The sequence below is a fragment of the Colobus angolensis genome, unplaced genomic scaffold (genome assembly GCF_000951035.1).
Source record: "Colobus angolensis palliatus isolate OR3802 unplaced genomic scaffold, Cang.pa_1.0 Scaffold85, whole genome shotgun sequence".
In the NCBI taxonomy this organism is placed as follows: domain Eukaryota; kingdom Metazoa; phylum Chordata; class Mammalia; order Primates; family Cercopithecidae; genus Colobus; species Colobus angolensis.
Window position 1 is genome coordinate 862,521 of NW_012122376.1, and position 72,089 is coordinate 934,609.

The window sequence follows — 72,089 nt, forward strand, 5'->3', positions numbered from 1 at the left end:
TTCCCTACCCTCAGGGCGGTAAAATCCAGCAGCCTAGGCTCTGCTGATCTCCATGGCTCCTCAGACTCAAGCTCCTAAAGCAACCTCAGTAGCCAGGAGGTGCTCAGTGAAGGTGTCTGGGCTGTCAGAGCAGAGGAGGATGGGCCCCAGTCAGTAGCAGCAGACGGCCTGGTCACTTCAGAGCCCAGCAGGGTGGGTGGCTCCCTCCTGAGTGCATCTCCAAGGAACAGCCCAGGTTGAGGTGGGGCCAGGTAGCCCATGATGTCACCAGGCTTTGGATTTTTCTGCTGTTGTGGTCTGCAGAGCCAGGCTTATGTACATGAAGGCCATAATTACAAAGCTCTGCTAAGCACAGTTTTGCTTGTTAACGCTGCAGGGCTGAGGAGGCAGAGACTGTGAGCTAAGAAGACAGAAACAAGTTGCCTTTGTCAGACATCTGCTATTGGAAAGTGAACAGCCTTGGTAACATGATGGGGAGGCAGATGGCTCTTCTTTCCTCATAATATCTTCTCTGCTGGACCCCCAAAATTCTCAACTCTTTCTAAAGTCTGCAGGCATTCATCATTGTCACACAGAAGCATGTTTTCAGAGGCGTTTGTGCCAGGGCCCTGTTGATTACCACAGGGAAGCCCTTCATCCTTCTTCACCATCTTCATTTTGCCTTTCATAGGCTCAAGGTCCCTGTTGACATCAGAGTCAATTCCCCTATCCTCCTCCCAGGCTTTGAGGAGCTCACCCGCCTCTTGCCCTCCTGAACACCTCATCACCCTCATCTTTTAGAGCCCTTCTTGAGTCTACAGAGTCCTCTTAGCTCCCTGGCACACTGGCTGTCTGATCCTGTCTCAGGCCAGTCAGTGGCTGGCCGTCTGCCTGCTCTCCCCAGGCCTCCCCTACACCCAGCCATTTAGCTCCTTTCCTCTAAAACACAGCTTGAGGCGGCGCTCCTGCAATTATTGATATTAACTGCAATTACTTGTCTTGTCTTCTATTTTACTTGAGGACTGGGCCTTTGGGTTTCTCTGCAGAAAATCAGATACTGCCCATCACGCTTAGAGGGCCCAATAGATGTCAATTAAAATTAAAATGCTGAGGCCAGGAGTACTGTCTAGGAGGATAAGCAAAAATAATAATAATAATAAAAAAATAAAAATGCAAAATCAATGTGTGGAAAGCACATAAGAAGTTGCTTTTAAACATCACACAGAAACATTCTCATAAAGTTATTCAGCCTTAGGAGGAAAAAAAGCAGTTCTTGATCATTGATTGGCTGTGGGGCAGGGCAAGGAAGGAAAAACGGAGTGATGTGGCTTGGCGGCATTCCCACCCAAGTCTCATCTTGAATTGTAGTTCCTGTAGTCCTCATTGTGGGAGGGACCCTATGGAAGGCAACTGAATCATGGGGGTGGGTTTTCCCCATACTGTTCTCATGATAGTGAATAAATCTCACGAGATCTGATGGTTTTATAAAGGGCAGTTCCCTTTATAAAGGGAACATGGTCTCTTGCCTGCCGCCATGTAAGATGTGCCTTTGCTCTGCCTTTGTCTTCTGCCGTGATTGTGAGGCCTTCCCAGCCATATGGAATTGTGAGTCCATTAAACCTCTTTCCTTTGTAAATTACCCAGTCTCAGGTATGTTTGAACGGACTAATACACTGAGACAACACCAGAGTCCTTCAATGATTTTGTTCAGGACCTGTCCCCACCAAGAGGTAACTTTTAGTAACCACAGTCAGGATGGTTATTCTGATCTCTGGGATGTACCAGATTGAATAATGAATAGGTTCAGAACTATCTATTTTTACATTACCCAACTATTCTTCCCTCTCCTCCTTTTTTTCCAAGTTATACCCAAGTGTTAACAATTACTGAAATCAAGAGGACAGGTCTTTTTGCTGGAAGATTCCTCTACTCACCCAGAAAAAAACAATAATTAGGCCCTCCCCCAGATCCTTACCACATTTGAACTCTTTTTTTTTTCTTGAATTGCTTTTCACTGATGAAGAGTACACATGTATTGTACAGATCTTAAGGGATATGCCAATGAGTAAAGACAAGTGTATAAACTAGTGAAATGCATACCCCTCTCAAGACAGTAAACATTTCCATCAATCTAGAAAGTTCTTTGATGTTTCTTCCCCCAATAGAATCTCCCAACTCTTGCCAAAGATGACCATTATTCTGAAATCTATACCATAGATAGTATTACCTACTCTGTATCTTCATATAAATGGAATCCCGTAGTATGTTATTTCTAATTTCTTTTAGGCAGCAAACTCTTTTTGAGATTCATCCTTTATTGCTTATTATCAGTAGTTTTGGTGGTGTACCCTTTTCCTCTAGTTGATTTTAAAATTTCCTTATCACTGTTTTCAAGAAATTTGATGAAAATGGTCTCAGTGTTGTTTTATTTTATGTATTTCTTCATTGATATGGGGTCTTTTACTGTCACCCGGGCTAGAGTGCAGTGGTGTGATCATAGGTCACTGCAATCTTGAACTCCTGGGCTCAAGAAGTCCTCCTGCCTCAGCCTCTTCAGTAGCTGGGACTACAGGCATGCACCACCACCATGACCAGCACCTTCCATGGCCTGCTTCAGATGATTTCATAATGCATTGAATACCCTTGTGTTCCTCACTCAAAAATCATAGGACTCCCAGAAATACCTACACTTTGGCTAAAGGATATTTTTCCTCTAACTTGAGAAATTATAAGACTTATGACATAAATTCTTTATTTCTCACAGTGAAGTTCATGTCAATAATCCACAGAACATTATCACTGGTGGAATGATTTATTATTCACCTAGTTTCCACCTGGTATATAATTTCAGTTTGCTCTTGCAATTGAGGAAAAAGTTGGTAATGAGACATAATACAGCACTAAGGAAAGCTCTCCTAAGAATGAGATACAGATACTTATTTCTTAGCAGTTACTAAAGCACAATAGAAATTTAGTTTTTACATATTTCATTTCCTAAAGCATGGAAGTGAGGGCTTCATGTTCTAGACTGTTTTCAACTTGCAGAGGCCTCTTCATCACAGGCTCTGACATCACCTTCCTTTTATGCACACCCAGACTCAGTCTGCCCTAGCCCATCCCTTAGGAAGTTCCTGTTCTGGGTCAGAGTCTCAGGCTGCCTCTTACTCTGAGGAGAGGGGCAAGATAGTCCCCATTGCCATGCCCTGTGCAATTACCAAGTCTAGTTAGAAAAGGTCCTTGACTACATGGAGATTCTGATTAGCTAAGAGCTTATGGAAGCAAGATCATTGATTCTGCCTCCCCAAACTCAGAATGAATCAGCAGTAATCCTAATTACAACACAACAAGACCTCTCCCTGCTTCTGTCCAGCTCTAGGTGTGTGGGTGTGTGGCAGCATTAGAGCGAGTAAAATGCTGAGAGATTTCTAGGGGAGAGGCATACGATTCTTTCTTGCAATAAACTTGAAGCTGAGAGGATAAAAGTTCTGAATGAGGAGCCAACTCCATGAACTTGGGAGCAGAGCCAAGAGAAACGCAACCCAGAGATGCAGAAAGAGCAAAATGATGTCCTGGAAACCTTCTTGGAAGCCCTGCATCATGTCACATGAAAGATTTCCCTTACCCCCAACTTATGTGAGCTTAAGCCAATCTGACTTACATGTTTTGGCAAAGATCTGTACACTTTTTTCCCTCCTGGATGTATTTAGAAAAAAAATGATAGAAAACCATCCAGTCAAAGAGTGATGCATGGAGAAGCTAAGACAAATCACCCCAGATAAGGTAAGAAGGATGTCAGGGGAACTCACTAATCATGGATTCGTATAAACCAATGGTTGGATAGAACTGCTCATGTTAAACTAAGCAAGATGAAAAGAAATAACCTAGGATTTACCCAAACAAAGGAGAAGAAAAGAAAGGGTAAACACACCTCAGGCTGGAAAAACATCCAATCCAATGGGTGGAAGCAGTTTCCTCTGCATGTATTATGCTATGTAAGAACTTACTTATAATAAGAAGGATTCAACTACACAAGGGACTAATAATGAGATATAAAACAACAGAGATAAGTTAAAAGAAAACTTCAAAGAAACCCAGTTGAGACTCTAAGCCATATAACTTAAGATTTAATACATAAGTTAGAAAAAGTTTTAGCTAAAAATGAATTATCATTGTGGAAGAAAGTCACAGTGAATAGACAGCAAAAATATAAAGGGAATAAAGCAATTACAAGAGGGTGGATAGTGGATATGAAGGTCAAAGACAACCAAATACGAGGATAACTGGTGTGTCTGCAAGTAAAATTTCAACGAGTGGAACACACAATTTAGAAATATGACACAGAAAAATGTTTCTGTAATAAACTGAATATGCAAATTGAAAAGAGAAACTACATGAAAGGAAAATAAAATGAACCAGAATAATCTAAACAAAATTTAGGTGGGTATGGCTGCACTTCACAAACAGACTCTTACAACTGTGCTATCAGAGTAACTCAGTCACATACAGACAGAAAAAATATGGCTGGCCTCAGACTCTTCAACAGCAACATTCAGTGCAAAAAGACAATAAAGTGGTAGCTACAAAATTCTAAGGGAAAGAAAATGTGACAGCTGTGTGGTCATTCAATGAAGGCTGACTACCTCCTTGGACTGTGATGGAAAAAGAAGGCCAACATGGCCCTATAGTCTTAAAAAATTAATAAGACAGAAAATAATATATAAAGGAATGGTTTCTATAATAGACATCAGACACCAGGCAGCACAGGGCCATGATTCCTGAGATAAAAGAAACAAATGAAGTAAGACTGACAATTGCCCCAGGAAGTTTTCAAGGAGGAAATTTCCAGGTTGTGGTGTGGAAGGGGAAACCAAAGAAGCCAATGGTCTTCTGGAGTTGAACAGAAAGAAACCAAGGTTTGAGGGGGCCGAAGTGCTAGGGTTGGTGGTGAGTGCTGGAGAGGAGAGAGCTGCAGAGGGAAGCTGTAGAAATCTAGAGGGATCCCTGGAATCATTAATTGAGTGCTGAGGCACATACCTCAGAGGAAGCTATGGAGACCAGGCAGGGAGCCATGGCAAAGCCGAGTAACAAACAATTCCTGGAGCTTACACAGGACTGGAAAGAAAGATCTCTTAATAGAGAATCCAGAAAGAGACCCACACAGATATTGTCATCTGATTTTCAAAGAAGACGCCAAGGCAGTTCATCAGGGAAGGGATAATCTTTTCAAGAAACCAAACTGGGACAACACCCTAGCCACAGGCATAAAAATGAACCTCAGCCCTTACCTCGTATCATATACAAAAATTGACTCGAAATAGACTATAACCTTAAATATAAGACCTAAAAGCATAAAATTTCTAGAACAAAACACAGGAAAATAAATCTTCGTGCTCTTGGATTAGGCAAAATATTCTTAAATATAACACTTAAACCATATTCCATAAAATGAAAAAATTGGTAAGTTAGACTTCACCAGATTTTAAAAATTTTGCTCTTTAATGATGCTGTTAAGGAAATGAAAAAACAACCCAGATACGGGAACAAAATGGTTGCAAGACATATAACTAACAAATATACGATATATGTAAAACATATATCCAATAAATATTGTATCTTGAGTGTAAAATATAAAGAATTCTTACAACTCAACAAAAAGAAGACAAATCAATAAGAAAATGGACAAAAGATGTCAACAGAGGCTTCACCAAATAAAGTATATGAATGGCAAACAAACACATAAAAAGATGTCCAATATCATTAGTATTAGCAAAATGCAAATAAAAACCACAGTGAGATATCAGTAAACACTCATTATAATGCCAAATTTTGAAGGACTTATAATAGCAAGTGCTGGTGAGGATATGGAGCAACTGAAACTATCATACATCTCTTGTGGGAATGCACAGTAGAACAGCCACTTGAGAAATCAGTCTGTCAGTTTCTTATAATGTTAAATATACACTTACCATGTTCCAGTAATATCTCTCTTATTTATTTACACAAGAAAAAGGAATCAGGTATCCACACGTAGACTTGTACTTGAATGCATAACAGCTTTCCTCTTAACAAATATAATATATCGATGTAACTGGAGTCTACCAAAATGTCCATCAACTGCTGAGTGGATCAACAAATGTGTGTCTGTATCTAGATGAATCTAAAAAATAAAGTCAGATACAGAAGACTACTTACTATAATATACCATTTTTATGAAATTATAGAAAAGCCAAAACTATAGTGACAGAAAAGCAGACCATAGAATTGTAACTTAAAGCAATATTTCATGTAAAATAACAAACATTTTCCAGTGCTAGAGAAAAAAAGGGCTTTCTCCTACATTTATGGTGGGATTATGAATTGCAAGCCAGTTTGGGGTCAATTTGTATTTAATATAATAAATCTAAAAATGTCTATCTGAGTCAGCAATTCTCCTGAGATTTATTTTAAGGATATAGTTAATGATCTGTATTCAAGCAAATTTATATAAGCAAAAAATTTAATAATATCCACAATGGCCAAAATGAAACATTGTTAAATAAATGAGGGTAAATCCATTAAATGGAATAGCATAGAGTGACATAAAATGTTGTAAGCATTGATTATAAATTGTCTACAAATAAAATCTCAATAAAACCATAAAATTAGATATTTTAAGATCATGTTCTTTGATTAAAAATTATAGAAAACTAGAAACAAATAACCAAAATAGAAATAATGCTATCATACAATTATCTTACAAAGTTTGTCCTCAACAAACAGGAAATAAAAAATGCAATTTAAAGATGTTAAATGCCAATTTACATATATAAAAACCTAAGGAACCTAACCAAAGATATATATGTGTGTGTATATATATATGTATATATATATAGAGAGAGAGAGAGAGAAATATTCATGGTTTTAAATATTTTGTTAATGCAAAAACAAAATAAGAAAATAAAACATTCATTTCAGAAAATTAGAAAAGGAAAAACAAAATAAAAGACAGCAATAGAATATCAGCAAAGATAAAATTTAATATTAGAAAAAGACCCAGAAAATGAAACAGATATGCAGTAAGGAGCAGAGAAGACAATAGAAATTCCGGTTCTAGTAATTTCCTGAGTTCTCATTGTCACCTCGCCTTGGGTAATGTGAAATAATACTGTATCTTAAAAAAAAAATCACTTTTCTGTTTCATACAAACTTCAGTTGATTTTTATATGTAAATAGCCTTAATAACTGTTGAGTTAGGATACCAAATCCAGAAAGTATAAAGTATAAGACTGAAATATTTGGTTACATAGACATTTTTAACTTGAGCCAGTAAAATATCTACACATAATGTTTAAAATGTATAAATGTGATTGAAATGCAAATAACAAAATGAATATATATTCAATGAATATATGTCAATATACATATATATATCCATAAGATACACAGAACTGACAAAAGTTTACTATCTTTACAAAAAATCATGAATAAAAAATGTCTCTATATAATAGATGAACAAACATCATAAACAGAAAACTGTGTCAGTAAAACTACACATGGGTAATAAGCTTATTAAAATATAGCAACTCTAACTGACATGTAAAAATCAAATAATGTCAACAAGCTACTTCTTGTCTCCCAGCTTGTGAAAGATTAAAAATACTAGCAATACTATGCTGTGGGGAAGCTGTGGAAATTGGGAACTCTAATGCAAAATGCTGTTGGTAGAAATTTAAATTGGGACCCACTTTCTGCTGGTGTACACATATATTTTGTTGACTCAACAATTCTCCTTCTCAGAATTTATCTCAAGGAAATCCTAGAAAGGTTAGCAAGGTTGAACATAAAAGGAGTATCACCACATCATGGGTACAACAGTGAAAAGCTGGAAACAACCTCAATGTCCACCAGAAAGGGTTTGTAGAAATAATTTGTGGTTGCTTTGTACAATGGTAAACGTGATCTATTGACATGAAAGGATTGCCATGGCAATTTGTTGAAATTTTTATGAAGCAGATTGAAAAATAGAACATAGAGTAGGACTCCGTTTTATTATAAATGTGTGCATGGTGCTACACCAGATGTTTGTCTCCTCTGAAACTCATATTGGTGAGTTTCAGTGTGGCAGTATGGAAAGTTACCACTTTTACGAGGCAGTGGAGTTCTGACGGCCCTGCCCTCATGAATGTATTAATTCTTTCATGGACTAATGGATTAATGGACGAATGGGTTTTCTCCAGAGTGGGACTGGTGGCTTTATAAGAAGAGTAAGAGAGACCTGAGCTAGCACTGTCAGCCCACTTGCTATCTGGCCACCACGACGCCCTGTGCCACCTCAGGACTCAGAGTCCTCACTAGCATGAAGGCCCTCACCAGATGTAGCCCCTTGGCCTTGGACTCCTCAGCCTTCAGAACCATAAGAAATACATTTCTGTTCTTTATAAATCACCCAGCCTCGGGTGTTCAGTTATAGCAACAGGAAACTAAGACATAAAGCTATCGGTATGAAAGTCTTTGCCCAACTATGAACACAATTACTTCTTCTAGGATAAATTATTTATTATATTTACTTTCTTCTTTATTCTTGCCAGTTCCATTTGAATACATTTTTGTAATGGGCCTATGTAATACAAAATACAATAATAAATACAAAATTATTTTCCACACTAGGAATAGGGCCAGAAGGAACTAACTACTGAAATTCTGTCCCACCCTTTAAAAGTGTGGTTAAAATTAATAGACTTAAATGGAAAAAATAGTAAGTTTTCCAATAATATACATGTTTTGAGGATGTAGGAAAGTGTGCACCTTCACTGTATTAAGGGCATGGCAGGTGACTGGTATCTTTTCTAATGAGTGGCTGGGCAATGTGTAGCAACAGCTTCAGTAACATTCACAGACTGACTCACTTCTAGAAGTCTAAGCTAGGAAATAATCAGAGATATGGACAAAGGTTTATGCATAAGGATGTTCATGCATTGCTCTTCCTTAATCATAATTTTGAAATAGAAACAACATAAGTGTCTACAGTAGTAGAGTATGTGTGTACGTATCTCCAATAATTTATTGAACAAATGTTTGCTGAGTGTCTTCTCTGGGCCAGGCTCTTTGAGAGTCCCTGGAATCCAGTGGTACACAAAACAAACATGTCCACCTCCTAGAGCATGTCATCTAGTCACAATAACGGAAAAGACAGATGATCAGCTAATTCCACAAATAAGTTAGGTGTTAATAAAGAAAAGTAGAGGATGAAGTAATTGTGTTTTTGGCCATTAAAAGTAAATGTAACTTTCAATGACAAAAACCGCGATTACATTTGCACCAACTTAATATGCTATTACTAAATAATCAAAGAATACAGTAAAAAGTGGTATGGAAAACATGCTACGAATGAAATGATCTTTTAGCCAAATGGGAGAGTTTTTCTGAAGTCCAGAAATGACCATTTATAAACTATTTACCACTCAAAAGAGTGAATACAGATATAGTGACCGAAAGCAAGAACGTTCAGAACCACCTCTATCAGAGTACTAAAAAGTGATAAAGATGAAACTTCTCAAGATATAATTTAAATAATACACAAATATTATCCAATTTGAAAGAGGAAGTTTGAAAGCCATACCTCTCTGATAAAGTCTAAAAATAGAGAGCTATAAAACAAAAGGAGGTGTAAGCTTTTCTCTTTCCACTCCACTGTACACTCGACAAAAGGCTTACCCTCCTTAGGATTTCCTCTTGAAACAATTATAAGAGTCAGATCACCAGTGAGTAAAGAAACTGAGCAATGCATAGCAACAACTTCAGAAAAATCCACAGACTTTATCAAACTTCTAGAAGTCTAAGCAAGGAAATAAGTGGAGATATGAACAAAGGTTTATGCCTAAAGATATTTGTGTGTTCTTTCTCAGTCATAATTGTGAAGTTGAAACAACATAAATGTCCACAATAGAGAAGTATATGTTTACATATTTCCAATAATTATTGGAGAAGTTGGGATTTCATGGTTGTTGTCTGCTAGACTCAGCAACGCTTTGGGAATACAGATCCTCCACACCCTATTATTTAGGAATTCTACTCCTGTCATGATATGGTAGGCTAAACTTTCTTCCATGACACTTGGTCAAGGATTATAAATTACTTGTGTGATTGAGGAAGTCCCTGGGAAGACCATACCCACCCCTTGTTCATGCTGGTTGGCTGTAACCATGGCAGCCTCTTACTCCAGACCAAAGTTCAGCTATTGTAAATTTTATGACCATGTTCAGAGTTCAATGTCCATTAGCATAACCCTTCCTTAGGAAGAGTGAGATTTTATATTTGACAACAAAGTGTTAGACTCTATTTCTAAGTACTAGACTTCAAATGATAAGGTCCAAAAGTGTTATAAGAAGATATTCATTTTTTTGTCCTAGAGAACTTATTTTCCTGTGAAAATGCCTACCACAAAGAAGACATTGATGTTCTTATCAAGCTTTTTCACCAGCCTTGGGTCTTTCATTGTAATTTGCTCTATTCTTGGGACACAAGCATGGATCACCAGTACAATTGCTGTTAGAGACTCTGCTTCAAATGGGAGCATTTTCATCACTTATGGACTTTTTCGTGGGGAAAGTAGTCAAGAATTGAGTCACGGACTTGCAGAACCAAACAAAAACTTTGCAGGTAAATGACAAACTAATTTGAAAGGGTATCGTGAGATTGAATTAAGGTTTATGTCATTCTATATTTGGGCCAAATAACCATTCAAAAATAATTTCTTTGTAAGTTTTGGGTTAGGCTGACGATGCAAGTCTAATAATACAAGATAATTTTGGAAATTTGCCATGCCATTATTTGAGCTTCCTCAGTTCTGCTTGTGTCTATTAGTGCAATGGTCTAAATCATTCCAGCAGTGGTGGTATTTAAATAACACCTACCAAGTTGATTGACAAGTAAATAAGTAAAAATATGTGACAGCAATATGGCATTGAATAGCCAGTAGGAATGCATGTTTTAACTGTATTGACTGGGTTTTTAGTTGGACCCACAAACTCTGTCTAGAATTTCACAAGTGGCATCTATGCAGGAAAGAGCAAAATGGGAAATTCATTATCTCTGTCTCTCAAGTTCATTTCTTTAACTGATTTGAATTTACTTTCAAAATATCTAATCGTTGGGAATTATATTAAATTTCCATTAATTTATTAATTGTATATTTGATAGGAATTCCTAAACTTTTTTTTCCTGATTTCTTATATAATAATGCCATCCTCTCAATGGAAGAAAATTAAAAGTTCATTGAGAATAATAAGTTGATTTAGCTACTTATTTGACTTTTGAAGTTTGATACCTACCTTCATGTTTTCTAAATTTAAAAACATTTGTAAGTTATGTAACACATTAAATGGACTTTGTTTTGAACAAAGTTGTATGCTAGTATTATACAGGCATTACCGGGTATCATACAGTCATTACGTTTTGACTTATAAATATGCATCATTTTCTACCCTATACACATGTAATGTTTAGTCCTTGTGTAATACATAAAGAAGTTTGAGTCCTGGACACTAGCTCTAGGTTCTAGCTCTAGTGTGTTTATGACTTTGTTAATGAAACTATTTTCTTAAATCCAAAGCAGCCTGGTTGTGTTCCCAAGTTATACATTTGTCATTTAGATGTTAGCAAAAGCAGTGTCTCCCCGGGCATTGCCATAGCCTTTCAGGGACATCTCCTCTGGTGTCAACCTCAGCTTCCCATAAGGATGGGGAACATTGGCTTTCCAGCAACTTTCAAAGACTCAGTCATGCCTTCAGTTATGTCAATAGCATTTTCGAAACCAAAAAGTGTCCTGAAACCTCAGACACATTTAAAAAATTGTAAGTAAGAGACAAAACCTACCAGTTTTTTTGGTTTCCATATGGTGTCTGTTTGGAACTAGTTGATTTCCAATTTGAGATAAATGGCTTCAAAGAAAGCATCAACTATCTCTATGCACGGAGACTCAGAGGAGGCCAGGATGGGTCATCAGGACCTGGCTCTAAAGCCCTGTATGCATGCAGGTGAGCATGGTGATGTCAGAGGACCAGAGCAGGCACTCGTCAAGGAGAGCCCTGAAAGGGCCCAGGGCCAGGTAGGTGCGGCAGCCCAGGTGAGAGCACAGTGAGGCAGAATATTTGCCTTCCCTTTGCTGGATCTCTACTTTCAGTCTTTGTTACTGAGGAGCCACATTCTGACTTTCCACAAGTCACTGCCCAACCTCCTGGTGCTGAAGAAGGTGAACCGCCACCCAATTAATGAAGGTGCTGCACTGTCACTCTGGTTGACACCTAAGGACTCCTCAGAGCCTAGGGAGTCTTCACTGCCAATGATTGTAATAATCGTTGAGCTTGAACACCTGTAAGCAGTTCTTTCAGACAGGGGAATGTCATGTTACTGGAATCTTCAACTTGTGGTGTTCAGCTGCTAACGATCCTGGGACGCTTCACCTGGGAGCAGCCCTGCAGTGTGCACAATGAGACGTGGGTGCTCTCTTATGGTTTTCTCATGGCCACCCAGGGCTTCTTTCAAATCAGAAACCAACCATGGGCAGTAGAATCAAATCTGTATAAATGCCCCTTTTTTGCCCAGCAGTGGTGGACTGACCGTTCCAATTGAGAAGTTGACCACATGAGCTTCTTGGCTAGGGCGAGGTCACATCAAGAGTCTCCCAAGAGTAATAATTATTGCAAAGCTCTGCTATGTTTCTGCATGGTATTTATCACATTGAGCCAATTTTGTCTGTAGATTTTGAAACAAAATAGCAGAAGGAAGCAATGACGGCTGATTTCAAAGTGCTAAAATAATTCAGCCAACATTGGTCAATCTGTGGGAAAAATCATTCTTCAGACCTGGTAAGGAAATTCTCCAGTGAGGAACTTGGAGGGTGCAGGCAGCTCAGGCTGACTGGCTGCATCCTGGTTTGCCCAACATCCAGATGAAAAGTGACAGGTCCTGTATGTCCACCTGTGAGCAGGTTGTCTTTGCTACTCCCAAAGTTCTGGAGATCTGATTTCTGTTCAAAAACACTTTCCTGAGCAGCTGCTGCGTGTACAAGGGGCTCAGGAGACTGAAAGGAATTGCACGTGGTTCCTGGCCTTGGAGGGCTCACCATCCAGTGTGAGAGAAAGACCCTTCCTCAGTTAAAATCAGTGCCCCGCACTCACTGCTGGGGCATGGTATGTGCAGGTCTGCATGGAAGCAAGGGTTTGGGGGGAACGCATGTCTGCAAAGCCCCGTTGGAGGACAGAATCCTGAAAAATGAGCTGCTAGGAGGTGTAATCTCACACTGTGGCCACCCACCTCCCTCTCAGTTCTGGATCTTGGGTGCTATGTAAAAGGAAGTCATTCCTTTAACTCTGTGTTTTGCAAATGTGGTCAGGGTCCGGAAGCACAGTGTGCTGTTTGCTCACACTGGCAATCATGGCCAGATGAGTCATTCACATTTAGGACATGGAATTCCCGTGAATGTCATTTCAAATATTACTCAGCCTACGCGCTGACCAGAACGTATTTTTTACAGAATCATTTTGACAGGAGAAGTTTCTATGATAGTTTGTTGTTGTTGTTGTTGTTTTGTTTCATCACCCAGGCTGCTTCACACCCAGACTGGAGTGCAGTGGCGCCATCTCGGCTCACTGCAATTTCCACCTCCTGAGTTCAAGCAATTCTCGTGCCTCGGCCTCCCTAGTAGCTGGGATTACAGGAATGCATACCACGGGTGGCTAAATTTTATATTTTTAGTAGAGACAGGGTTTCACCATGTTGGCCAGGCTGGTGTCAAACTCCTGACCTCAAGTGATCTGCCCACCTCGGCCTCCCAAAGTGCTGGGATTACAGGCATGAGCCACTGCACCCAGCAAGATTTTTCTTTTCTTTTCTTTTTTGAGACAGGGTCTTGCTTTGTCGCCCAGTCTGAGTGCCATGGTGCGATCATAGCTCATTGCAGCCTCTACATCCCGGGCTCGAGAGATCCTCCTGCCTCAGCTTCTGGTGTAGCTGGGACCACAGGCAAGCACCACCACACCCAGCCGCTTCTCTGATGTTTTGTGGAGACAGGGCGTCACCAGCCCAGGCTGGACTTTATTATGAGAGATATTTCTCCTCTTGTGACACTGCACTCTTTGTTCTCGGTTCCAAGACCAGTCTGATTTGCAGATGTGTGGGACTTTGAGCAGTCACGTTGCCCGCAGCGGAAGGTAGAAGCACCTGGGATGTGGGTGAGGCATCCCCACCCGGACCAGATGAATAGCAATCTCTGCGGGATGAGGCCCTGACCTGCTCGTTTTTTAAAAATCTTCCCAGGTGATCCTAATTCAGTGCTGACAACAACCAAGGCCAGGCACTAGAGTGACAGGCATTGCTGTACTGGGTATTGTTTTTTAAGTCCTTTGGATGTGACCTGCTTGAAATTAAATTAATTGATTGGCAAAAGCTCTAGACAACCTTGCAAAGGAAGCAAGGCAGACTGAGGGAAAGCTCGGCTCCCGGCTGGCCTTTCAGTGCTGCATCTGGGTCAGGACCCACTGCAGCTGGCGCGAGTCTCTGGCACTCCCCCGCCCGCTAGTCTCTTTTCTCCACCAACCTCCACGTGTTCTCAGGGAGCTCAACATTGCACCATTAGTCCAGGCTAAAAATAATTAGAAAAATAAATCTGCTGCAGAAACTAATGAATTGCAAAGAGAAGAACAAATGAAGTTTATTTCTCCAGAATTCATAAAGAGCCCCCACCTTACTACTCCTACCCTGTCCGCATAAGGAGATTCTCCTGGAGAGCAGTGTTCATCATCTGCCCCGAGAGATGTAACCACATTGGGAGGGGGAGAGTATAGAGGACAAAAAGGGTGCCCGCCCAGGCTCACGCCACTTCTCCCCAAGGAACCCTGACAACTTTCTGAGAGGCTGGGGCACCAGCCTGGGCTCCCTGGGAGAGCTACCAGGTCACACTTGGAGATCTGTTGATAGAACGAGCTCCTCCCTCAGTTACTGGGCGCTGCCCTGTTCAGGCTCCCTGGTGACCAGGTGTTTACGGAGGGAGTCGCGGTAATTCCCACCCGTTCACTCACAAAGCCATGGGCTCTCCCTTGATGTCCTAGGACTTACCGAAAACCAGAACTCAAAAGGCAGATGGCAAGTGGGGCCTGAAGGGTTACATTTCCCTGCGTGGGGAGCCCGGATGTCCGGATGGCTCTCAGCGGCACCCATTATCCACTGCCCAGCAGCACGTTTCTGCCTCCCAGCTGCGGGATCTGCGGGTCAGGCGCTCTGCTCTGTGGCCACGTTGTTCTTGGCTCTTTCCTGGGGCAATCAGCGTCAATTGTGAGGTGGCTTTCCTGATTCACACGCTTGCCCCCTAAAAGGAAGAAAAAGAACGGAATGTGTTTGCTAATTTTATAGGCAGAGAGCAGCTGTCAGATGCTATGTAAGTTTATTGTCATTTCATTCTTGATAACTTTCCCTGAATTTTCAGCTTTTATTGTCTAAGTTCTGAGCCAGGAGCTGGAGGGGAGATACAGCTGTCAGACCTGTGTGGCAGGAAATTCAGAAAGCCGGAAAATAATTTTAAAATCCAGCAGTTAGAATCAAGATGAATTGTCACCTTAAAATGCAGAAAATATGAGTCAACAGGCCCCAAATGACTCCCTTTGGAAAAATCACATCATTAGACCTTACCAAAAGTCACAAACAAAGCTAAATTCAATTGTCACTTTCTAATTTACTCTGAAAAAAAAAAAATGGAATGTGAACCATTTACCAATGAATATCCAAAAACTGCTTTTACTAAGTGTGTGAAGCAGAAAAATACTGCAAGCCACTTCAGGGGCCTTGGACACAGCTTTTAAAATTTTTAAATTTTTATTTTTGTTTTAACACTGAAGTTTCTATTTTCTAGTTAAGTAACCAAATTATTTCTTATTGGTTACCAAACTTTGAAAAGGAGTGAGTTTATTCAGTCACCAGCAAACTTTGGGATAGACCCCGGAGTTTCCCCTTTAGCGTCCAGGAGGAGCTGGCGAGTGTGGAATGGGAAGCGATTCCCCTTATGGTGACTCAGCAGTAACTCAGCTGCAGCCTCTGACCTGTCCCCCTGAACAGCTGTGTCCTACGTGCTGTAGCTTTTTTTCCTCCTCTCCTCCGGTGTCATCCTCTATTACTTTCAAATTAAGTGTGTGCTAAATTGTAGCAATATGAATCCTGCATCCGCTGCACCTCCACAGTGAGCAATAGGCAGAGGCAAGAGACGTCACCTGAGGTCAGAGATGGGAACCGTCCCAGCCCAGGTGGCCACATCCCACTCACCCAGAAGGCAGGCCCAGCAGGTCCCACCCATCCCCGCCCAGGCAGCAGGCAGTGGCTGGCGTGACCCATGCCCCGCTAGAGCTCTTCCATGGGATGCATAGCCCAAGACTGTGCTGAGAATTTCACCATGCTCTATGAGTTATTAGCAGAAATTCCAAAATAGTCCAGTCACCATTGAGCACAAGTAGGCTGTACCTGTGCGAGCTGGACTTTGCTCATGGTCCCCAGTTCCACTTGAGGAGCAGAATGTTCCCTTGCCACGGTGGTGAAGCCATCATCCTCATGCCACTGAGCTGAGGCTTGCCTGGTCGTCTCCTGGTCTGCTCCCTTCTCCCATGGGTTTTCAAGGGACATGCGGCCATGCCAACTGCTGTGAGGCATATCCACCTTGCCCTCCTCCTGCCCTTTTCTCTCTCCTCCCCTTTTCTTTCCTGCACTTTCTCACCCTCCCTTGCAGCCAGGGCCCTTGGGTTACCTGTCACTGCTGCTTCTGGGGCTTCTCCCACTCCTGGTCTAGGAGGCTCTACCCCGAGACCCACGCCACTCAGGATGCCCGCTCTCTCTGGATGAGGGTCTTTACCACAGGACCCTTTTGCCAGCAGCCCCTGAGGCAGTGTCTCAGGCACCTGGTTGCAAGCTGCCGGCCACATCTCCTTCATGCCCACTGTCTGTTCAGTGGGAGGAAACTTTTCTTCCTCATAGAACACTGCTGATTAAAAAGCCAAAAAAGAAAACAATAGTGAACAGATAGAATTAAGAGGTTCAAAAATGGAGTGAGGATGTCCTCCTGTCCAAGGGGAGTGTCGGGTCTCGCCGGGAGCCCCGTGTCCATCTGGCCATGTGTGGTGGCTCATGCCTATAATCCCAGCACTTTGGGAGGCCAAGGAGGGAGGATCACTTCAGCTCAGGAATTGGAGACCAGTCTAGGCAACATAGTGAGATCCTGTTGCTACAGAAAATTGTTTAAAAGGCTGGGCATGGTGGCTCACGCCTGTAATCCCAGCACTTTGGTAGGCCAAGGCGGGCAGATCACCTGAGACTGGGAGTTGGAGACCAGCCTGACCAACATGGAGAAACCCCATCTCTCTTAAACATACAAAATTAGCTGGGCATGGTGGCGCATGCCTATAATCCCAGCTACTCGGAAGGCTGAGGAAGGACAATCGCTTGAACCCGGGAGGCGGAGGTTGGGGTGAACCGAGATCGTGCCATTGCACTCCAGCCCGGGCAATAAGAGCAAAACTCCAACTCAAAAAGAAAAAATTTTAAAAAATTAGCTGAGCGTGGTTGTGGTGGCACATCCTGTAGTTCCAGCTACTCCGGAGGCTGAGGCGAGAGGATTCTTTGTTTGAACTCGGGAGATCAAGACTGCAGTGAGCGATGATGTTGCCACTGCACTCCAGTCTGGGTGACACAGCAAGACCCTGTCTCCAAAAAAAGAAGAAAAAAAGAGAAAGATAAATAGAGTCAGAATAAAGTATGTGTAGCGGGCCAGGCTGTCAGGGACTTTGCAGTCACACCCAACAAAGAATACTCCAGAGATGTGGGCTGTTAATCATGTTGGGATTTATATCCCTCCTCAAATATTTGGAAAGGCTGTCAGGCAGGAAAGGAGCAAGTGAATTTTGTATGATTCCCAAAGGAGAATTAGGACCCCCTGGGTTTAAGTTGTGGAGATGCAGATTTGGGCTCAGCATAAAGAGGAATTTTTCAATCATTACGGTGATGCGGGGAGGGAAAGAGGAGGGGACTTGGTGACCCCTCCCATGGGTGCCCACAGCACCCTGGGGTCTCCCACCTCCCATGCCTGTTCTCTGAATTCTTTGTAACACTCTGGTTCCATTAGGAACTCCTTGACCTTCGATCCGTGGGCATATGCTGAGGGAATACCACCCCTAGGCCCAGGAACCAGAGATCCTACCTGGCCTTTTCGCTTTCTGTTCTTTCAAGCTGCTCCAGATAAAGATGTGAGGTCTCCAAGGCTCTCTCCCTGGAGATCAGAGAAATCAGAACGAAAAGAAAGAGACTTTCACTTGTTTTGACCCACCTGTTCCCAGTGATGTTGCTGTGGCCTTACTGTGACTCGGAACTTTCTCCCAAATCACTTTCTCCCATGTCCTGGTGACTTTCGTGGAACTTCCCTGTAAACACTATTTAATGTACTGGCCTCCTCCACAGGGCCTCACACACCCTGACAGCCCGTGGCTGGGCTGGGCTTACACCACCCCTGTGGTGCCTGGGCCTTGTGTCCTCCACAAAAGAGCAGGTGGAGGATATGGCTGGTGGGGGTCAGAAGCCTGCAAAACCAGGAACCCGGGACTGACAGCCAGGGCACCTTTGCTTCATTTTATGAGTGTCCTTCTATGCCTGGAGCTACTCTGCACTTAAGAAATATGCACATTTCATACAATGCTGTTAGGATTCAGAAGAGTGCTCCTTGGAAAGCAGAGTCAAGGCTCACTCATGGGCAAATTCCCAGCCGCCTCCAGCATTGGAGCCCTGTGGGCATCGGGTCCTCTCTGTCTCCAGGAAAGTGGAGTCTGAAGCAGGACTCACACCTCGATTTGCACCAACAGAAGTCATTTTCTTATGTCAGCCTTCAGCTTCCACTTTCCTGGTCACCTTTCTTAGCCTTTTCTCTGCTCATGCCACCCCTGGCTCATGGAATTACTCCAGACACCACAGGGCTTATGGGATTCTCACAGTGCACAAGTTTTCAGGGTGACCCGCCCTGTGAGTGCCTCCAAGTGGAAGCCGAGTTAGTGCTCAGAGCAACAGGGGCACTGATGAAACTGTGAAAAGCACCCTGGCAAGGACGGGGCCTGAGCTCACAATGGGAAGGCTGGCCAGCCCTGCTGCCAGTATCCAGGAAGGCGAACTCTCTCCTAGGGGACTTCAAAATCAGGCTAAATATCCAGTTATCTGTAGTGTCGCGGTGATACCCATCCAACCACTGATTCAACAGCCAGCCCCCTGTGGGGAAGGCAGGTCTTGTTCTTGCATGACTTGGAGGTTCCTGATATCTCTACTGACATCCAACAACTGCTAACTCAAGTACCTAAGAGGGGAGGGTGGGGAGGAATGCCAGCCCAGAGCTGGTATTTGCATTATGTGCTATGCACTCACAAAACATTGTTTTAGTTTTAGGGATACTGAATAATTCTTCCCAAAAAACTCTGCATTTGGTGACTATCCTGTTCCTGGTCCTGAGTTTGCTCACGTCGCTGCTGAGCTCTGGGTTTACCTTCTACAACAGCATCAGCAACCCTTACCAGACGTTCCTGGGGCCGATGGGGGTGTACACCTGGAACGGGCTCAGCGGTGAGTGGCCCTGTGAGACTCGGTGCTCTGCAGAGGACCGCATCCCTCTTGTCCCCGCGTCTCCGCCTCTCACACACGCATGAACATACAGTCACGTTTACACCAAGGAAACTATGAGGACCTCCCATGAGCTAAGGGCTGGGGTTTATTTTGTCGGTCCAAAGTGTTTATGAAGCATCTCTGGAAATATAATTCTGTTTTAAATGCACTATTGAGGAGGCTTATAACAAGCCAGCCTTTGCTTTTGAGACTCTAACATAGGAAGTCAAAATGCACAAAAGTCAACAAAATATTGACCGGGCTCCTGCCATGTGCTTAACTCCAAGTTAGGCTCTGTGTGGCGTATAGAAGCACACACATGTGCATACACATACACATGCACACACACACACACGTGCATACCCACACACACATGAACACATTGGCACACTGTTCCTTCTCTTTCCTCTTCCACATGGCAAGAGTCCACTTAGTCTCCACACATGACATCTCTGCATGCTTGTGCCACAGAGCCACAGACAATGGCACATAAGAGAATCAGGGGGCAATACCTTTCTTGTGGGCTACCTGTAAGCCTGGGGTGTTGCTGGGTGGTGTTGCTTGGTTATTTTATTTGTTTCATGGGTGTGGTGCTGGGAGGATGGAGCCCAGATGGGAAGTGGGTCCCAGCTTTGACTCACAGTCTTTGGCTTTCACTGGGTTTTGCCAGGGCGCTGCGGCTGCCCATCTGCCCAGAGCAGGGCCGGGGAAGTGCCTCTTTGCCCTGCTCAGCTGCCTTCAGGGCCTTGCTCCCACCAGGCAGCCAGGTTTCTCCTGTTCTTTCCCTCTCTCCACCATTGCAACTGGACCTTGGGAACGAAGCCTGTCCTAAGGTGGCTTCATGTAAGCTTCAGGTGACACATTTTAACACAGGCCTGAAATTTTCAAGCACAAGAAGGAGGCTCTGGATATCAGACATGTCAGGAAGCCTCAGAGGAGGGGCTGAGAGCAGCATCATCCTGTCCCTCCATTGAGTGTCATCCTTACCATGAGGCAGGTACAGGTGGCTGGAGGAGGCCAGCAGCTCCATGCCATGGAGTAGAGGTGTGCTGAGGAATATGAACAACTGGCTCTCCAGTGGGGAGAAACAAAGAGAGAAAAAAGCCCTGGTGATTGGAATGGTGCAAGCAGAGCCACATGGCCGTTTTCAAACTCCCAGTGTGAGATCACTGACGTGGAGTTGAGATGTAAAAACTAGCCCCAGCGCAGCACAGGTAGGATGGTGAGGGATGCTCTTTAAAATGGAAAAGCATTAAGCCAGGACTACAGGTGGGCTGGGTTGCATTACATAATCACACCTCAGCTCCGAGGATTTGGGGTCAGGCTGGTTTAACCACATTCATATATGACTGGCTCTTTCTTTCTGTGCTTGTATTGCTTGGTGATAAAAACAAATAAATTCCCCAATTTAAAGGGCAGCCACTATGGACGAGACACAACAGTCCTGTAGAATGAATATCACTGCTTCTCTTTCTTAGAGCAGAGCTGAGTGTCAGAGGTTAAGGGACTTTGTTACAAAATCAGATATACTGACCTGAATGCCAGAGTCCTTGGCCCAAGATACTTGCATGATGATGGTTCACCTCTGTCAACCAAAACCAAAGGTAAACCAACTGGTACTCATGGCCAGGGCAAAGAGATAGATTATTTTTACTTTTGCTGATGTAACTAAGAAAGCACGAGAAGCAGTGACTTCAGACACAGCTCGAGTTAGGGTCTTGGCCCGTGTGATGAGGACTGTTTCCTGCCATTGCTCCATCTATTGGAATCCTCAGTGTTGACGCCATCATTCATTAATTGGCTGGATCAATCCTCTTGAAGATAAGATGACTGCTGGCCACTCTGGGCTCATTGCTGATGGTGGCAGCCCCAGGAGAAAAAAACTTCTCATTTCCTTCAAATTCAGAGAAAGTCCCGGGCTACTTTGCACTGGCATTGCCCTTCTCCCATCCCTTGACCAATCTCTGTGGCCGGCAGGGTTGAATTCCCCAAGCCATCCACTGATTGACTAAGGCTACCTGCCCATCCTGGAGCTGGGGCTGGAGTCGGCCCTTCCCCAGCCGCAGGGCTGAGTAGGGAAGGAAGACTGCGTTCCTGGAGGGAAAACAGGTGCCAGGACCAGAATGGAGAGCCAGGTGTGGCGCCGGCCGAACAACAGGGGCCCAGCATTGCTGTGTCTGCAGCCTGCAGGGTTCAAAGTCTGCCACCTCTTCCATAGGCTGTGGCTTCCATATCTCTGCTCCTCTACAGCGGAGTATGGGCTGGCTTTGCATATAACAGAGGCCTCATGCATGTTTGTGAATAAAAACAGGGGCCAGGCAGCCTCCCCATAGCCCTGCCTACTCCTATCCACAAAGAATTATTGGATGGAGAGGGAATTCCTGCCACCTTCCTTTCCTGGCTCAGGGGCAAGTTCTAACACACAGAGGGAGGCTGTGAGGTGAGCAGAAAACAGCCTGAGAGGTTGATGTGGAAGGAGCAGATTGCGTTCTGCTGCCCGCCTGGGAGAAGGCCTCGGCACAGCTTGGCTTCCTCTAAATGCTCCTTGAGGCCTCTTGACCCTAACGCTTTGATAGGCCTGAGTTTTGCCCAAAGTAGCCCTTTGAGGGTTCCCGATTTTCTTCACAGGAGCTTTGAGGGTTGGAGAACTTACTGAAACTCTCAGTTTCAAGGAGGCTCAGCCTGCAGAAGGGCTTGTGTGCAGAGAGGCCTTAATTCTTGCCTTGGGTCACGGCGGTGGGAGAGCACGATCAGACTGACTTCTGGGAGTCCTGGGGCCAGAAGGAATCGCTCCAAACCCCTAGGGGCTGGATTTGAACAACCTCTGCTTAGCCAGCAGATGTTGGGTAGGGAAGGAAGTGGGTTTGCTGGCTTGTTTCTGATAGAAAGAAGCAGTTTCTGCTTTGAGGAGACAAACAGCAGTCTCACTTCCTAGGTTCCCGTGACCTCTGACCTCAGTCTACCCTCTGCACCACACTGACCTGATGAGGCTGCATCCTGACCTCAGGGGATAAAATTGTCGACTGAGAGAAGCTTGGAGCCAGAGAGAACTTTGCAGACCGCCTGTTCCAAATACATTTGTGTTTCAACTGAGGAACGCAGAGAGCAGAAAGGGATCAGTAGGTGACGGGGCCCGAGGGTCACAGGCCAGGACAGAAGCCGGGGTCCATGAGCCTTCCGAAGCTCCTCATCTACCCTGGGGCTTCCTCCAGCCCCTGTAAGTTCTTCTGTCCCAGAGGCTGGAGAAGCCTGGCAGGTAGAGGCTCTGGGCATCTCGTCACTAAAGGGGACTCAGGTTGGCATTTTGCGTCTGTGTGTCAGCCCCTCCCGGTTCAAATCAAAGTTCTAGGCAGCCCGCTCTGGAAAAAAGCATTTAGCCTATATTCATCCTGCCCCTTTATGATTAAGCTTTTATAAGAAACTTCACAAGAGGAAAATGAAAGATAATTAAGGCTGTGAGGCACCCGGAGAGCTTCAGAGGGCCAGGGCTTTTGTTCGGACAAATTATTAAGAAATAAAACCATTATGTTGAGGATGAAGGTCTGTCATCAAGGAGTGTTTAAAACATTCTCCTCATACAAAGCCCCTCTAATTAAGGCCTTTTGAAGGACCGTTTGGAAGGTTTCCCTAGGTGTGGGTTATAGCAGGATACATTTGATGTCCACTGAGTTCCAGGTACGTGGCGGCAGACAGAGTCTCAAAGGGCTTCCGTGGCCAGGATCCCCTGGCTCCCCTCTGCACCTCAGACCTCACTGGGTGAGCCTCCTCGCCGGCCTCATCACAGGCTCTGGAACATAGGCATCCTTATCCTCCAAAACCTTTCTTTTAACAACTTTATTAACACATGAGTCACACACCATATAATTCACCCATTAAAGTATACAATTCCATGGTTTTTTGTATGTTCTCAGACATGTGCAAGCCTCACCACTGCCAATTTTAGAATCTTTTGATCATCTTGAAAAGAAACCCCATGCCCGTTAGCTATCACCCCCTCCCAGCCCACTTCCAGCCCTAGGCAACCGCAAAAGCCCTAATCTACATTTTGTTTGTTTGTTTGTTTCTATCTCATCCCCTTTGGAAGATGAGGAATGAGGCTCAGAAAGGCTACATGACTTGTCCAGGTTCACCTAGCTAGGATTTCCAATCCTGTTCTCTCTGACTCCAGAGCTACGTTCTTTTAATTAGACAAAAATGGCTCTCCCAAGTCTGTACTGAAGCATGTTCTTTAGGGCCGGGCACAGTGGTTCACACTCAGCACTTTTGGAGGCCAAGGCAGGTGGATCACTTGAGTCCAGGAGTTCGAGACTAGCCCAGGCAACATAGAAAAAGCTGATCTCCACAAAAAATTAGCCAAGCATGGTGGCATGTGCCTGTAGTCTGCTAGTCAGGAGGCTGAGGTGGGAGGATCAATGGAGCCTGGGAGGTGGCGGTTCAGTAAGCTGAGATCATGCCACGGCACTTCAGAGCCCAGGGGACAGTGAGACCCCATCTCAAAACAAACAAAAAAGAATGTTTTCTAGTGGAGGATATCGTGAAGAATAAAAAAGGGAAGACAGAAACGTACAATAAGTTCTCTTCTCTAATGAGTTTTGTAAGGAGATCCCTCCTGATTAGATACTCTTGCCAGTGGCATCATATGCCATGAGATTCAAGCTCCTGGGATGGCATTTTTGTGGCTCGCAGGGCAGCCCAGTCTCGGTACCCAATTCTTAGGACCCTGGGACCTCTCCCCAGCAGCTGAGCTTGTATCTCACAGTCCCAGATGCTCCAGGCCCACTGCCCACCCAGGGTCTTTGTTGAGGCAGCTTCGTCCATCTGTGATGCCCTGTCCTTCCTCAGCTCTTCCCAGACCTCCTTATACAGCTTCTTTCTGAACTGTCCTATTCACTCATTCATTCAGCACACTACTGCATTCACCACCTAGGAAGTGCACTGTTTGGTGGAACAGTTGCACAACTACTTCTGAAAGTATTTGAGTCAGCACATTTGTTGTTGAGTCATACACAGCCCTGCACAATCTTTAGTGTTCTATGCCTAGACATCTAGTTTGTGTCTTACAATTTTGTATCTTCTCCCTAGTGCTTAAAAGAGTGTAAACTCCCATGCAGATATTCAATACATACCGACAGATATGTGTTCCATAAAGATAAGTGACATTAAAAACTGTATCACCATGCCATGCATGAAACTCCATCTTCTTTTCAGCATCCTTCGTTTTTGTGACCATGATACTGTTTGTGGCAAACACACAGTCCAACCTTCTCTCCGAAGAGTTGTCCCACATGCTTTACCCGACAACCGCCAGTAAAGGAACGACCCACAGTTACGGATACTCATTCTGGCTCATACTGCTCATCATTCTTCTAAATATAGTCACTGTAACCATCATCATTTTCTACCAGAAGGCCAGATACCAGCGGAAGCAGGAGCAGAGAAAACCAATGGAATATGCTCCAAGGGATGGAATTTTATTCTGAATTCTCTTTCATCTCATTTTGGCATTGCATCTGTTTTACATCAGCCCTGAGTAGTAACTGGTTAGCTTCTTTGGACAATTCAGCATGGTGACGTGACTGTCATTTGTGACAGTGTTTGTGTTTCGTGACACTGTATTCTTCATTGATGCTGTACTCCTGAAAAGTTTTTCCCACAAGGTTGGGGAAAATGAATGGGAAATATAGCCAGTCTGTGTGGCATTCAAAGCAGTAGCATCATGACGAGCCTAACGACCCTTCTGACCTGGTCTCACGATCTGAAATAATAAAAGGTTGTGTCATGTTTCTTTTCTTTGAGTATCTCAAAGCACTTCAGCTCCTATGATCTCATCCCCCTCAGGAGGGACCAGGTATTTTTATTCTACTCTATGCATGAAGACTTCTGAGAACAGAGGGTTTCAGAACTCACCTTTCCAGGACCAAGTGCTGGAGGCAAAGAGAGACTTTGGAGTAAATGACTTGGTTCTCTGGACCCTCGGTTGCTGGCATATTCAAACCCAATGGTGGGTAAAAGTGATTATATGTGATCCTCAAACACATTTTTGAGATTCCAAGATGGGGTTTGGGTCAGAAAGAGAATAGAAATGAGAAGATCAGAGAAAGAGAAAAATGATAGCCCTGTGGTCTGTATGGTAAAGAGGCTAAACATTATGTTTTTGGTTTAATAGGATTGTGGAGAATTCAGTCAAAATGAAAATGAAACATTGCAGCAAGTTCTAGCAACCACCGTGTCAACCAACAGCCTTAGTTTCTGTGGTGTAGACCTGGGTGTGGCAGGTCTGATGGGAGTGTATCATCCATCAGCAGGCTCCTGCCCAGGCAGAGACTGAGGGAGAAATGGGTTGGAACACCGGGGCTTGCAGGCATTCATTCTTTGAGTCAGAGACAGGGCAAACGTGGAATGTGGGCATGGGGTAGGGTAGCCCTTTGAGAACAGATTGGGTGAAACTGGTTCCCGGTTTCATGAGAAGCCAGTAGGCAACCAGGAAAATTTTTTAAAGGCAACAGAATGGATCTGACCTTCTTTCCAGTGGATTATTTTCCCAGAAAATCACTTTGAGAATCTTTTGAGCTTGACTAGTTCACAAGTTAGCCAGGCTGAACACTGATAGGGTTCTGAAATGATCACCTTGCATGTCTTGATGGGACTAGCGCCAAAAGGAACAGAATTCCCTGGGTGTGATTTGCAGAGCAGCATCTCTTTGGGCAGAAGAATATCTCATTTATGAAGCTACCAGGGATTAATGACCTTCTTACTCATTATTTCTTAACACTGTCTTAGAAAGAATATTTTTCATTTAAGAAATATACATAGGATACCTGTGATGTGGCTAGCACAGTGCTAACCAGGGTGTCTGCCCCCATAGAGCTACTGTTGGACAGTCAAGACAGCTATTCAGAAAGCAATTGCTAAACTCCATTTAAAAGAGGTACTTAGTCACAAATTGTGCTCATTCATTGAAAGGTCAGTTCTCTATCACATTCTGCCCTAAAGTCCTACTTATTCAAAGTTACTCTTAATATTGAATTTGAATGTATTTGTAAAAATCTGATCAACAGTGAGCATTTTCTAAATTCTTTGGATCTAGAAACATGTTCTTTGAAAGCTTGCATTTTATATCAGATTTTAATAATGTGAACAAGTAATGAAGAGGAAAGAGCTGTAGATAATAAACCCGCAGAAACAATTGCTAAATAGGCACTCACATCGTGTGTTTGTGTGAATGATTGTGTATCGTGGAAAGAGCACTGCATTTATTCGCCTCAGCATTGGAGCAGAGCTGGGTTTCCTTAGGGGGAGACATGTTCTTAATACTTACATCACAAATGACCTTTAAAACATGGGAAACAGGTAAATGGAACTCTATTTCACAATTTGGGAGACGAAGAGAATGGTTTCTTTTATGTGTTTTAAGGCAGAAGATAATGAAACTACACATTCAAAGTCTGTAGAAATGGCTTTAATGCTATTCACAAGCACAGGTGGGTGTGCGTTTCACAAGCACAGGTGGGTGTGTGGAAGGGTGAACACCTCCATGCCTCAGCCTACAAGATGGGTGGATGGCATAGTGAGGCAACAATTCATTACACAATGAATAGTAATTTGCTGCTTTAAAACGACTTAATAAATGGACATTGTTTTACATTTGGTGAATGGATTCGCCTGAAGCACTATTTTGAAGGGGTCTGAAATAGTCATATTATGACCCTTGAAACATTGTATGACTCTAATGAACCCACATGGTCTTGTTATGATGATCTGGGTTACAAGGTTTATCCATATTTGCAAAATAAGTAAGTTGTGTAAAATACATGCTGTTTGTATAGTCTATGATGATAACTTTAGAGAAATCAATACTTTGTTGTCAAACTGATTGGGCTCAGCCAGTGAGTTAGTGTTTGCAAAGCACAGTGGGGTACAGGAGGGAACCTCCAGGTGAGCTTTGCTTTTGTCATTATAATTGTGTCTGATCATCTCAACAAACCCTGTGGGTTAGGCAGGATGGGAGCATTGCGTCCTTGGATATGATATTTCTCAGGGTCTGTCTAGTGATCCTGCAGCCTGCCTCACATGGCCATGCACTAGTGATGCCCTTGTATGCTGCCGGTGGAGTCGCAGGTATGCACCAGCAGCTTCGTGCTTTTTGAGGCTGCTCAGCCTCTTGGAGGGCCTGGGACCCTGCAGATTCTGCAAAGGGCAGCAGGTGCTAAGCAGAGTTGCAGAGTGGGCGCTCCTTCCCCACCCCATGCCTACCCAGCAACCCTCCTTCTCTTACACTGGAACCGGTCATTCAGGGTAGACACACAGCAGGTTTCTGGTTGACTAATCTGTTGCCTTTCTACAGCCCAGACAACAGGCAAGATGTGTAGGGGGCAGGGATGGCTCAGAGTCAGGGGTCCTCTGACCCTGAAATTCCAGTGTGGAGAGAAGCTGGGGGCCCTTGGTGTCTGTGCCCCTCTGGACTCTTCATACCCAGCACTCAGAACTTTCAGGGGCCTCAGGCAGATAAAGTCGTCAGCCAGTGGTGTGGAGGAGGGACCCCTCATAGCAATGGACCAACTCTTTAGCCCTGGTCCTCATCCCCTGACCCCTTAGACACCTCTGCCTCCCAGGACTTGAGGACATTCATTGGCTGCTCTGACATCCCACAGACAGCGGTGAGAAACCAGCAGTCACTGCCTACTTCTGAGCTCATCTTTCCTCATGAAAAATAAATAAATAAATAAATAAATAAATAAATAAGTGAGATAATCAACAATCAGTGTAGGGAAGTTCTGGGGTCACGCCACCTGGGATCTGCTACTCCCGACTCAGAGGAGTGACTTCATCTCAGTCAGCCTCATTCTAATCATCCATGCAATGGGATCACAAGAGCTGGTTTAGCTTGCAGGCCTGTTGTGAGTGAGCCATAATAAGGAGCTCTGTGCCCTTGACAGCTCAGGGCGGCCCCCTCTTTCACAGACCCATAAGTCCCTAGAACACAGTAGAAACTGTGGGTGGGACCAATGTCATCACCCTTAGCCACTGCAGGCCACACTCATTCTGCTGTCCTATAAACAAACAAGTAATACACAAAACACTTCAGCCCAGAGGGGTTAGTAGACCCGCCCAGGAACTCAAGCCGGCAAGTGGCAGAGCCAGATGGAAACAGGTCTCCAAGTCCTTTCTTTCTGTGTTTGACTCGTTTCCACAATTTGTGTGTATCAGGCCAATGAGAGGTGCTTGGGTGGAGTCAGGAAGGGAAGGAAGGGTGGCCCCTGGTCCCGGAGTTGTGTCCCAGATGGGAAGTGTGGCATTCCTGGTGTGCCCCAGAGGAGGTAAGGACTCACATCACCCCATTTATGGGTCTCATCGTGGGTCTTCTTTATTCAGAAGGAAAAGAGGCAGCTGGCTCAGGCAAAGGCATCCAACGTGTTTCATATGAACCCTCAGGTGAGCTTGGGTGCTGACCCCAGCGGGAGATGGTAGGGTCTGCACAACCCTCCACACCTACCCAGAGGGCGACTTTGTGATCCTTCAAATAGAAGATAAAGCACTACTGGTGACCAGGGTGCTGGTTTACTGCAGCTGCACTGGGCACTGCTGGTGACGAGGGTGCTGGTTTACTGGAGCTGCACTGGGCACTGCTGGTGACCAGGGTGCTGGTTTACTACAGCTGCACTGGGCACTGCTGGTGACCAGGGTGCTGGTTTACTGCAGCTGCACTGGGCACTGCTGGTGACCAGGGTGCTGGTTTACTACAGCTGCACTGGAGAAGGGCCTGAGGCGTAAGGGATGTCTGTGAAACCTGAATGCCCCATGCGGGGTGGCAGTGAGGACGCCGTGGATACACAGGTACTATTTTCCCCACTGTTAGGGCCGCCAATTCTGTGTTTGTTATGCTCTTGCTGACGTATGTCCTCACGCTGCCCAAAGACCCTGAAAAATAAAGACAACACTGATTAGAATTTCAGACAATGTCCTAGCTTAAAAGAAAAAAGGAATTTGTTTTAGTGACAGGTTTCAGACCATGAAAGTTTCATTTTCAAAATGTTCAAATGTTTAGTAAAAAGGGAAAATTGAGGAAGAAATGAATTATATTTTATAACTATTCATTTTAGAAAAATCACTGTCAAAAAGAACACCTCTCCTGCTTCTCACTCCCCTCCTGCCAAGTGGCAGGGAGGCGTTTCATTTCGTCCTGGCCCTCAGAATGCCCTGCTCCTCTGGCTCTCTTGGAACACGCCACTTTGGCACCACGTTCAGCTCCCATAAGTCACTGTTCCCACAGGGGGAAGCTTCTCCTTTTCTTACTCAGTGTAGGGACATGGTGGAGCCTCCCAGCGTCCCCCAGAAGAGAGTGGGGGTCCAAGTGGGGGTCCCAGTCCTTCAGGCTGTCTCAGCAGCAGAGACCACAGCCACAGGTGCCAGGCCTCGGGGGTGTGCCTGCCCCAAACCCTGCAGACAGGAGATTGGGTTGAATCCTCACAGCAAAAGCATATGTTGTTTTATAGTTCACCCCATCTGATAGATGAGCCACTAAGGCGGGGGTTGGCAAAGTGGTGACCCCACCATGCCACAGCCAAGGAGGGGCTGAGGAGAGATTCTGATGCGGATTTACCCACCAACATCTCCTTGAGGCACACCTGGGACCTTTAGCCTGGCAGTGGCCCTGCGTGTGTATAAAAGGGTTGTACAGTCTGAAGTGCACATCCCAGTAGTAGACTTTGGCCTCCCTCTGCTGGCCCCAGGCCCGTCTCATTTTGAGTAACCCAGTGTGCAGGATTCTTGTGGTGTATGCACTGGGAAACATTGACCTTTTGACTACAAATGTAACCATTTTCACTGATCACTACATGCTGACCAGTATCTTTCCTGTCTTCCTATATAGGTCCTGGTCTTAAGATCAATGAACCTTTTTCTTCCTCCAGGCTGGCAGATGGGAGGCATCATTAGGTAGCCTGCCTCTCCCACTTGGAAAGACAAAATAGCGTGTAGCATCATGCTGTGAACTCTTCTCCAAGAGCAACATGGGAACTTACCAGAAACAGAAAGAAACCATAGTCCCTTTGAAAGAAGTGGCGGGCAGCAGCCTATTCTGTGAAGCAGATGGAAGACTGAGTCTCCAGAGCATGAGGGGAGAGACAGCCACGGGATGCTCACTCCCACGGGGAGCTGCAACCCTCAGAAGCCTGTAACTCTGCCCAGCACTGGAGCTGAGTTAGTGAATGGTGGGGAGAACGGAGGAAGGAGCAGCATCAGGACAGGCTTTGTGGGCACTCCCAGGCTCCAGTGGCGATGGAGGGAAGCCATTCCTGATCCCATCCCACAGGGGACCTTGTGGAAGTCTGCCAGCGACTCAGGTGGTGGTGACAGGGTGAGAGAAGCTTCCAACTGAGCTTTGCCACATAATCTCGAGTGGGGACACACCCCATTGACTTGAACCCAGGGGGAAGTGGGAAGTGTGCTATGGCCACGGGTGCAGGAGCTGGCACCCCTGCTTCCTGGGTGGACCTGGAGGGGAGAGGCATGAAAGCCAGCTTTCTCTTTCTATCAGGAAGGCTCATGGCCTGGGCGGTTTTGAGTTCTGAGAGCAGGCTGCCTGGAACCCAGCTCGCTGCTGCTGGCTGAACCCTACGAGTGTGAGGCCGCCTTACCAAGTGTGTGGGAGCTGAGTGGGACTGACTGCCACCTGCTCCTCCCCACTCCCCATGCGGATTTTTCTGTGCAGCAGCAGCAGCCACGCTCATCTCTGGAACGCTATCCCAGCAGCCAGAGAACTGCCCCCTAATCCCCCACCGAGGACACTGCTTGTGCCTGCATGTAGGGAGCCAGAGCATGGACTTACCTGACCTAGCCCGACCTGCTTTGCCCCTTCACCTGTCCTGGTAAACACAAAGGACAGGGATGTTTGGGAGCTCCGGGGTCCCACCCATTGCCTGAGACACCAGAGTACCTCCCGTGGGTAACATGAGGCAAGCACCAACCCCATCACTACCACCTCAGCTAGTGATCTTTTGCAAACGCCACCTCCTGGCTGGTGGTCAGCCGACATCACCCATTAAAGCATCTGCAGGCACAATAACATATTACGCAGGAAGAAGAAAACTTCCGTGCAACCTCGACTACTGCCATTGCCTGCATCACCCTGGCTAACCAGATGTCGAGTCTTTCCATGTGCCTAGCACGTTACTACTATTGTTGGCTTTGAGAAAGCCAACACGCTAAAGCTATTTATAATCAAGAAAATCTCAGAGTCTATGTCTCTCCCCTGCCACCCCCATCAGAGCTGGTTCTGATACCCGCTGCTGGGAGACTAGACAAGTCATATCACTAGATCCCTTGTAGATATCCCTAGCACCAGCCTGGAATGTGGCAGCCCCACTGGGTGGCTAGACCCAGAGGAGCAGCAGCATTCACAGTAGTCTGGCCCTCAGGGGCTGCTACTCCTAGGGGAAGCAGGAGTGCACACATTAAGGGAGCACCCTATGAGACAAAGGAATTCAGAAGGCAGGTCTTGGGTGCCAGAATTTTCCATGGGTGGGAGGTTTCTTTCAGCAGAGGCACAGGTGCAGTGCCGGGTTTGGTGGGGAAAGTCTGTTGCTCTACCCAAGTAGTCAGGCAGCCCTGGTACTCGTGAATGGTCTTGGAGAAGGAGACTTTTCCCATCTCCTGGCCACCACAGCAGAGGTAGTGGGGGCTTCTCCCACAGGAGCTTGGTGTGGGTGTATTAGTTGACAACCTTTCTGAAACACTTTAGGGTGATTGCATCCTCACAGCATTCCCTTCCAGGATCAGGCTTGCATGGGAGAGATAGAGATTCACAATCTAATCCCTCTCTACATGGAACATCAATATTCCTGACGAATAAGAGCTGCCTGTCTGATCTGAACAGCTGGAATACCAGGTCAGGCTGAGTGGGCTGGGAGGTGGATTACTTTCCTTCTGGCCTGGAAAGAGAACTGTGGTGGATCCCTCACCTTTCCCTGAAAAGAACTCAGTGCATTTTACTGACAGCTTCCTCAGTCACTTCTGTCAAAGCTGGGACCTCCACTCACCACTGGGATATCGCATTTACCCACCTGCTCTAGCTGCAGCCATTTTCTTTTTAACCCATGGGCACCTCCTACTGGCCTGGAGCCTGAACTGTTCAACCTGGTGAATAAAATACTGGGGATTTTGTTTTTAAGTGCACACCACTGGGGAATGAGATATTCATGAGACCACTGCCATTCCAGCCTCACGTGAGACAATGAATCTGCTCACACACACAACACATTTTTAGTACATCCAGCATCTGAGAAATCCATCACACCCAGATTCTCCATAAACAAGGAACTCATACAGAGTCTTTGCTACTGAAAGTATGCAGAGCTGAAGCTAGGTGAAAGTAAACTTTAAACATTAAACTCACATCCTCAAGGGGAAAAAGTTTTAAATCCAGTCAAATAAAAAATTAATTAAAAATCATAACAAGAAATAGTCTACCCAAATGAGAGTAAATCAGAAAGATAATTCTAGTGATATGAAAAATCAGGGTTCTAAAAACACCCACAAAAGATCACAGTAACTCTCCAGCAGTGAGTCTAAGTCAAGATGAAATCTTTGAGATACCAGATAAAGAATTCAAAAGATAAATTATTAAGTTATTAAAAGAGAGACAAGAGAAAGGTGAAAACCAACGTAAAGAAATATTAAAAACAATTCAGGACATGAATGAAAAACTTTCTAAAGAGAGGCATATTTTAAAGAAAAAACAATCAGAACTTTTGGAAATGAAAGACACATTTGGAGAACTACAAAATACAGTGGAAAGTTTTAGCAATAGACTAGACCAAGTAGAAGAAAGAAATTCAGAGCTCAAAAACAAGGCTTTCAAATTAACCTAATCAGACAAAAAAAAAAGAGAGAGAAAAAAAGAAAAAAAAGAATTAAAAGAAATAAACAAAGTTTCCAAGAAATATGGGGTTACGTAAAACAGCCAAGCCTAAGAATTATAAGTATCCCTGAGGGAGAAGAAACAGCAAAATATATGGAAAACCTATTCGAGTAAGTAATTGACGAAAACTTCCCTAGCCTTGCTAGAGATTTAGACATTCAAATACAAGAAGCTCAAAGAACTCCTGGGAGACTCATTGCAAAAAGAACATCACCAAGGCATATAATCATCAGGCTACCTAAAGTCGATGTAAAGGAAAAAATTCTAAGAGCAGTTAGACAAAAGCACCAGGTAACCTACAAAGGAAAACCTATCAAACTAACAGCAGACTTCTCAGGAGAAACATTACATGACAGAAAGGAATGGAGTCACATCTTTAGTCTCCTCAAAACAGAATAATTGTCAGTCAAGAATTTTGTATTCAGCAAAACTAAGTTTCATAAATAAAGGAGAAACAAAATCTTTCTTAGACAAGCAAATGCTGAGGGAATTTGTTAATACTCAACCAGTCCTAAAAGAAATGCTAGAAGGAGTTCTAAATCTTGAAACTAAAGGTTGATACACACAAAACAGAAACACCTGAGAGCATAGAATTTACAGGGCTTACAAAACAACAATACAATGGAGAAAACAAAGTTACTAGGTAACAATCAACACAGTGACTGAAACGGTAACCCATATCTCAATATTAATGTTGAATATAAATGGCCTACATGCTCCACTTAAAAGATACAGATTGGCAGAATGGATACAAAATTACAAACCAAATATCTGCTGTCTTCAAGAGACACAACTAACATGTGAGGGTTCATATAGACTCAAGGTAAAGGGGTGGGAAAAGATATTTTGTGCAAATAGAAAACAAAAGTGAGCAGGAAAAGCTATTCTTATACCAGATAAAACAGGCTTTAACGCAACAACAGTAAAAACAGGAAAGAATGACGTTATATAATGATAACAGGACCAATTCAATCAGAAGATATAACAATCCTAAATATATATGCATTTAATTCCAGAGCTCTCTGATTCATAAAAAAAAAAATTGCCATTGGACCTAAGAAAAGAGTTAGACAGTAACACAATAATAGTGGGGGACTTCAGCACTCCACAGATAGCACTAGAGAAATCATCCACTCTTCTCCAAGTATGGGGTGGTGATGTCCCCATTGACAACTTGTGCAGTTTGATGCCAATGCCTTGATACTGTGGTAAGGTCAACCCATCTCACCCACCATTGCTTTTCCACCATCTGTTCAAGTATCCCCAAAGCAAAAAAGGAAATAACATCTAAGTATTGTGATGAAAATAGTTTTGATCTTGCAGACCTCACAGTGTCATCTCAGGAGCCCCCAGGAGTCTGAGACCACTTTTTAAGACCTGATGCTATAGATGCCTCCCACCCAAACTCTGCCATTATAAATCAGGCAATTTATAATGGCAGGTAATTTATAATAAATCAGGCAACTCTAGTTTATTGGATAAATGTCACACACCTGGTTTAGGTCTTCCCATCAGTTAGGTTTTGATATAGAATTTCCAGGAATCCAAAAAGTTCTGAATCTTTAAGACAACCTTCTATTTCTTTAGGTAGTATTTACTTCCCTGTGGGTAGCTTCTTAGACTTGGGAAAAAGTCCCTTCTTCAAAAGGTGATCAATGGAGATGAGCCAAAAACTCAAATTAGCTTGATGACTTGGAGTTTATATCACCACTAAAAATCATTTGAATAGTTATTCACTGATTTAGAGAAAATAATGTCATCATCTCATGGGTCCTCAACACTAAAGCTTAAAATGTCAGCACTTCCAAATGGCCTGCATCTAATCTTTGGAAGACTCACTCTGCCATCAGCAATGCAGCTCCATGCACAACCAGTCTCTATGTTAACCAGTCCAAGGCCCTGCTCCACCTGGTCTGTAAATATACTCCCTGAAGCTGACCTTCTTAGAGTGAGTGAGGTTGCTGAATATACGTCTGTTGGCCATAGCTGTTCTGGATTCTTTTCTTTTCAACAGAGTCTCACTCTGTCACCCAGGATGGAATGCAGTGGTGCAATCATGGCTCACTGCAGCTTCAACCTCCTGACCTCAAGCTATCCTTCTGCACTGCCCTTTCAAAGTGCTAAGATTATAGGCATAAGCCACCATGCCCAGTCTTGGACTCTTTCTTTGAATTGGAATTAACTTTTCTTTCTTTCTTTTTTTTTTTTTTTGAAATGGAATCTCACTCTGTCGCCAAGGCTGGAGTGCAGTGGCATGATTTTGGCTCACTGCAACCTCTGCCTCCCGGGTTCAAGCGATTCTCCTGCCTCAGCCACCTGAGTGGCTGGGATTACAGGCACACACCATCATGCCCGGCTAGTTTTGGTTTTTTGTTTTGTTTTGTTTTGTTTGGTATTTTTTAGTAGAGATGGGGTTTCTCCATATTGGCCTGGCTGGTCTTGAACTCCTGACCTCAGGCGATCCGCCACCCCTTAGCCTCCCAAAGTGTGGGGATTACAGGCATGAGCCACCATGCCTGGCAAACTTTTCATTTTTTGAGGGCTCCATTATGTCTTTACAAAAATTCAAAGTTATACAATAGTTTGTAATCACATGTGATTTTTTTTGATCTTCAAGAGTTTTCCCTGCATCATCTGGAAATGTGTTCAGTAGTGTGGAAGCAAGCTGTGCAGCAAATGTAAAGCCTCCTGCTTTTAGGTTTTAAATGCACAAGCCAGGTTCTGTTGTAGCAGAAGCTCCCAGTGGGAGGACTACCCAAAGACCCTGTAGCATAAAATACTTCATTTTATCTTGAAGGAAATCTGCTTATTGCAGGCTCTCCAAAGGATCTGGCTCCTTCCTGTAGGTTTTGTTTTAGGCTGATGTATTCCATAATTTTCTTTGTTTCTATCTTTAAATGCTGGGAAAGAGGCTAGGAAAGAGGGAGGAATAATTATATTGACTCCTCAAACTACAGAGGACTTAAAAAAAGAAAAACTAGAATGTGTTTAAATTGCATCTTTATCTTGATCCAAGGTGACCATTTATCTTTGTCACCAGCAACACTCAGGTCTACCCTCTGCCAGGACAGTGGCTCCCAGATGACTTGCATGCCCATTGGACTATTGGACTCTACACACAATGGTCTCAGATCTCTGTATTTGTTTAGTTTCTGGATTTTTCCTTTCCAGATAAATGCTCTCTTTTCTTGCTGCTTGTTTTTACTTTCAGTTTATTTCTCCGCTGTTTAGACATTCATTTGTAGAAGGCCATGCCCCACTTCTAATTTGCTGGTTCTAGTTTTATGTGAGCGTAACGACACCCAGCTGAGCTTCCTGGCCCCGTTCCTTCTTTCAACAATGCATGGGCATCCTTCTTGGGTGAGGTGCTATGCTGAGTGCCAGAAATATGGAAATAGATGAAGACAGTAGTGGAATAAGGATAGTGTACCACAAGCGCCCAGTGGAGGGAGCAATTGTCTGGATGAGTCAGTAGTAAAGTCATCCTAGAGGAAGAGGTGGAAGGACGACCAGGCAATTGTCCCAGAAGTGCGAGGGGGAGGACATTCTGGCCCCTGTCCTGAGGACTTCTCTTTGAGAACTGCTGTTTGAACCAGTTTTCAAGCCACACAGGAAAACAGCCCCCTTCCTTGAGAGTCTTGTCCCCAAATAGCATTCCACAATTCAGTCACAGTCTTGGTTCTGAATCGGCTGATTCCAAAGACTAAATAAGACTAAGTAAGATTTGCTTCCATTCAGGCTGCCACCTTGGGCTTCTGAGGCAATTCCTAAATCTGTTTTGAGAATGGTCACATAATTGAAATAGATAAACAGTCTTCTATAGTAAGTAGGAACTGTTTTGAACCTGCAAATAGGTTTCTAAATTAGTTTTTGTTATGCTGTAACATAGAACTCAATTGGAACTATATTATAAAAGGAAGGTTAGGATCCCAAGATGGTCTCCATTTTGCAACTGAGAATCTGTATCTTAATAAAGCCTTTGAAACTAATTTCCATGTTTTACTCTGTTTCTATGGAGAATGACAGTTATGGAGGTTGGAGATGTGGAGAATGTGGTTATATGCATGCATGGGATATGACGAAGCAACTGGAAATCACATTTGAGGAGATGATACGTACAATATGATGTTGCATGAAAAAGGCAAGAGCCAGATTGTTAACACAGGTGCTTCTGGGTGGTGAGGCGTACTAGGTTTGATTTTTCCTAACACTGTCCTGTTAAAACAAAAGTCCTCTATATTCACACAATGCTTCTGATACCAAATGTGTAGTTATCCACAGCAAATACCCCAATTCTGTGGGGACAACAGCTGGGTGTCCTACAATTTAATTCAATTCTGATACTATCTACTTGGAGTCTGGGCAGACTCCCCAAATTAAAGCGGTTACCCTCCCAAGACTACCCCACTTCAGACACCAATCACAAGTAATGGGTCTCCAGGTTACCCACACTTCTCTCCATCTTGGCTGCAAATCAGAGGTTCGCCCATTCCCCTCCTCTAGTTTGATAATTTGCTGTAATGACTCACAGATTAAGGGGAACACATTACTCCCTATTACGAGTTTGTTACCAAGATACAACTTAGGAACAAATGGCAGAGACACATAGGACAAGGTATTGGAGGGTGGGGTAAAGAGGAGCTTCCACGCTGTCTCCAGGCACAACACCCTCCCAGCTCCTCGGTGAGCTCACCAACCTGAAAGCTCTTTGAATTCTATCATGTAGTGGTTTTATGGAGGCCTCATTGATGAAGGCATGATCAATAAATCCTTGGCCATTGGTGATTAAGTCAATCTCCAGCCCTTTTCCCCTCTCTGGAGGCTGGGGGTGAGGCTGAAAGTCCTAATTCACTCATCAGGCCTTGGTCTTTCTGGTGACCCACCCCTATCCCGAAGCGACCCTATGGGCTCCCAGCCAGCAGTCATCTCATTAGCATAGAAAAGACACTTATCATTCTGGAGATTCCAAGGGTCTTAGATGTTCTTGTGTCAGGAGCGAAGGACTAAGACCAAATATTATAACAAAAGATGCAGCTATCACCCCTATCACCCAGGAAATAATAAATAAACAACAGAAATTTATTTCTTGCAGTTCAGGAGCTCTGTGTCAGGAACCAGGGACTGAGACCAAATATGCATTTCTTATGATGTCATAATTAGTATGCATTACTTTTATATTTAGAAACAATAATCAACATTTTTCATCTTAAAAAGGAAGAGAACAGAAAATGGGGAAAATTAGTTCACTCATCATAAGGTCTGGAGGTCTTAGAGCATTAGCCAGAATCATAGGAAAGGGGCAAACTTTGAATTGCAAAGCTTGCTGGGGGTTTGATTTCAACTGCAAAACTGAGAGCATGTGACTAAAATGCTGGTTCAGTTGCTCACCACTTGTAGAGTCCAATTAACAAGAGTGAGGTCGGGTATAAAGAAAGTGGCTTTTCTATTCTAAAGCTGGTTTAAGGGAATAAGTGTAAGCTTCCTGCCTAAGGATACCATGCAGCTTTTGGAGCAGAAAGTGAACACTTATAATGGGGGCCTAACATGAATGGCATGTGGTGGGGCGGGGGGGGAGCTGTGGGGGAGTCGAAGGAGGCAGGAGTGGGGGAAGTGAGCAGTTGGGACCCATGTGTTAGCTTGGTAGATGCATTCAAGCTGGTGACTGCTGGTGTCATCGTGAGCATGCATACTTTGAGTTGTAAATCTACTGTTATCTCTTGAGGCAACCTCCTGGTGGGTGAGTTCGCTTCTGAAGCTCCCAAGCACATTGTTAGATGAACTTGCCCTGTAGGGAGTATCTGATAAAAGGAGGTAAAAGGCTATATTTGCATTTCTAAAGAGCTAAGTAGGAAGTGTGGAAAAGGAGAAAAGAGAAAAAGAAAGAGGAAAGAATAATTAAACTATCTCTTAGAAAAAATGGGGATACTTGGTTACAAGAACAATAACACAAACCACCTCTTACCATAGAGGTTACCAGGATCAAATGAGACCATTGAAACCATTAGTTTTGGGGCAAATGTTGGCTGAAACTGTGATCTACAGCATGGTGTCCGCCTTGTTAATTTACTACAATCTCTAGTGTCAAATGGTGTCTTCCAAGATGATCCTGAAAGTTTTCTGTGTTTTGGGGGTTAAGGCTCTTTTCATCTAAAGAGATCATAAGGAACTTGAACAGAAAGCTTCACCAAGGAAACTGTTAGAAACAAGAGCTTGGAGTTGCAAGGGAAATGAGCACTCAAACAAAGGATTTCTCAGCAAGGCAAATTTACTTCTGCAGAAGGGTGCTGCTCACACTTCCGGCCACTGCAAGAGCACACTGAACAAAGGAGGGAAAGGGTTTTTATCCCTAATGCGGTTAGTCCCCATTGGCTGGAGCTGGATCTCACAATCTCGGCTGATGCCAATTGGCTGAGACTTAAACTTTCCCAAACAGGGTAAACATGTGATTCGTAAGGGAGGGAGGGGGTAGAAGTGATCCCTCTGCTACAGCACAAGGCACATTCAGACATGTCTGGGCAAGTCAGGGCACAACAAGAGCAGGGGGGCTGCTCGAAGGCTAGAAACAAGAAAGTACATGGAGATGGGCGTCTGAACCAAGGACAAGGATGTTACACAATTAAACCCTTTGAAGAGGAATTCACCATCTCTGGCAAAACTATGTGGACTATGCAGGAAAGTTTTTAGGGAATCTGAGAGGGAGTCAGTGGTTCTTGAGTGGGGTGGGAGGAAGAGGCAGCGGGACTTCCAACTAACTGGCCATGCAAACTTGAGGTTTGACTCTTCCTCTTTGGGCCTCCATTTTCTTCCTCACATGACAGAGTTTTATGATCCCTGAGCTCACTTCAGATCTAAACATTGGATCTTTCACAAGGATCTGGAAAGGGCAACTTTAGTGAATTTTATTGTTCTTAACTATCACTTTGCACTGCAGCCAGTCTTTGTGAGTAGAAAGAATGAGCTTACTGTGGTGGGGCATTTGGAAAATAAGTGGACCATACTTGGGAGCATTTATCCTTTAGAGGAGGGCAGATTCTAGTGGTGAATGAAGAGGAGAAGCCCCAGTAGGCAGAGAGTCACCAGCATGTGCCCTCGGTCTGCAGGCTGGCCCAGACCCACCTGGTCACTCAGAAATCACCACTGCTGTTTATCGTTTTTTGACAATTTAGTGCAGGTTCAGGAGGGATGATCTCTGCCCACGTCAGGAGGAAGATTGATAAAGCTTTTCAGAGGCCACTTGTTTGAGCCATTGGCACTGTGAGCTTGCAAAGCACAGGCCTTGCCCCTACCTGAGACCCAATCTGTGCAGAAAGGAAATCTAACAGCCACCTTCAAAGGAGACTCAATAAAATGGAAAAACACAGCCATTAATTTTTAAGGGAACATAATGCCAAAAGGGTGATGACAGAGGGAGGAATTTTCTGCATGGAAGAGCTTGTTAGCCCCATGGATCTGAATGAGAGTATTCACTCTAGTTTCTGCCTCCATTTGAGGAACGTACAGACCAGAGACTCAGGAAAAGCCAATTGATAAACAGGCTTCTTATCGCCTCGGACACCTGCTCCCAGGAACAATCTCGCTTTCTCACCCAAGACCTTCTGCTGGGTGGAATGTTGCCAATTGTAGTACAGAGTGCTCGTAATTTGCCTGATTCCCGCCACACAATGATGTTTTGTTGCCCTTCAACCAAAGTAAATAAAGAGCCAGTGTTTGGGGGCAGGATTTAGCATTGCCATCCGTGGCAACAGCCTGGTGTCCAGCCTGCCCCAAAGGAGGTGCCTGTGATGAGCAGCTGCCATGGGCCCATCCTATGTGGGCAACTTGGGAGAAGGCAGAAACGCTGAACACTCTCCCCAGTGGAGCTGATGGGTATACAGTCTATCGCAAAAATAAAATGACACCTCCTACCTGATTGGAAAAGTGCTGGGTAAAGCCTCTCACTCTGCCTTCTGGAAGTTTGCAGATGGACTCCCAGGCCCTAGGTGTCTTCCCCATGAGGGAAGGGAAATGGAGCAGGCATCTTGGGGGCCTCTGGTGTACCTGCCAGCTCTTTTGTACCTCCCTCTTCAGGCATCTTAGGCGGGGACATGGCAGATAATATATCAAGCTTCTGCTGAGGTTGAGCAGTGGGTTCAATCTTTGAAATAAAGATTGTGAACAGGAACAAGAAACATTTTAAAAAGTGCATTGTCAGGCACTGCTATGGCTCTACAGAAAGTAGCAGAGTGGTGTTAACCACCTGGGATTTGGGGTCACACATTCCCAAGTACAACCCTGGTTCTGCCCTTAGTAGCAATAGGCTCTCTTCTTTGACCCCAGGGCATCCCAGGATGTCCCAGAGGATGCAGAGAGATGCTCTTGGTTTTCCCTCAGGCTGGTTCAATTTCCTCATCTGTAAAATGGAGTGGGAACAGAAGTGTGTTTTTGGGATGTGGTTACGGGAAGGACTGGCTCATGGTACATGTGACAAGGAAGACATGTGGGCTGCTATAACAAAGTGCCATAGACAGAAATATTAAACAACTGAAATTTATTTCTCACAGTTCCAGAGGCTGGGAAGTTCAAGGTCAACATGCAGGTGGATTTGGTGTCTGGTAAGGGCTAGATTCCTGGCTCATGCACGGTCTTCTCACTGTCCTTGCATGGTGGGATGGGGTGGGGGGAAGGGGGGACCCCTCTTTTAGAAGGGCACTGATCCCATTCATGAGGGCTCTGACTTTATTACCTAATCACCTCCCAAAGTCTCCACCTCCTCACACCATCACCTTGGGGGTCAGGATTTCACATGAATTTAGGGGACCATGAACATTCAGTCTATGGCAGAAGGCACCGCAGATGATCATGAATGACCAGAGCAACCCCTTATCCGACTCACTTCCAGATGAATCTTTGTGGAAAGAAGGAAGGGCAAAGAACCAGGTACAGAGTCGGGCTGGACCAGGCTCTGAGGGACAGGGGTGGCAAGACAGTGCTGGGAGCTCAGGGGGCCTGGTCAGGAGGACAGGACTTGCTGAAGACCATCTTGCTGGCCCCCTCCTGGTGCTGCCCTTTTCAAAGAGTCCTTTTTCCTCACTTGCCTGTGGCACTGTGCAGGTTGTGGGGATCCATGGGGGGCAAGGGAATGCACTCTGAGGGCATTTTAAAATCTTTGCTAATCGTAATTATGCAGGAGAGGCTCTAGGGGACTTCTGGGGCATTGCTACAAGGACGGCGAGTGAATGACACTGTCTTGGGAGGGCAGCTGCTCAGGGGACCATCAGAGCTGGGGGCTCTGAGTTGAGAATTGCCCTGGCTGTCCTAGCAAGGAGCAAGAGACAGGCCCCAGGGCATGGACAAGGCTGCTGAGACCCAACTCTGCTGTCTTAATTGCATCATGATCATTTGTTGAGGGCTTACTCTGTAATAGACACTTGGGCAAGCCTCCCTTGATTAAGCCTTCTTACTATTTATTAAGCAAAATAGTAAGCAAAACATTTTAAAGCAAGGTATAAGTATGTGGAAAATAACATGCCAAACATCCATATTTCCATCACTCAGAATTTAAAATACTAAAAGTCTGTGCTCATTGACATTAATTACCAGGGAACTGCAAATCAAAACCACAGTGATACTGCGTCACACTGATGAGTCTGGCTAGAATCAAGGCATCAGATGAGAGCAAGTGTGGTTGAGGATGTGGAGAAATCAGAACCTTATTCATTGCTGGTGGGAATGTAGAATGGTATGACCTCTTTGGAAAACAGTCTGGCAGTGTCTTAAATCATTAAACAAATACTCTGTCACCTCACAGTTCCACCCCCAGGTGTATACCTAAGAGAACTGAAAACATTTCCACACAAAAGCTTATGCACAAATGTTTACAGCATTATTCATAATAGTCAAAAGACGGAAACAAATTAAATGTTCATCAACTGACAAATGGATAAACAAAATGTGATCTATCTATACAATAGAGTATTATTCAGTGATGAACAAAGAGTGTAGTGCTGATACATGCTGCAACAGGGATGAACCTTGAGAACATTCTGGCAGGTGAAAGAAGACAGACACTAAAGGCCACAAAGTGCACGGTTCCATTCATATGCACACACTCCCATGATTCCATCCATATGAAATGTGTGGAACACGGAAATCAGGAAAAATAGAAAGTAGATTTGCAGTTTTTTTGGGGGGAGAAGGAAAGATGGGGGAGTGATGGCTAAAGCCACAGAGTTTCTTTTTGAGATGATGAAAGTGTTCTGAAGTTGTGGTAACAGCTTCACATATCTATGAATATATTCAGTTGGTACAAAAGTAATTGAGTTTTTTGCCATTACTTTTCTTTTCTTTTCTTTTCTTTTTTTGAGATGGAGTCTTGCTCTGTTTCCCAGACTAGAGTGCAATAGCATGATCTTGGCTCATTGCAACCACCACCTCCCGGGTTCAAGCAATTCTCCTGTCTCAGCCTCCCAAGTAGCTGGGATTATAGGTGTCCACCACCATGCATGGCTAATTTTTTGTATTTTTGGCAGAGATGAGGTTTCACCATGTTGGCCAGGCTGGTCTTGAACTCCTGCTCTCAAGTGATCCACCTGCCTCAGCCTCCCAACGTGCTAGGATTACAGATGTGAGTCACTGCCCCTGGCCGCCATTACTTTTAATGGCAAAAACGGTAATTACTTTTGCACCAACCTCTAAAAACCATTGAATTGTACATATTATGTATATGTGTGAATTATATCTCAATAAAACTATTCTTAACAGTCTGTTATATTCTCTTCCTGCATATTTTTAATTGCCACATAAAAATTGTACATATTTATGGTGCTCAGCATGGTGTTTTGATATATATTGTGGAATGGCTAAATCAAGCTAATTAACATACGCATTACCTTACATGCTGGTTATTTTTGTGGTGAGAACATTTAAAATGTACTCTCTCAGCAGTTTGTAAGAATATACTACATTGTTATTAACTACAGTTACCATGTAGCACAATAGAATTCCCGAACTTAGCTTCCGGTCTAACTGAAATTTGTTTTGTTGTTTTGTTGTTGTTGCTGCCCAGGCTGGAGTGCAGTGGTGCAATCTTGACTTATTGCAGCCTCAACTTCCTGGGCTAAAGTGAACTTCCTGCCTCATCCTCCTGAGTAGCTGGGGCTACAGGCATGTGCCACCACACCCAGAGAATTTTTCTATTTTTTGTAGAGACAGGGTTTCACCATGTTGCCCAGGCTGGTCTCAAGCTCCTGGGCTCAGGCGATCTGCCCACCTCAGCCTGCCAAAGTGCTGGGATTATAGGTGTGAGCAACCATGCCTGGCCTGAAATTTGTATTTTTGATCATCTCCTCTTATTTATCTTATTTTTTTTTACGTAAAAGAAGACTGGCTGGGCGTGGTGGCTCATGCCTGTTATCCCAGCACTTTGGGAGGCCTGGGTGGGTAGATCGCTTGAGGCCAGGAGTTCGAGACTAGCCTGGCCAGCATGGTGAAACCCCATCTCTGCTAAAAATACAAAAATTAGCCAAGCATGGTGGCACATGCCTGTAGTCCCAGCTCATTGGGAGGCTGAGGCAGGAGAATCACTTGAACCCAGGAGTGGAGGTTGCAGTGAGCCGAGATCATGTTGTTGCACTCCAGCCTGGTCCATAGAGTGAGACTCCATCTCAAAAAAAAAAAAAAAAAAAAAAAAGGAGAGAGAGAGGGAGAAAAAGGAAATCAATATCACTGAATATGGGGAAGTCGAGTTCCTACCCCTCCTTGGTTTCATCCCCTTCCACCCTTGCCAAGCCCTTCACAATCCTGGATTTTGACTTTGAAGTCTGTTGTTAGAATGCTGTTCCATATGCCACTAAGTGTCTTTCTTGTGTTTCTCATTTAACCACCAACCCTGCAAGGCTGTACCGCTACTATGTCCATTTGACAGATGAGCAAACCAGGTCCAGAAAAATAAAAAATTGAGCCAGCCAAGGTCTAAAAGCCAGACTGACTCCAGCCAACAGTGGCTGGTTGCTGTTGTCTCAGCTTTGGATTATAAAGTCCCCTTTTTCATCCTCTGTGCAGTTTTCCAACAAGGTTCTGTGGCTAAATCTCATAAATAATCTCATTAATCTGAGAATATTATGCAAAAAGAACATTGTGAATAACATTAATGGTGGATTATTACACACAGAAATCTAAAAATATCTCTAATGTTCTCCCAGAACATGTTTACAGTTCTAAGGTAATTTTATAAATCCTTGTTTAAAAGGTAAAGACTTACTACTCTGAAGAGCTTGAGCAGAAATCTAGATTTCTTAAGAACTCAACCAATTCTCACCTCCTAGACCTGCAAATGGCACAAGTCTTCCAACAAGTCTTGAAAATTTTACCTCTTTTGTTGACAAAGGATGAAAACCAGAGGAGTGAAGAGGCTTTGAATTTCAGACAGTCCATCATGGTAGGAAAAGAACCTTTGTTGAGGGATGAAACATTTGCCTCAGAAACAGGGATGAGTAAACAGATTATTCTAGAAGCCCATCCATGGGGAGTCTCAGACTACTCCCACCCTGGGCACCACTCCTTCAAGAAACACCTGCAGGGCCCCTGGGGCAAGCCACTGGCCCACCAGCATCTGCAAGGCACCACGGGAGACACAAAGGTGAGCGAGAAGTGGCCCTTGCCTTTCTTATTTTTTATTTTTTATTTCTATTTTTTGAGAAGGAGTCTCGCTCTGCCGCCCAGGCTAGAGTGCAGTGGCTGGATCTTAGCTCACTGCAAGCTCCGCCTCCCAGGTTCACGCCATTCTCCTGCCTCAGCCTCCCGAGTAGCTGGGACTACAGGCACTGCCACCTCGCCCGGCTAGTTTTTTGTATTTTTTTTTTTTAGTAGAGACGGGGTTTCACCCTGTTAGCCAGGATGGTCTCGAGGCCCTTGCCTTTCAGTGCCATGTTACCGATGAACAGATGTTGACTTGCTTCTTATTGGAAGCCTGCCCATAACAGTGAGAATTAGTAGGTTTTCGAGAACCCTTGTAGAGAGGACCTTGCTCTGTCATTCAGGCTGAAGTGCAGTGGCACCATCTCAGCTCACTGCAGCCTCAACCTCTTGGGCTCAAGCCATCCTCCCGCCTCAGCCCCTCAAGTACCTGGGTCTACAGGCACACACCACCATGCCTGGCTAATTTTTGTATTTTTTGTAGACATGGGGTTTTGCTGTGTTGCCCAGGTTGGTCTCAAACTCCTGAGCTCAGGCAGTCTACCCGCTTCAGCCTCCCCAAGTGCTGAGATTACAGGCGTGAGCCACCATGCCCAGCCTACCCTTGTATATTTGTCCAGAAAGAGATACGTGAGTTAGCTGGTATGTCCCAGGGCTTGTGTTCCACAGATGAACCTGAGGCCGGGGACCACCTGCCCTCCTCGGGGGAGTCTGGGGAGCACTGCGCTGGTGTGGGCTGAATGACATCCCCCAGAAAGTGATGGTGACACCTCAATCCCTGTCACCTGTTGATGTGACCCTATTTGGAAATAAGGTCTTTGCAGATATAATTAGCTGAGTTAAGATGGTGTCATATTGGAGTAGGGTGGGCCTCCAATTCAATGTGACGGTGTCTGCATAAGAAGAAGGAGATTTGGACATAAAGACACACGGCGGAGAGTGCTGAGTGAAGACGGACATTGGGAGGAGGCGGTGTGTGAAGACGAGGCAGAGTGCAGTGATGCCTCTCCAGCCAAGCAACGCCCAGACATGGCCCTAGGGGGAAGGAAGGCTGTGGCCCCAGAGCCTTCGGAGGGAGCACGCCCCTGCAGATGCCTTGGATTGGGACTTCTGGTCTTCGTGACTGTGGCACAGTAAACTTTTGCTGCTTGGAGCCTCCCAGGTTGTGGGCTTTGCTACAGCAGCCCAAGCAGACAAAGACACTCATGCTCCCTGAAATTCTGGGGGCCACTCCCCTGGGGAGCAGCATTGCTTCCCTCCATCAAATGTGGGGCCTGGACCTGGGCCTGCTGGCCCCTTCCTGTTCTAGGCCGCTTCTCCTGCTCCAGAATCCCAGATCCTCCCTGCCTGTCCCAGCTGATTCATGATCCCCGCCTGGCTTCACCACGGGGCCCCTCAAAGAGCCCCGAGCTGCTCCTGGGTTTCTGGAGTGTGGCCATCACAGATGCCCGCTGGATCTGTCTGAGAGGCTCCATCAGCAACAGGATGCAGAAGTGAATCATCACCCTTCCCAGCTTATCTTGGGGCTAAATCCAGGGGGCCAGACAAGTGCCCAGGCCTGTGGGACCTGGTCTGCTATTTCTAGGACTCCAAGAGGCTAGTAGAAGGTGCTTGTTCCCTGGCCCTGAGGGACTCCTTGACCTCAGCCAGCCCCAGCCCCTGCAGGAGCCATCTCTATGCCTCTAGATCTGCAGCAGACACCCTCCTTCCGGGATCTGACTCTGGTTGTTAGCCTGGACCCCCAGGATGAGGACAGTGTAAGGAGCTAGGAGGCTGGGACCAGACTGGCCTCAGCCCAGCCAAAGAGATGGGTCCTGGCCTCATGAGCTCCCATATGACTGGAAGCTTCCTCAACCCTGGAACCACAGACAGTTTCCAGGCTCTGGTCCTCTCAGCCCAGTGGTGCAGGGGCAACCCATCCTGAGAGCTCCTGCAGGGAAGAGGGGCCTGTGGGGACAAGGGGATGCTACAGTGAATGACTTTGAGAACAAGAACACACACAAGCACAGCACTTTCAGCCACCCCATGGGCCCTGGGTGGCCAGGAGTCTCCCGAACCCCAGCTTGCCTGGCCCCCACCTCCATGAGGCTGCGAGCCAGCCTGCCCGCCCCTGGAGCTAGTGCTGGAGCCCACCACAGGATCTGCTATCCCACCATGCAGCGAGAAGAGGGACTGAGCGAAGAGACTTTTAGAGCCATTTGATCGAGTGTCTGCCTGTTAAATCTAATAACGTAATTTGCATGTCTTTATTTTCATTTTCTAGGGGTCGGGAACTGATCAGCACAAGCTGCTTGGCCAGGAGGAAAGACTGCAGGGTGGGCAGACACAGGTTGGTACTCAGCAGAGACCTGAGTGAATGAATGAATCCGAGCTGGGGAGGATGGAGGGCATGGGAGGGAACTGCAGTTGTCAGAGAAAGCCCAACACAGACCTTCCTTTCCCTGGGATCATCCGTGGGGTCACCAAACCTCCCCCATACACCTGAGGAGAGACCAACTGAGTCACAGCCCGCAGAGCTCAGGCCCGAGAGCTGGGCTGGATGGACTGGAGCCAGTGGATTTGGCTCAGGGTCTAATTTCATAGTCTTGACCACTATCCCCTCCCCTACTCTAAGCCTCAGTTTCCCAATGTGTAAACTGAAGGGGATGCTCTAGGCCAGAGATCCACAAACCATTATCCTCTGGGCCAAATCTAGTCAGCTGCCTCTTTTTGCAAATTATGTTTTGTCGGAACGTGGCCACGCCCATTCACTTACTGCTGTCTGCAGCTGCCTTTGTGTTACAATGACAGAGCTGTGTAGGTGTGGCTGGGAGCTTATGGTCCACAAAGCCATGCATATGCACCACCTGGCCCTTTACAGCAAGGCTGGCCAGCCCTGCCTTCCGCCAGCCTTTCTCAACGGAAGCAGTGCCGCCTCTGAGTGGGCATTTAAGAAATTGCTCCCGGTGAGTGTAGGTCAAGTTCACTGCAAGACAAGTTCCATGCTATAAAAGCTACTTTTCTGTAAGTTCTTATACTTCCACTTTATATTAGAGCTAAGACATTATGTTTATCTTTTGAAATCTGGTGAACAGATAGGCGATTGTCTGTATGGGTTTCATTAAGGGGCATTAGAGAGCGTCTGTTAGAACAGCGGGGCATTGATTTTGATGCAATGAGGCAGTTTCTTTAGAGGACCCGCGAGGCCCTGGATTCTGCATCAGCCTCAAGTGGCAAAACCATGAGGCTATTTCAAGAGTACAGCACTAGAGGGCAGCATAAGCCCATGTGTGCAATGCGGGAGCCCTGAGCCCTGGGTACCGCTGCTTTCGGAAGGCTGCAGGCCTGGGGAAGGCTTGTGCCACCAGGACCTGAGCATTCAGCAGGAGCATCAGGCCTCTGGGCCGGGGTCAGAGCTGGTGGAGGGACCATTCCAGCATGTGAGATGCTGGAGGAAACTGAAACTCACCTGCTGCGCGTGTGTGCTCCCCCGGTGGTTTTGGAGATGCTCTTGGTGTCAAAGATGTCCCTTCACATGGGCTCTGCCTTCCCACTCCCCTTCTGCAAAGTCACAGCGCATGTGTGCACACTAAGGCTGCCAGGAATCTGTCCATCTGGCTGAACTGATGTTTTCCCCCAGTTTATTCTACATTAGGATCTTTTGTGCGAGCCAGCCTGTGTGTCTAAACTTAGCCACATCAGGAAGCAGACATTGGTAAGGGATGATTTAACATTGTGGGAGATGCCCGTCTACACACCTGTGGGTTCCACATCCTTGGATTCAGCCAGCTTTGGATTAAAAACAGTTTTATGGTTTTTTTTTTTTTTTCTTGACAGGTTTTGTTCTGTCACCCAGGCTGGAGTGCAGTGGTGCGATCACGGCTTACTGCATCCTAGACCTCTGGGGATCATGCAGTCCTCCTGACTCAGCCTCCCGTGTAGCTGACATCACTAGTGCCCGACCCCACACCCAGCTTTTTTTTTTTTTTTTTTTTTGTAGAGATAGGGTCTTACTTTGTTTCCCAGGCTAGTCTGCAACTCCTAGGGTCTAGTGACCCTCTTCCCTCAGCCTCCCAAAGTGCTGGGATTATAGGCATAAGCCACTGCACCTTGCCAGGATAAAAAATACTTTAAAAAACAATAAAAATCACAATACAATAATGAAAAATAATACCAATTCTAAAAAGACAGTATAACAATCATTTACTTAGCATTTGCATTGTATTAGGTACATACAAATCATCTACAGATGATTTAAAGTACACAAGAGGATTGTGTAAGTTCTATGTAAATACAACACTTTTATATCAGGGACTTGAGCATCTGCAGATTTTGTTACCATGGGGGTCTTGGAACCAATCTCCCTCAGATACCAAGGAACGACTGCATATATATATATATATATTTTTTTTTTAAGTGGGAATTCTTGTTCATTTTCAAACCATCTTTGCCAATACGGCAGTTAGCATCCCTAGGCAGGAGGAAGCATGCCATGTGCAGGCGGGGTGCCCCTCCCCTACACAGGAGAGGGCTTGTGTGCGTGGAACTGCATCCGTCTCTAAGGAGAGAGCAGGGCTCCCGGATCCTAAACACTCTGACATAGCATCCGTCACACCTGTGGGCCAGTTTGCTTCTCCTGATCTCTAAGTCTCTCTCAGGCTCCCTCTTGTCCGGGGACACTCTGACAAAAGCAGCTGGAATGTTCATGATTAACAAGAGAGTCTTATTTAAGAAACAGACGCAGAATGTCCTGAAACCCCTTGCAGTGCCCGCATCGCCATGGCTTTTCCACGCAGCGTGGAAGACCATGAGTCATGCGTCTCCCTGCTGGACCATGGCTTCTGGGGATGGAGGATGGCAGGGCCAGGTGTGATGTTGTCCTCCTGTCCAGCTCCTCCTGCACCATAGGATGCCATCACCTGGTGTTAGAAACCAAGAAGAAATGCAAACCTCTCCCAATAGGCCTCACTTTGACAACAACCACTGAACAGATAGGTTAACATCACCACTCAGGCCATCTGGTCACCTGCTCGCCAAGGTGCCACCACCACCGACACCAAGCTGATGAGGGTTTCCATCCCCATTCATGAAGTTACCAAGAAGCTGATTTTAGCCACAACCATTTTAAAAATCGAAACGTGTTGTGTCCTTGTGGATCCAAAGTGTTGGAAATCTTCCCTTTTCTCCCCAGCCTCACCCACCTACCATTTCATCCTAACCTCCCAAATTCTTCCACAGCACATTGTTGAAGGCCCTGAGAATGTTTCAACCTCCTCCACGAAGCCCTCCAGGGCCCCCGTCACAGCACTCCCTCAGCATTTTATCTGCAGCTCTTGGACACTGTCATCCCCACCCTCCATGACAGGCTGGGGACTCCTGGCACTGGATCCTTTTTGCATAAAGTAAGCCGATTGAATTAAGCAGGCATCAGTGAAATGCTTCGCTTTCCATGGAATCACATCGCCTCTGAATGAGGATCTGTTGCTCTTTAAATGCTCACAGACCCCCTGTCAATGAGCTGTTGTGTGGTTCTACCAGGAATTGGAGTCGTCATGCACAGCCCTCCTTTCCAGACTCTCCTCCTTCCCCATTATGGTCAATACTGCCTTGGATGGTCCCCTTCCCTGGGGGCCCGGAGATCCCCGCTCCCCTAAAGGGGATGGACCCTGCTGGCTCTTCTTTCTTTGTGTCCTGCCTGGTCCTGCCATCCTCCTTCTAGTTGCAGAATAAGGGACGGGGGCCTGCCTCCTTCCCCTGGGGCACAGCTTCTGCCAGGCACAGCTCCCTCCCCCAGGTCATGCCAATTCTTGGACGTCCCCACCAAAGCAGAGGTGTACGACTTCTTGTTCCTCCTCTGGAAAAACTCTAGGTGGAAATTATAAAAGGTTCTCCAGAAGGTCTGGTCCAAAAAGTCTTGAAAAGCCTAGCGTCCCCTAGAACTCCAGACCAACCCCAATCCCTCTGATATCCCTTCTCTGGTCCTCTTTCCTAAAACCGCAGCCTCTCCCCTCTACTGGCACCTCTTGTCCCCATGAAGCATCCTCTGGGCCCCTCATAAAGGCAAACACATCAAGGAGTTGCCTGGGGCACCTGCCTTCTTCTCTACTCTTCCACCCCACTGGGTGGCATCCGCTGTGCTCCTGCTTTCAGCTGCCCTCCGCGTAGACGCTGCTCCTACCCAGGCTCCAGGGGCCTCCCAGACACAGCCTCTCCCCAGGCAGCACCAGCTCCACCTCACCTGACCTCTCAGGCCCAGACCCATCCCTCTGTCTTGGCCTCCTCTGGCCCAAGCTGCCCAGCACCATGCCCAGGTGGCCTTCCCAGCGCCCTGCCTCTCCTTTCTTCTCCACAGTTGGACCCGAGCTTCACTGCTAGTCACAGCCCATGGGGTGCTGCCTGGGGTGGCTGCTCTGGAGGCCCTGGCTGTCCCTCTTGGTCTTTCACTATGGGCCCCCCACCCTGAGACAAGTGACCTCCCACCCCAGGGGAGGCTGGTGCCTCCTCCTAGCCAAGTCCCACTGTGTCTTATGGCCAGAAAAGGAAAGAAAGTGGCCTCCAAGTCAGCAATGGGGGTTTATGGACCACATTTGTAATTAACTTGAAAAACAATGCATGAGCTGAACGCTTGGCCTGGTGCTTGTCTGGGTTTTGAATGTTCTCTTCGCTGGTCTCAGAGAGTGACATTTATACAAACTTCTTTCTTCTGTGCCCGTATGAACAGCAGCCAAAATGGGACCTTAGGTCTGACTCATTTGGAGCATTCACTGGCCAGCAAAGCCATCTGCGTGCAGGCCCAGGTGTCTCTTGCAAGGCGGCAGCAGCCCTGCCTTTGGCTGTCAGCTTTGCCCTGGTGGGAGGGATTCATTTCTCTCTCCATCTAGTGAGTTCCCACTCAGTTCATCGCCTTTGAAAGACAAGCTCCCTGGCAGTGGGGCTTTTAGATTGAGATGTAAAAGTTAATTGTTTTATTGAACTTTAAAGAAAATAACAACAACCACTAGTTAACAGCGCTTAGGAGTTACTTGCTAATTTAGTTTTATAACGAGTTTTGATTTGATATTGATTGTCACGGGCTCCAGGGGGAATCTCCGTTCGGCCCCTCTGGAGGGCGGATGGAGTCAAGGCAACATGCACTTCTCATTTTATAATTCATTCCTTTTTTAAAAGAAAGCAATCAGGAAGAATCTCATGAAGTTGGAAATTTCCCCAAACAAGACATTCCCAAAGGCTTTGCCAGGCTTTCTGGTACTGAGCGGGGCAGCTGCTGGTGGTCAGTGCGGGCATTAAGTTAATAGAGTCATGCTTAATCCTTCTTACACTGGAAACTTGTTTGTATTCTGAGCAAAGGACTTACTTCCCTAACCTCTAAGGGGAAGGATTCGCCTCGTTCCTTCCCACCTTCTTCCGCTTTGATGGGATTACAGCAGCTTGGGAAGGATTCATTTCACCTAACAGGCTCTGACCGATGGCCTTTTTGCAGGGCCAATTCAGAAACATCCCATGGCCGGAGGGTAAAGCTCACATTTCTTCTTGAACAATTATTTCTCACAGGCTCCATTTCAGTCCTTTTTCAATAGAGATTTTCCATAAATTTCCAGCTCTCACATTCTCTCAATGAGATGATCGTTCTTCCAAACAGAACTCTATGAAAGAAGGCAGATTCTTCTTCTTCTTCTTCTTTTTTTTTTTTTTTGGTGTCCTTTTGTTAAATGTGCATTTTTCATCTATCTGAATTAACACAAGGGAGTTAATTCCATACCAACTACTAGAAAAGAGCCAATATTGTGGTCTGGCAGAAGCTCACTGTCGAGTTGCCCATGGGAACGGGAATGGGAACAGTTGACGTGTTTCTCACCATCTTCTGCATAGGATGTAACCTAAAAGTCCCTGTGCTGGCCCTGGGAAGGTACGTGAGGGCTTGTCCCTTTAGGGACTTTACTCCCCCCTCGCTGTCCCCCAGGGCCTTCCTCCTTACCTGCCAGGGCCCCTCCTCATGTCCCTTCTCCTCGCCTCCCCAGCTGCTCTCTATCCCACGGCCCCTTTTCGATGCATGCCAGGCACTTTATGTTTTGGTTTGTCTAGTCTCTGTCCCCACCCTCTTCCTCTAAAATCTAAGTGCCCTGAGGGCAGGCCCACAGCTGAATGTGCCCCCAAACAGCCCCTGGCCCATTGGCAGCCTCAAATGTCTGTTGGGCAAGTGAGCGGTGGGTGACAGCAGATTGCTGGTGCGCTGGCTGTGGACTCTGGCCGAAGCCCCAGTGCTTTCCCCAGGGAACTGGGGACTGCTTGTAAGGTGACTCCAGAGCCCATCGCAAGACTCTACTGATTGAAGGAAGGATGACGGATCACTTGCTCTCCTCTTGGTCCAAGTTATGGTTGCGGAGGAGGCTGGCCAAGGGGAGCAGCCCAAGGGTGGTGCCAGGGGAGGGGTCCCTGTGTGCAGGAGATACCGGAGCACAGAGTCCCCAAGGATGTCACTCACAGAGGAGGGCCCCAGAGAGCTGGGATCAGCAGGAGCAAGGTGTTTCTCAAGCACACTGTGAAGGCCCCGCCTCAGGAAGTTCTCTTGAGGAGTCTTGTCGCCGAGGTCACATGTGTCTAGATGCAGCTGAAGTCTCATCTCCAGGGGAGGCTCCTCCATGTACCCAGGCACCCAGCACACCCTTGTGGGCCCCACCCGGCAGCACTGTCACTCCATGGCCTGGAGTCCTCCATGCCCTACAACTGCAAGCCTGAGTGCACAGGTGCTGGTTTCTCTCTTTCTTTCTCTCTTTCTTTCTTTCTTTCCTTCTTTCTTTCTGCTGCGATGAACTTCAGAGGGAGTGTTGTGATCACATCACTCATTTATTACATGAATCATTCATGTATTCTCTCCTTCATGTATTCGCCACCTGTTAAGTGATGTCTTCTGGGTAACCAGTACTATGTAAGACACAAAAGATGAAAGATAAGACCCCTGTTCCTTGGGACCTTGCTGGCATTGCACAACTTGTCTTAAAACCTCTGTACGCTGACCTGCTTTCCAAGTTCATAGAGGAGAACACCTTCTTTGAACCTGTAGGATAAACCCTTCAACTGAAAAGCACCCTAAAGAATTAGGACTTTCAAAATTAAACGGACACACACATTCACACGCATTTTGTTTTGCAAGTTGTTTCAGGGTCCTGCAGCAAATCTTAATAATCAAGGCTGCACCTGTGTGATAGAAGATTTCTAAATCCCACATTTATTTTAATCTTGGGACATCAGTCTGGTTTTCTCCTTCTCCCAAAGCACATTGTATTAGTCTGTTCTCATGCTGCTAATAAAGATATACCTGAGACTGGGTAATTTATAAAGGAAAGGGGTTTAATTGACTCAGTTCCACATGGCTGGGGAGGCCTCAGGAAATTTACAATCATGGCAGAAGGCACCTCTTCACAGGATGGCAGGAGGGAGAATGGGAACCGAGCAAAGGGGAAAGCCCCTCATAAAACCATCAGATCTCGTGGGAGCTCACTCACTATCACGAGAACTGTATGGGGAAAACCTCTCCCATGATTCAGTTATCTCCACCTGGTTCCACCCTTGACAAATGGGGATTATTACAGTTCAAAGTGAGTTTGGGTGGGGACACCAACAAAAACCATATCACACATATTTAAAAAAAAAAAAACAGAAAGAGGTAATGGACATTTCAGAGTGAGAAGTGTTAATCAATCTCTAAACCTTAGTAGACCAGAACTGAAACAAGAAAACACCAGATATGAAATTCATGCTGCTGAATCTCAGTTTAGGAAGCCTCAGTGTTTCCTAAGGCTGTCCAAATCCCACACAAACACTGAGCCGTTACGGGGTGATATGTTTTGTTGTACAGTCTTGTTCTCTGCTGACACCGAGTGCATCCTGAGCTCCTCAACAGCACCTGCAGTTGCCATCCTCGTCATCCTCTCCTGCTTCAAAGCTGGCCTCCCTATATCAGGTTACTGAGAGGTAAATTACTACCCGGAGGAAGATTACTGATACTCTTGACAGTTCCCTGACTCCTTAAAGTAGGCTCATTTTTATCTCAGAGGAGACACCTCGATGTGAGATGATACTGATAATCGGGCTAAAGGGCTAAAGCTTTGATGTTGGCTGCAAGTACAATCAGCAGGTGGAAACAGGTCAGTTTGTGGAATGCCAGAAAGTTGTGGGTCATCTCCGTTTAGTTCAAATTTAACGCCTTACTTTGAATTCTACCTGGAAAAAAAGAGTTTATGAAATAAGACTTAATAGGTGGGGAAACACCATTCTAAAGTCTCTGTGCTATTTAGCGCAAAGATGTTACCAGCTCTGCTTGGAGACTTCCTACCGTCGGCAAGGCCAGGACAGAGGTGTTGAGCATGGATGAGGAAGCCCGCGCTGGAGACATCCCGAGGCCGTGCATGAGGTTTCAGCCTGGGCGTGGCTCTGTTGCTTAACAGCCCTGGAACCGTGGACAAATCAATTCCCCATTCCTCTCTTTCTCCATGTATATAATTAAGTTCCAACAATGGTGTTTCCTTGTTTGATTAATGAATGCCATCACAAAAATAATGCGGATCAGTTCTTGCTAGGCGCCCACCTTGTTCTAAGCATTATGCATATAATATCGGTCCTTACAATATAACTGTCTGAAGTTATATGATTATTTCCATTTCCCCACTGGGTCAACTGAGGCCTCGAGAGGTTAAGTAACTTGTACAGGGTCACACAGCTAGCGAGCAGTGGAGTGGGGAAGCATCCAGGAGGTTTGGAGGGTCAGTCAGAGCAGCGGTGTGTGAGTGAAGGAAATGCAGGTGAGGTGAAGGGCGTTTTTGAATTTGCATCTTATGTGTCTATCTGCACCCCTCCACTGCTCCTCACTGCTCACTCAGCTGCCTGGATTCAGTGTGTCCTCACTGCACAGACACCTGTGGGCTCTGCTGTCTTCCCAAATCACCTCCCCCTTAGATGGAAAGCCATTGATCTAAGTCGGCTTCACTGCAGAATCCGGTCCCAACTGTGCCTTTGGCAAAAGACACCTGAGCAAATTCGGTCCTTTTTTTCTCCTCTCATCTGAGGACAGTGGGCTTGAACCCAGCCAACTTATGGGGGTGAGTTCACCCTCAGATCCAGGTGCACTGCCTTTCTAGGCAGGACTCAGGGCTGTTTGTGACTAGCAGTATGCATAGGCCACAGGAGACCTTTCAAAAGGCGGGGCCAGAAAATGTTTACTTACAGGGAGCGTTCTGGTCAGCTGGAGCTAAGTGTTTTCTCGAAATGTCATTCCAGCATGGCTAGGAGCTGCCTTGAGAAAGCTCCACTCATTCCCAGATGTGCTCATGGGCTCAGCGAAAGTCAATATTGCTCACTTGGAGACTCAGAAAACCAGCCCAGAAATGAAGAGCCCTTGATGCGGAGGCAGGCCTGCTCTTGACGGCACGGGCCCCGATCCTGGCTGTGTAACTGGAAGATACTTCATCTTCCGTGGCTCTCAGAAGTTTTGTGAAGCCTCTTCCCCATCTGCCTCTCAGAACTCTGCTTTTTACTGCACCTTGTGTGGCGACAAATACTGATGGATGGAGATTGTGGAAGCCTCAGGCTTCTTCTTGGCGGAATGTTTAGGAACTCTCATCTTCCTCCCCCTCGCCCTTGGTTCAGTTGAACATGCCTGACGCTAAAGACCTGGTGCGGGCTGTGCCCTGAGGCCAACTTCCTGATCACTTACAGGTACTCACTTGGCATTGCACGTGCTATCAGCCCTCAAAAACTGTCAATAGCCGATCTGCAATGCCATTCTCAGCTCTTAAAAGGCTTGTGGAAGGAAATTCCTTCTTTAGCTGAGGCCTCCAGGGAATACAATTTTATTTCTATAATAAGGCTTAGAAAATAAGCTAGACTTGAAGCTGTGCTACCCAGTGGCTCCCACCTTGGTCTTGATGGACGACTGCAGTTACGAGAGAAATAGCTTCGGGATGCAGGACCAGGCGGTCCCTCCACCATCCTTATCGACCTCCACTTTCTGATTTACCTGGCTGCCTGGCAAAAGCCTTCATCACCAGGCCTTAAATCAACCTGACAAGGGGGAGCTTGCTGACCCTACCTCATCCATCTTCATTTGTCCTTTGCAAATAGAGGAAGGCAGCAGAGTCACTACCTTCTTCCACCTTCAGCAAGTGACTTCAGAAACCCCAAAAGAAAACTTTGTGATGAAAATTCCTCGTGTAGTTTCTGGGCTTACATTGCTAACAAGAAATATGTCTATCTGTGCTGTCTGGATTGTTGATTCAGGGAAACAAAAATAATTATTGCTCCTATAATTTGTTGCTATTTCTCATTTCTAATCTTTGGAAGTGAACTGCTATTCCCATTACAAATTGAGAGACTAGGGGCTGGGCGCAGTGGCTCATGACTGTAATCCCAGTATTTTGGGAGGCTGAGGCAGGCAGATCATTTAAGCCCAGGAGGTGGAGACCAGCTTGGGCAACATGGCAAAACCCTGTCACTACTGTATGTGTGTGTGTATATATATATATATATATATATAGAGAGAGAGAGAGAGAGAAATTAGCAGGATGCGGTGGCATACACCTATGGTTCCAGCTACTTGGAGACTGAGGAGGGATGATCACTTGAGAACAGGAGGTAGGGTTGCAGTGAGCCATGATAGTGCCACTGCACTCCAGCCTGGGTGACAGAGTGAGACCTTGTCTCCAAAACAAAAACAAAACAAAACAGAACCTATCAACAACAACAAAAAAAGAAAGATTAAGGATATTTTTATTTTTAATTTAATTTTATTTTAAGTTCCAGGATACACGTGCAGGATGTGCAGGTTTGTTACACAGATAAACGTATGCCACGGTGGTTTGCTGCACCTGTCAACCCATCACCAAGGTATTAAGTCCTGCATACATTCACTATTTATCCTGACACTCTCCCTCCCCTCATCCCCACCCCCATGACAGGCTCCAGTGTGTGATGTTCCCCTCTCTGTGTCCATGTGTTTTCATTGTTCAGCTCCCACTTATAAGTAAGAACATGTGGTATTTGGTTTTCTCTTCCTGTGTTAGTTTGCTGAGGATAATAACTTCCAGCTCCATTCATGCCCCTGCAAAGGACATGATCTCATTTCTTTTTATGGCTGTATAGTATTCCATGGTGTACATGTACCGTATTTTCTTTATCCATCTATCATTAATGGGCATTTGGGTTGATTCCATGTCTTTGGTATTGTGAATAGTCCTGCAATAAACATACATGTGAATGCATATTTATAATAGAATTATTTATATTCCTTTGGGTATATACCCAGTAATGGGATTGCTGGGCCAGATGGTATTTCTGTTTCTAGATCCTGTTTCTTTTCCTGTGCCCATGCCCTGAATGGTATTGCCTAATCAATATGCAAAAATCACAAGCATTCCTATACACCAACAATAGACAAGCAGAGAGCCAAATCATGAATGAACTCCCATTCACAATTGCTACAAAGAGAATAAAATACTTAGGAATACAGATAACAAGGCATGTGAAAGACCTTTTCAAGGAGAACTACAAAGTACCGCTCAAGGGAATAAGAGAGGAAACAAACAAATGGAAAAACAGTCCATGCTTGTGGATAGGAAGAATCAATATCGTGAAAATGGCCATACTGTCCAAAGTAATTTATAGATTCAATGCTATTCCCAGTAAACTACCATTGACATTCTTCACAGAATTAGAAAAAACTACTTTAAAATTCATATGGAACCAAAAAAGAGCCTGTATAGCCAAGACAATCCTAAGCAAAAAGAACAAAGCTGAAGGCATCACACTATCCAATTTCAAATATACTACAAGGCTACAGTAACCAAAACAGCATGGTACTGGTACCAAAACAGACACATAGACCAACAGAACAGAATAGAGTTCTCAGAAATAAGACCACACGTCTAAAACCATCTGATCTTTGACAAACCTGACAAAAGCAAGCAATGGGGAAAGGATTCCCTATTTAATGAATGGTGCTGGGAGAACTGGCTATCCCTATGCAGAAAATTGAAACTGGACCCCTTCCTTACACCATATAGGGATGTTTTTAAATCCTTTTAATTTACGGTTAAGGATATCACAGCTAAAAAAGCATAATAAAAGGCATGCAAAGCAAACATTTATAATCACATGCCTTCTAGAACAAAGATCTTCATTTCACAGAGATGTTATGTTAATAAAACAATTTAGCTGATAAAAAGTAGGGCACAGAGATGTCTGTCTTTTAACAGAACAAGATGAGGTTTTTGTCATTATGAAATTAATACGCATACCTCAGAGCTAAGACTCGGGACTGACTGACGCTTTAAAATAAAACCAAAAAAAATGTCCTGCCTACAAAAGCTGTTTTCAAAGAAGGGCTGTTGTGATTGGTGGAGAGGAAGAGGGGTGCACTGGGATTTCACAGGAGGCACCAATGGGGTGCAGTCTGCTTGCTGTGTCCCCAGGTTGCCTGCCTCTATTCCTATTAAAGGTCAAGTGTGGGCAACCGTAGTAGCTTCCTTGATCCCTGTATTTTGCTGAATTGAGACCTAGATGACTCACTCTCAGGAAGCTGTCACCTTTGGGAACTCATGTCCAGTTTTCCCTTGAAAGTGAAGTTCCTTCACCCTGCATCTGAACCTCAACCCTCCTGCTCACCCGCCGACTGCTGATGGTGACTTCACCTCTTGCTGTCACAGACGCTACACAAAAGTCTTCTCTGTGCCCGCTTTGCAGTGCTCTTTCTCCAAAGAAAATATCTAGTGATGAAGCTGGTTTATTTTTCTCCAAGTGCAATTTCTGGCAAGTGTTCAAGGATCTATCTGCTGTATAATTTCAACATGACAGCTTAATCAGCATTTCTCCACTGCTGGTTTGTTTATTTATTTATTTATTTTCTTTTCAGAATTTGGGAAGCTTGTTAGCAAAAAGAGAGAAGAAAAATGAGAATGTCTGGAGCCTCCTTTCTGTTACATCTCTTTGAACAGAAAAACAACCATCACCAACCTCTGTCACCACTACTCCACAGAAATGAGGAAGAATGGAATTTCTCCTCCAAACTTTTCCAAATTAAATAATGAGTTTTTGTAATTCCAAAAATATGACTCACTTCAATGAAGAAAATTATAAGCCCCTTCCTATTTGCTTTTCTTAGGACTTTCTGATGTATGTGAGTGAGAAACACCCACCTCCGCCAAACCGTAACAAGGCAGAGTATTTTTCTTTGCACAAAATTTCTTGGTGTCTTTCATTTATACCCAAAATTAGGAGACCCTAGTGAGAGCCCTCCGCCCCCTCCGATGACAATGGAGAGTAATTGCAGTGAGAAATTAGTCTAAATTAGTGAAAAGACAAATTTTGCCATCTGTCAAATGACACGTCAATTGTTCTTACATCATCATCCGTCTTTTAAAGTTCAAGTCTGTCAACCAGAGGAAAAGGCATTAAACACCAAACAAAAGGAAAATAGACTTCCGATTCCCATTTCCATTCTGCATGTGAGTTCTGAAGGAATCCTGCCCTCACACACGGTGCCTCGGGGGCAATCTCTAGCCTCCTTAATTAAGGGGTCTGAATGTGGCTCTACAATCATTCTTGGCATTGCCCAAAGTGATTATAGCTCAGGAGAGGAAATGAAGAGAAAAATGAACTGTGCATTATCAAGAGATGTGTGTGTGTGTGTGTGTGTGTGTGTGTGTGTGTCTCCCTACGGCAGTTTCACTTACAAAGTAGTTGAAAAAGAGGGGCTGCTTCATCACTAGCAGACAGCTTTCTGCAGGTATCTATGTAAACTGATGCCAACGACAGACATCTGGTTTATAGAGCCCCAGGGAAGCCAACTGGAAATTCCAAGATCTCTTTTTGCAAAAGTTTACAGGCAGCTTCACAATGTTACGGCGGGGTTTCTAACCCTGGGCACTGCTGAGGTCTTGGGCTGAATCATTCTGTGTTGCAGGGACTGTCCTGGGCATTTTAGGATATTGAGCAGCATCCCTGGCCCTACCCACTGGATTCTGGAAACACCTCCCCTGCCCCCAGCTGTGACAACCAGAGATGTCTCCAGACTTTACCAAATGCTCTTCAGGGAGCAAAATCACCCTGAGTGAGATTCACTGGAGTAGAGACCTGTGGGGACAGGGTGGTGGCATTTGTGTGTGTGTGTGTACACACGTGAGCTGTGCATGTTACTGGTAATGGAAAGTTGAGCTTCAGTGGCCAGCATATCTAGAGAGTCCTCCTGGAGCTGACCCCAGCCATGTGGTACTTTTCTTAGGGATGGTGGTTCACAGTAAAGAAGGTTCTTTGTTTACCTTCTGGAAGAGATGGCAGCCACTGTCTTTAGGAAAATGGGTCTGATACATTGTGGAAAAGCTGTCCTCACCTGGCTTTCAGGGTTTTGCCTTCAGCCCCGTCTGCCCAGCTCTTCTCCTGGACCCCCTCTTGGTCCTTAAGGTTCTTTGGGACAATATCCTAAAATGTATAGGACAGTCCCCATAACACAGCATTGTCCAGGTGACAGGGAGTGTGGATTTGAGAAGATGCCTGTGGGCCACTCCCAAGACCCTATGTCTGCGCCCCTGGCCATGTCCCCAGTCTGCCTAGCCACGCTCCTGATCACTGAGGGAGAGTGTGCCCAGAACGGGGTCTGTGCCTTGCTCAGGGTCCCTCAGTGTTCCCACTCTCCCCGTGGCCTCTATACAGCTAAGACAGGCATCATTTGCAGGGAAAGAAAGGCCACACTGAGCAGCTCCCTGTGCCTCCCCTCACGGTAATGCCTTCTTGTCTTGGGGACCAGTTGCAGGGACTCAAGGGGAATCATGAGTTCTGGCCTTAAAGAGCAAACTTTATGGAGTACAGGTTGGGTGGGGTGGGAGAGGATGTAAGGAAGCGGGCACAGGGGTGTCTCTGCTCTTCTCACGGACCTGCCCACCACCCAGCCACAGAGCGCAGACAGCCTGCTCTGCCAGGCATCCGGCCAGGTGCTGGGCTCAGTGGATAAAAGAGATGGCGCCTTCTCTCCAGGGGCTTGAGGTTAAGTGGGTGGGTGGCGGTAGACCATCAGCAGCACTGTGGTCAGACACAGGCCTGTGGTGGGGTTGGAGAGGCAGATGGCACCGGCCTCCTTTCTCTCAGGAGCCCTCCGGGAGGTGGACACACTGGGCAAGCCTGTTCAAGTCTCAAGCCCAGGTTGAAGAACAAGCCAGCAAGGGTTTCACGGCCCACTCAGGCAGCAGGGAATGAATGGCAAAAGGAGGAGGAACTGTGAGCCGGGGGTTCCACCCCATCCCTGGAAGGTGATGTGGAGCCGAGGCCCCAGGTGGGGTCAGCCCACTGTCCTTGACAGAATCAGCTTGGCGGAGCCTGGAGCCTGTGGAATAGAGAAACTGCAGTGGGCTCTATGTTTCCCATGGAGAAGGTCCTGCAGAGCCCCGCAGCGCTGCTGTGGAGTCCCCGTGGCTATTGAAGGAATAGATCAGCTCGTGGCCAGAGGGTGTGGAGAGGATGTGAGCATGGGTGAGGATGGATGTGAGCAACCTTACATACTTTTGTGAAGGTGATTTCCTTACCCCTCCTCCCCAGAGTGGACGTCTGGGTCTTCCTGGCATTGGAGGCATCGTTCAGGGGTGGAAGGCAGTGGGAACTGGCATCCCAGGCAGCTTCTGCAGGCCCTGTGTCCCTGCGCCGGAGGAAGTCAGAGGGCAGTTAGATGCTGGGCCAGGTCTCAGGCACTGGTTGCCTGACTGAGCACATAAAAATGCAGACAGCTCCGTTAAATTTGAATTTTAGATAAGCAACAAATGGGACATATTAATACTAAAAAGTTACTTACTGTTTGTCTGAAATTCAAATTTTACTGAGTGTCCTGTATTTTCTCTGGCACTGCTCCCGGACACTCTGGCTCAGCTGAGCCCAGGGGACGCCTCCCAGTGACACCTGCCGGCAGGGACAGCGAGGTGCTGGTGGACGGGGAGGTGGAGCCCATCCCAGCCCCACTCCACCCCCCTGGGACAGTCATCTCACCTCTCAACTTCTGCTGTTGAACAAGGAAGGCTTCCCCAGGCCCTTTCCAGAACTATTGATCTATAATTTAATTTCCTTTTGCTCCTTACCTATACCATCTGTTACAATAAAACCTATACAACATGACTGACATCAAAACCTTCAGTGAAGCTGCCAAGTTTTAAAATCTCATACCGTTTTCCCCGAATTGTGTTTTTAAGGACAATAACAGAGAAACAAAATAAAATATGTTTTTTTCCCTGTAAAACTACTCAGGAACAATCTGTATCATGAGTTGCCAAGAAGAAAATGAAAATATTCTACAACCTTTTTTTCCAAAGAAAAAACTATCTATCAGCATTATGTAACGTGTGACAATTACTAAGCCCAATAGCCAACCCAAAGTAAACAATAAATGTCAGCCATAATGGTTGCTATTATGATTTTGTAAGATGTTAATGTTTTCTAGAGCATAGTTTGGTAAACTCTGGCCTATCCTTTTGCCTCTGAAATAATATTACTATTATAAAGAAAAAAATTTTTTAATTAGTCAGTTGTTTGGCCAAGATGGTCTAGTAAACTAAATTAACAAGTTTAGACATGAATGCTTTTAATCCTTAAATTTTGAGTCAAATAAAATGTGGAAGTCACGGACACCCTTACTTATAGAATGGAATGAGAAGAGAATGTAAATGGACAAGAAGCTGGACTTCCCCTGAGTTGAATCCCTCCCTCACACCCAGCACTTCCTCAGAGTCCTCAGGCCCATTGAGTGAAGTCAGGAGCAGTTATGCCGAAAGCAGCAGGCATTTGACTACCTTTCTCAGGCTATCTCCATTACACCAAGATGAGCACTAACATTAGTTTATAGCTTACGTGCATAACTTCAGAACCAAAAGAGAACTCCCCTCCCAGTCTAATGGGGTCAAACAATGAAGTAAATCACAAATGGCAATTGCTGAGAGATTGTACAGTGCACAATCCTGCCCTCATTTCACAGGTGGAGACCAACCTGCCCTCCTACCTACAGCTGGGACCCTCTATGTGCCTCCGTGCTCCCCTCATGGGCCTCATTGCCTTTGCCTGACCCCCTTCCACACAGCAGATATGTTACCAGTGGAGGTTGTCCAAGTTCTTGGTGTTTTGAACAAAAATATTGTACAAAACACACAAACAAAGAAAGGAAAGAATGAAGCAACAACAACAGAGATTTATTGAAAACGAGAGCACATTCCACAGGATGGGAGTAACCTGAGCAAGGGGCTCAAGAGGCAGGTTACAGAATTTTCTGGGGTTTAAATATCCTCTAGAGGTTTCCCATTGGTTACTTGGTGTATTTTGTATGCAAATGAAGAGGCTGAGGGAGGTTACAAAGTTATTTACTTGGTGTACACCCTATGCAAGTGAAGGCAATGTTTCCTGTCATAGCTGAAGCAGAATTACAAAGTTCTGCACTTGGTTGTAGAAAGCTGGGGTTCTACTGTTTCAGTTCTAGGAAGCCCTTAGGCTCCCTGTCCCCAGACCTTATTCTCCTGCTTCAGCTATGGGGGTGTTTCTGGCATGCCAAGCTGGTCAGCCAGTCTTCCTCCCGCCCCACACATAATGCCCTTGCATTTCTCTTAGGAGAAGATTTGTTATTAAACCCCGAAGCTGGGAGTCTGCCTGGGCCCTCTCCCCACCCTCCTGTGTCTCACTTTCCCTGCCTTTCTCTGCCCCAGTTGCAGTGCCCTCTGAGCCTCTGCATCCTCCACTCTCTGTTCTACCCCAGGGCCTTAGCATATGCTGTTTCCTTGGCCAGGATGTGTTTCCCTTCTTGTATCTGATAATCTGATAGGGCTGCCATAGCAAAGTACCACAGACTGGGGGCTGCAACAACAGAAATGTGCCTTTTCACTTTTCTGGAGGCTGGAAGTCTGAGATCAAAGTGTGTGCAGGACTGGTTTCTTGAGTTCTCCCTCCTTGCCTTGCAGATGGCCGCGTTTACCCTGTGTCACCACACGGTCTCTCCTTTGTGTGAAGCCTGTGTCCTAATTTCCTCTTCTTATAAAGACACCAGTCAGATTGGATTAGGGCCCCCTAGTGACCTCATTTAGTTCTGATTCCCTTGTTAAAGGCTCTCTCCAAATTCAGCCACTTTCTGAGGTCTCAAAAGTACGAGTTTTGGAGGGAATGCAATTGAGCCTTCAATGCTGTGCCGAAGCCACTCTGCCTCCAGTAACCCTGAGGGAGCTCTGGCTTCCGGGAGGCATTCGGAGCACCGCACCTCTCTCCTTCCAGGTGCTTGGCAAGTGGGATTTTTGTGAAGTGAGTGTGATTATATGTCCCCCTTAGACTGTGGTCTTCATGGGGACAGGTCCCTGATTAATCTTCCTGTATGATCCATTCCTCGTTTGTCACAATTGCCAGCACACAGTAGACACTTAATAGGAATCTGTTGTTCCTATTTGATAGCACAACAGGGTGACTATAGTCAATGATAACTTCATTGTACATTTTTAAATAACTAAATGAATGTAATTGGATTGTTTGCAACACAAAGGATAAATGCTTGAGGGGATAGAGACCCTATTCCTCAGGATGAGGTTATTTCACATTGCATGCATATATCAAAACATCTCATGAATTCCGTAAATATATACTCTTAGTATGTACCCACACATTTTTTTTTAATTATGAAAAAGAATCTGTTGAATGAATGATTTCCTGAAAGTCTCTCCCCCAGCAAAGGGCAGACCAGCATTCCACTCCAGGTCTCCTTTCAGGACATGCAGCCTGCTCCCTGGCATCACCCCACAACTGGGAATGACTGGGCCCATCTTGCTTTCCAGGGCATAAACCCTGAGCAGGGTGCCAACTTGCCGGGAGGTGCAGTGCGAGCCATGTCAGAGCAGGGATGCTGTTGTTCACCCTGTCATTCATTCAAGCCTTTACTGGGGCCGCTTTTCTTCCAGGGATTTGCCCACTAGATCAGTAGTTTTGAGATAGTCAAAGACATTACCATGTCCTTGGGAGGCAGCAACCATGGAGACCTCACCGTCAACACACCATCTGCACTGCAGTCAAGCTCATTCCAGCAAAGCTGCCTCCGGTAAGGACTTTCCCCTGTAGAGGGTACATGCATTTTGATTTTACCTGTCCTCAAACTGACCCTTTTTTTATAATAGTAAAAAACACAGTCCTGGGTGGAGATTTAAGATGCTAATGAGACATGTGCCGTATGAACAAGCACGTACAGCTACTGTGCATGTGCACCCGGAGGAGCACCCAGAACTTGCTTCCTAGCAACACCTCTCCCACCCCCTTATGAATAATCACAGAAGACTCCCATAAAGGAAGTCTCGCCATTAATGGTCAGTGTTGTCTCATCTTCACAAACATTCGCCCTGCACGCTCTCAGGGTGTTGTCTATTCTGCACTTCACTTACAAAATATTCTTTCTCCCGTGCAATAAATTGCTCTGTGCTGCATCTCCTTTGCTGTGTGTCTCTTGTTTAAATTCTTTTAAACTAAGAAAAGAACCGAGGTCTCACAACAGTTGCCAACAGTTTTACAAACTTCAAGGAAGCAGAATCATTGAAGCCTTGCCTGACTTCTCACTACAGAAAATGAAAAAATGAAAAAGGATTTGTCCTGAGTTGAATCGTGTCTCCCACTTGGCAAAAAAAAAAAGAAATAAAGAAAAAAAGAGAAAGATATGCTGAAATCCCAACTCTTAGCACCTTAGAATGTGAACTTACTTAGAAACAAAGTCATTGTGGATGCAACTCATCAAAATGAGGTCTTGCTGGGGTGGAGTGGACCCTACCCCATTGTGACTGGTAGCCATAGGAAGATAACAAACACACACGGGGGAGTGCCGTGTGCTGACAGGGGCTGAATTATGGAATTATGCAACTGCAAGCCAGAGAACCCCAAGCTTTGCTGACAAACCACCAGAAAGTGGGAAGAGGCAAGGACCGAGTCTCTCCTATAGGTTCAGAGGGAGCCTGGCCTGCTGACGGCTTGGTGTCAGACTTTTAGTTGCTAGAAATGTGAGACAGGACATTCCTCTTGTTTGAAGTTATCTATTTGTTATATCTTGTTACTGCAGCCCAAAGAAATATTTAACTGGTATGCATTTTTGTTAACCTCAAATTCATAATATTTACTTATTATACAGTCAAACAATTAGAAAATAAATTAATGCTGTGGTGAATACCAATGTGTTAATATTTTGTTGTTTATTAAGGAGTATGTACATTTAAAAAAATTACAACACTTAAAGAATAAACGAATGTTGAGTACAGTAATCTGTAGCAAACATTTAATTTACACAAATTCAACTACATGGGCTTAGTAAAAAAAAAAACTTTATTTTATTTATTCTTTTTTATTTTTATTTATTTATTTATTTTTTGAGACGGAGTCTCGCTCTGTCACCCGGGCTGGAGTGCAGTGGCGCGATCTCAGCTCACTGCAAGCTCCGCCTCCTGGGTTCATGCCATTCTCCTGCTTCAGCCTCCCAAGTATCTGGGACTACAGGTGCCCACCACCACGCCCAGCGAATTTTTTTGTATTTTTAGTAGAGACGGGGTTTCACCGTGTTAGCCAGGCAAAAAACTTTTTTAGGACAAAAGATAGTGTAATTCCTCTTGCCATTGTTCCTCCCAAGTACACGCCCCTTGTGTGTATGCACAACCAGATAACCCAAGAACCTTCTGGCCTCTCGAGGAGGGAGTCATCTCGGTGTGAGAAGTAGGGTTCTAGTCCCTAAAAATGTGCATGAGTTGTTGTTCAATGTGGCACCATGAAATGCAAGCTGGCCACTTCAACCAGCACTTGGACATCCATCCATTCATCCATTCAACCCATTTACAGAGGACACATGGTAACGCTGAATCACGGTAGGAGGAGAGGGCATGTTAGTCTCCAGTGCAGCCCCTTCCTAAGGAATGTTCTAGGCTAATTTTGATCATCAGCCTTCAAAAGAAAATAGCACTGTTTTTGTTACTGACTCAAAATTAAGCCGCTTAAAATGGCAATGAACATTTATTACCTTGTACTGTTTCTGTGGGTGAGGAATTTGGCCTTTGCTAGCTGGACGGTTTCACTGTGGGGTCTCTCCTGAGGCTGACTGTCAAAGTTTCAGGTGGGTTATAGTCCACTACCCGATGGTTTGACTGGAGCTGGAGGATCTACTTCCAAGATAGTGCACTTGCATGGCTGTTGGCACGAGGCCTCAGTTCCCCTCCACATGGAATACTCCATAAGGCTGCTTGATCATCCTCACAACATGGTGACTGGCTTTCCCCAGAGCAAGCAATCCAAAAGAGAGAATAAAAAAGAGTCCCTGATGCCTTTTATAGCCCAGTCTCATCTGCCACATTCTATTTGTCAGAGGTGAGTCTCTGAGAAAAGGGTAGAGAAATTAAGTTCCACTTCTTGGAGAGAGGAGTAACGAATTTGTGGGTGTAGTTTAAAATCACAGCAAGGATAATACATTTTTAAAGCATAAACTGGTGGAATTTCAGTTTTCTGCCAGAGGGAGGGATACATGTGGAATCAGGATTCTAGAAATTGCCAGTGCTCTACCTTTCTGTGAAAATGCCACTGACTTGGGAGCCTGAGAGACAAGGCGCCTCTTGAGGATTCTGCAGGGCATCTCTGGGAACCCTGGGCTGGCAGGAGTCTCCTTTATTTGTGGTTTGGGGGCCTGGAATGTAAACTGAACTCCCAGCCTAAGAGACTCACTGGGTGACGAAATAGTGAAGACAAAGATACTGATGGGGAAGAGCTGGCCGTCTGGGCTCCTGGCGTCCTGAGCTCATTGAAAGTCATTGAAAGACGTCAGTGGAAGAAGGTGGAGTCAGAGCTACGCTTGGCTCTCCCAGGCCTGTGGTTCAAGCTTTTACTAATGTGAAAGTTGATCATACAAACTGGGTCGTTCTTGCCATACTCAACTAAAACAGAGTCCAGAGGCCAGGAGGATAAAGCCCTCAGAGCACACAACATTGCTCTGAGGATTGAATTTTCTGCAAGCATGGCTGCTGAAACTGCTTGCTGTCACCTGAAACCAGTTTTTTCTAATAGCTACTGAAACAACGTACTGCAACTTTAAGACTAGTTTTATCCACCACCATCCCTCACCAATCAGAGCTTGCCAGCTCCCCAAAACTTTACTAGTGCTAATCTAATGAACTTTCTTGCAGAACAATACACAACATTTCTCTAAATTCTTTAACCTTCTCTTTGTTCTTTGGACATAACAAAGACCACCTGGTCTGTATGCCCTGAATTGCAATTCTTGCCTCCTGAAGAAAAGTTTTCAAATTTAGAGATTCTGTCTCTATCTTTTATTCAACACTGAGGCATATAGGGAGAGTCCAGTCCCTTGAGCCAGTGTGCTTGGGTCTTGCTGAAGGGAGATGGTGGGTAAATGCATTTTAAAAGGCCTTGACCAAGAATGGTGTGAGGTCCTGACCCAGCATTCTTTCCTGGGCCTTTGTAATTCTACCTCCAGAGGATGTCTACAAAGACCCTTACCATCACCTCCCATGAGAGGCTCCTGAGACCAGCCCTTGGAGGAGACACAATGGAGATTTCCATTATTCCCAATTTACAGACAAGAAAATAGAGGTATTAGGAGGCCACCTAACTCAGCTCAAAGTTGACCTACTCAAGGAAGTCCAGCTTGACCATCCTTAATTAGAATAGGTTTCCCCATTGCAGGCTGTCTCGAAAGCTGGGTCATTGTAGAATTCACAGCAGAATCAGTTCACCGGATGAGGCTGCTTTCTGTCAGTGCTGTGAGATGAGCCCTCGTGGTGCTATGCATGGCTGTGCCCCCGCACCTAGCTCAGGTGGGCTGATAGAATTAAGTGTGGCAGGGCGCAGTGGCTCACACCTGTAATCCCACCACTTTGAGAGGCTGAGGCGGGCAGATGACCTGAGGTCAGGAGTTCGAGAGCAGCCTAGCCAACATGGTGAAACTCATCTCTACTAAAAATATGAACATTAGCCAGGTATGGTGGCCGGCACCTGTAATCCCAGCTACTCAGGAGGCCGAGGCAGGAACCCAGGAGAAGAAGGTTGCAGTGAGCCGAGATTGCACCATTGCACTCCAGCATGGGCAACAAGAGTGAAACTCCATCTCCAAAAAAAGAAAGATGAAAGAAAAAAAGAAAGAAAGAAAGAAGAAAGAAAAAAGCAGACAGAGAGAGAGAGAGAAAGAAAGAAGGAAGGAAGGAAGGAAAGAAAGAAAGAAAGAAAGAAAGAAAGAAAGAAAGAAAGAAAGAAAGAAGGAAGGAAGGAAAGAAAGAAAGAAAGAAAGAAGGAAGGAAGGAAAGAAAGAAAGAAAGAAAGAGAAAGAAAGAAAGAAAGAGAAAGAAAGAAAAATTAAGTGAATGAATGAATGATCCATCCGAGACAGGGTCAGACATCAGATTTCTGTGTGGAAGAGTAGAAACAACGCAGCTGGGAGGTTGGCCTAGCTTGCTTTGAGTCCTGGCACTACTACTTTTTAAGCTCTGTAGCTTGTACTATGTTACTTCTCTGAGCTTTGGTATCCACCTCTGTAAGGTGAGAGTTCCAACAGCAACCTCTGGGACATTTTGAGGATGAACAAGGGAGAACGAGGATGCACTGACCTGGCTGCCTCCCACACTCCAGCAGGGGAGCCCCCACCCTGGATTCCTGGGTGCTGTTATTTCTGAACTTTTCCCTCAAACACCTGGGCACACAAGTCAAGGTGTGTGTGGGTGAGTAAAGCAGGCCTTGGTTCTGTCCAGCAGGTGTGAGGATTTTTTCAGCTGCCAGCCAGGCATGGCAAGCCAAGGAGAGACTGCAGTCAGCCCCGTCTGGCCCCTGCGTCCCAGAGCCTGAGTGCGCATCCTCACTTTGGACAGGCTCCACGGCT

The 72,089-nt window shown here is 45.5% G+C and overlaps 1 protein-coding gene across 1 annotated transcript; it reads left to right on the forward strand.

Moving 5' to 3' along the window:
• The first annotated feature begins 10,225 nt into the window (after positions 1-10,225).
• On the forward strand, positions 10,226-25,414 carry CLRN3 (clarin 3). Its single transcript, XM_011930176.1, has 3 exons — positions 10,226-10,617; positions 19,411-19,590; positions 24,838-25,414. Exons 1-3 carry the CDS (start codon positions 10,389-10,391, stop codon positions 25,107-25,109), a joined length of 681 nt encoding a protein of 226 aa, XP_011785566.1. The 5' UTR covers positions 10,226-10,388; the 3' UTR covers positions 25,110-25,414.
• Positions 25,415-72,089: the final 46,675 nt, after the last annotated feature.

Excerpts from the sequence above, each read along its gene's own strand:
- CLRN3 (XM_011930176.1), top strand. The coding sequence starts at position 10,389 with ATGCCTACCACAAAGAAGACATTGATGTTCTTATCAAGCTTTTTCACC. Across the intron at positions 10,618-19,410 it reads ACCAAACAAAAACTTTGCAG|TTTTAGGGATACTGAATAAT; the intron begins GTAAATGACAAA and ends ACATTGTTTTAG. Across the intron at positions 19,591-24,837 it reads CACCTGGAACGGGCTCAGCG|CATCCTTCGTTTTTGTGACC; the intron begins GTGAGTGGCCCT and ends TCTTCTTTTCAG.